We start from the raw sequence: 72,089 nt of genomic DNA, 5'->3' as shown, positions 1-72,089 counted from the left end.
GGTACCAATCTGAGGTTTTGAGACAAAGATTGGATACAAGAGATGAACTAGGGTTTGAGAGGAGATGGTGCCGGTGAAGATGTTGATGGAGATTGACGCCTCTCGATGTCGATGGCTTTGATTTCCCCCTCCCGAAGGGAAGTTTCCCCAGCAGAACAGCTCAGCCAGAGGCCTAGTTTGGTTCTGCCCAAGTTCCGCCTCGAGACGGCGGTGCTTCGTCCCGAAAGCTTCCTTGTGATTTTTTCCAGGTCAAAACACACCATATAGCATAAGATGGGCGTCAGGGGCCTGCCAGGTAGCCCACAAGACCGGAGGGCACACCCAGGGGGGTAGGGCGTGCCCTCCACCCTTGTGGATGGCAGGTGGGGCCCCTCTGGTGCTTTCTTCGCCAAATATTTTTTACATATTCCAAAAATATTCTCCGTGAAGTTTCAGGACTTTTGGAGTTGTGCAAAATAGGTCTCTAATATTTGCTCCTTTTCTAGTCCAGAATTCCAGCTGCCGGCATTCTCCCTCTTCATGTAAACCTTATAAAATAAGAGCGAAAAGGCATAAGTATTGTGATAGAATGTGTAATAACATCCCATAATGCAACAAATAACAATGTAAAAGCATGATGCAAAATGGACGTATCAACGTGTTTTCGAAAATACGGACGACCATGTTAATGGCCCACTCCCGTTGATCCTTACCATCTAATGTTGTGCCATTTGCTAATGCAGGATCTATGAAATACACACTCTCCCTTTTTCTTCTCTGCGCTTTCAATCCGCTGAGAGGAATAAAATGCAGTTAGCTGTTTATCATTTATAGCCTTGTATGGAGAAGTTGATCAGAGTTTTTTTAGTACTTACAAAATCAGGCATCTAACAAGAGTGGCATCGAGCCCATTGAAGTTGAAGAAGAGATGTAAGTCCTCGAAACTCACACTAATGGAACTAGCATCGTGTCAGAAATGATCTCTGTTGTAGTGGACTAGCAGAACATGATGACCTGCGAAAATTTGATCCATGCAATATTTATGTAACTCGCGGCAACTGGAGCTGCACTCATCAAAGTATTCGCCAACAAGAAATGGCTGGCCATGGACGTAATTGAGTGCTTCAGGTACGTCTGCTTTATTTTTAGCAAGCAACAAAGCTATTTCTTTATCATCCATGTTGTCAGAAATAATATTACTCCCCGATTCGAACAACTTGCTGTTAATTTGGTTTTGGGAGATGAGTGCTTTAAGTAAGAGGCAATCGTTATCTTTCCTCTTTGCTCTCGGGGCGCGCTTACTCACGGGTGCAACCTTTTTGCCCGCTTCCTTCTTGGTACTTGAAGCACTTCTGGTACAAGGTCTGGTTGGCTGAAAGGGAGACTGCCGAGCAGACGGTGAAGCTTCGATGGACTGCTTAGCAGGCGGTTTAGCTATGCTGGAATGCTGAGCTGGTGGTGCTGCTGTGACGAACTGCTGGATGTAGGAGTAGAGGCATCAGACTGCTGACCATGCCTTCGATGGACTGCCAACTTGTCGGTGTGCTGAGGAGCCGTGCCAACTTGTTGGTTTGCTGAGCAGGAAGTGCTAACGCATTGGTATGCTCATCACGCGGCTGCGGACCGACAGACTGATGAGCAGTCAGTTCTGGGCCTACAGACTACTTAGCAGGCGGTTCCCAAGCATCAGACTACTTAGCACTCCGTTCCACCAGGTTGGTCTGCTGAGCATGTGCTGCAGCTGGGTCTCCCCCCGCTGCTTCAGCGGCCGGCATCTGAACCGGTGGTGCATCTTCAACAATTGTAGGCCTTGCCACTTGTCGGTGCAACAAACCATGGGTCCGTTGTCCATACCGTGGACAGGCACGAGAACAAGATTACAACACAAAGGTCAGAATGAAGCACAAAGAATCAGTTCTTCAAAGGACCAACGTGCAACACAAGAAGACCAAGATTAGCCCGAGAAGCAAGATACTACTAAGGGAAAAGCCTCCCTTGCCGGGCAGGAAAACTTGGCAAGGATGTGTTCACCCCCGGAAGCAAGCCTCTAGGTTGCCCTAGCAGGCCTGCTGAGGCCTTCGAAAGTAGAACCACCTCATCACACCACCTCATCACGACGCACGTTGTCGGTCGGTGCAGTGTCAAGCTCCAAATTGACTAAGTGGCTGTTATTCGCCACATGGCAGCCACTTCTTACTGGAAATACCCCCAAGTGACACCCGTCCTGCGACGTGTCGAGCGAGCAGGTGCGAAGCTGGCAAAACAGCCCGGCAAGGCCTGTTGGGCAAGCTATGATGTTACGTTGAGCAGTGCATTTAATGCACTTTGTCAGCCTGTAGAGTTAGGTATGATAGCACTATTTGCTATCTAATCAGTGCATAATGACTGATTTTCCAATGTGGTGACCCCTTTTTCTAGAAAAGGAGGCCCAAGGCAACCATAGAAAGGGTTAGCGAATCCACCCCTTTAAGCATTCATATGCGCATAGCCGTTTTTGCCCTGAGGCAACCCTGCCAGGCAAAGCGTGTTGCCCTCACCACCATTTTCCACCATAATCCACCAAAGCAGGAGTAGGGTTTTATTCCTCGCGGCGGCCCGAACCTAGGTAAAGACTGCTTGTGTGATCTCTGTCGTGCTGTTTGACGCCCCTCTGCTCTTTGTGCAACGTGCCATCCCCCCACCGAACCAGCAAGGGACTCTTGGTCCCATAGGTGGCTGTGGTTTCCATCGACATCTTTGGCGCGCCAGGTAGGGGGATCACTTGCGCAAACCTGAAGGCATGAGCAGCGCGTCATCTTCATCATCTTGCGGCTCCATCGACTATGGCGCCCAAGAAGAAACCCGGTGCTGTAGCTCACCCGTCCACCTCGAAGGCTCCGCCACCCGCGGTCGCCGACACCGCGGGGGATGCGGAGGCCCACGAGGATGTGGGCGCTGCAGGGGACGCGGCCGACGCAGGCGGTGTCGTCACCACGTCCCTCGCGGCCGAAACAGGAGCAGGAGGCACTGGGCGACAACAGCATTAGCAACACCCTAGCGGCATGCTCCACGAGGTATGGGCGAAGGGGTTATTCCACCTGTACCTCTTCCCCTTGCCAAAGGGCACAACCACAGTGGTGGCGCCCGGTCTGGGGCGAATCGCTGCCCTCCGGCCGCCCCCGCCACGGGCGCAGCCTCGACGCGCGCGCCTCCCCCAGAACAGGTTGACCCAGCCACTATACCCAATGGAGCCGCTGGTCCACAAGCGCCTTCACCGCGTCACTGTGCCCTCCAAGTGGCTGGCTCGCAACAGCGAGGGCGCGATGCTGTCGCCACCGGCACCGTCAGAAGTCGGGCAACGGTACGGTCTACATCAGCATCTTTGATGCCAAGCACCGCTACGGAGGCCATGGCACGTGCTCAGCTGCTGCTGAGGTTTCCGCAGGCGGCCGATCAGATGGATGAATGGAGAGCCACCATTCAGGGTCTGATTGGCTTCGCCGAGGCTGGGGGCTCACATCAAGCCGGCCCATCACGGCCTCCCCAAGCGACGACAACGGCTCGCGCTGCTGGCCGTACGGAATGGGCCACCCTCACGGTGCAATCCCCACCGCGGCAACCACGCGGGCGCGGCAGAATCAAGAACTCGAGGATGTCTCGATGGCCTCTTCCGACCCTCAAGCACGTCCAGGCAAACGGCGAGCACCGGAGGACGGGTGGAGGGGAGACACGCGCATCATCATCGAGCGACGCCGCGAGACCACCGTCGGACCAATGGGTGAGATGGCCCCGACGTCGATGAGCCTACGCTCGAGGACATCGGGTGCCTGCCTTTCGAGGTTGGGTGCCATGCCTTTACTCGTGAGCTGTGGCAAGTCCGTTGGCCATCCGCTCGTACATTCAAGCCAGAGATACCAGAGAAATATGATGGAAGGCTGAACCCGGCAGAGTTCTTGAGCATCTACACCATCGCTGTTCAGGCTGCCAGAGGAAGAGATGAGAAGGTGTTTGCCAACTACTTCCCTTTGGCACTCAAGTCCAATGTGAGGTCTTTGCTGATGCACCTGCCGGAGAACTCCATTTTGTCATGGGCTGACCTGTGCCGTGAGTTCATTAGCGCCTACACAGGCGTCCATCAAGAACCAGGATGGCCCAGCGACTTGCAACTTCTCCAATAGAAAGAAGGAGAGACCCTCGGCAAGTATCTCCAGAGATTCAGCAGAGTCCACAGGGATATCCCAAATATCCATCCAGCGGCTGTAATAGCAGCCTTCCAGTCCAATGTTCACAACCGCATGATAAGTTCCAAGATGAACGTGCGGTTGCCCAAGACTGTGAAGGAGCTTTACACCTTGGTGGACAAGTGTGCACGGATGGAGGAGGGAAGGAAACTCCCTGGAGAGGAGGGTTGCATCGACATCGACTCAGAGGATGACGATGAATCCACCAGTCAGAAGAAGAAGAGCAAGAAGCGTAACAAGAGGCGCAAGGATAAGGTAGTGATGATCGTCGAAGGATCGGGCACGCTCAGTACTGGCAAGAAGGCTAAGGCCGAAGCCCCCGGCAAGGAAGCTGTCGCATGCACTGACTACCGGGAGGCTGTGACTGCCGAGAAGGCTGGGAAAGGTGATAGGCCGTACTACAACATCCATCAGACCAAGGGCCACGATCTCCAAGAGTGTCCTTAGGTTGAGCAGCTCGTCAAGAGGCAGAGGGTTGAATATGAGAAGCGTGACAAAGAAAAATGTCAGAATGGTACTGGCGGTAAGGGCCGGGGCGGTGAAGCAAATCGTCTCGGCAAGGCTTTTCGGAACCAAGGAAAACCCGCCAGGGGCCGAGAGAAGGAAGTTTGCAATGATGAGAGTGATGGAGGGGATGAAGAGGGAACCGGCGAGCAGGAGTTCCAGAAGGCCACTGACGCCCTGTGCATTGACGGGGGTGCGTCTTTGCACTTCTCTCACAGCCAACTTAAATGGTGGGCGCGTGAGGTCACTGTCGTGGAGCCAGCGGCAGAGGCTGGGAAGCCGCTCAAATGGTCACGCACGCCCATTATCTTTGACGAAGAGGACCATCCTGACCGCACCACTGCGGTAGGATGTTTGCCATTGTTGGTCCACTAGTACGCGTCGGTGCTATACAAACGGTTTTTAACCCCTTTCCGCGACGGCATTTGGGACCGTTGCCAAGTGAGTGTGTGCGATAGGGTGTCCTTCCCGCACGACCTAGAAACCGTTGGGAATATGGAGCAGTGATCCAGAGGCCTTCCAAAATGTAATCGTGTGCGATGCAGCACACACTAAATTCTTTCGCACGTGTGGTATCGGTGATTAAGCATTTCTAATGACGCAGTGAAACCATACAGTCTGTTGTAACGAACCATTTGGGAATAAGTATGTAAGGCACACGGGCCAACATATGAACTGTGTGCGATTTGTGCCCCATCGCACACGAGTTTTCTGCGTAACCCATCTGCCATGCTAGACTCCATCGCACATGTTTGCCAACAATTACCGTCTGCAATAATGTTCTATCACAAACGGTTCAGGAGCCCCTTCGCACAAATACAAGTGCTGCAGACCGTTTTTGATTTGTTGGGTATCACCGACGGTTGCCGCAAGAGTGACGTGTGCTTTTCGTTTGGGATCCCACATGTTTCCTAAAAATATTACGACTGGGATTGTATTTTGCATTGGGCACAGTTTACTCCAAGTTCTCGTGTGCATCACGTGATGTCATAAACGGTTCCGGAGACCCTACGCACATGTAGTAGCGCTGCAAATCATTTGCGATCTGCTGTGTATCACCGACGGTTCCGCTACGATTGACGTATGCTTTCCGATGTGGATCGCACACACTCATTTAGTTGAACTGTGTGCGGAGCAATTGCCAGGTTAAAACAAAAATATCCCATTTTGAATCGGCACGCAAAAGGCAAATTTGCCACAATATTCAATTGAACAAATAAACAAAAATATCCTATTTTGAATCGGCACGCAAAAAGCAAATTCGCCACAATATTCAATTGAACAAATAGTGTCCACAGGAAGAACATTCATCAAATTTCGCAACAATTGCAATTGAACATAAGGTAGCTAAATTCCAATGATTTGTCCACACATATATGCATTACATAATTAATCATAGTGTACGAAATACGAAGACCACATCAGATGGATAACAATGGATCCATGCATTACATGTTTAGCGGCTAACTATTACTCAATGTTTTAGGAGAACGCATGCTGAAATCTTCATTATCACCAGTGGGATTGATGTAGTGATCCAGGAAGAAGTCGCTGATAAATCTCCGAACCATCAGCAATTCACCAGCCGGGAGCGGTTCAGGGGTCCTCGGTTTTTAGATGAGTTGCAGTATTTTTAAGATCAGAATGTGCCATATGAGTGGAGTTGAAGATATTAATTAAGATAGACTTACTGTTACTAATCCGCGAGGATCGTCACAACTATCAGCATATTTGCAGACGGAGACCATGTGTCTGCAAACATAGTATCCAGAAAGGTTGGTCCCAGCTTCTTGCTGAGGACACTGAAATTTTTTGTACAAAATTAGTCATGTATTTGTCCTGTTAGGAACAACCTAACCGGTGTTAGATGTATTATTTTTTCTTTGGAAAAAATAGAAAGAGGTTTATTTAGAAGCTTGAACATTTGACTAGCGTAAGGAAAGGTATTTGCAGACTATTGGATAAATTTTCCAAAAATAACGGATTTTGGTGTGTTACCGGAGAAACGATCTTGTGCTGTAGAGGTTATTGCGTCTTGAACAGGTTCCCTGGTTTAGTTTTCCACAATGCGAGCACACTGCAAATGACGATGAATTTTGACAACATCAATTATTGAACCAGATATGAATGCAAATTAATTTCAACATCATAGAATTCAATACCTATCCAAGAATTGTTGAACATGCGTCAGATCCTGAGCGTTTGTTGACTCTCTGAGAGAATCGATCTAGTAAACTGTGTTCTTGTTTGGAACAATGAATACCAATATCCAGTGATTGCTACATATTAAGAAAGCCATCAACTTACAAATGATGTTGAAATCTGAAAGACAATCAGTGTATGCGTGATTGTTTACTTGACTTACCGTTCATGATTTGGCCAGAGAAATGATTCTGCATGGGACGTGTTTTCGAAGATATGGACGACCGTGTTAACGGCCCAGTCCCATCGGTCCTTACCATCTAATGTTGTGCCATTTGCTAATGCAGGATCTAGGAAATACACACTCTCCCTTTTTCTTCTCTGCGCGTTCAATCCCCCGAGAGGAATAAAATGCAGTTAGCTGTTTATCATTTACAGCCTTGTATGGAGAAGTTGATCAGAGTTTGTTAAGTACTTTCAAAATCTGGCATCTAACAAGAGTGTCATTGAGCACGTTGAAGTTGAAGAAGAGATGTAAGTCCTCGAAACTCACATTGATGGAACCAGCATCGTGTCGGAAATGATCTCTGTTGTAGTGGACTAGCAAACCATGATGATCTTCTGACATTTGATCCTTGAATATTCATGTAACTCGTGGCAACTGGAGCTGCACTCATCAAAGTATTCACCAACAAGAAATGCCTGGCCATGGACGTACTTGCGTGCTTGAAGTACGGCTGCTTTACTTTTAGCAAGCAACAATTCTACTTCTTCATCATCCATGGCGTCAGAAATAATATTACTCCCCGATTCGAACAAGCTGCTGTTAATTTGGTTCTCGGTGATGAGTGCTTTAAGTAAGAGGCAATCGTTCTCTTTCATCTTCACTCTCCCGCTGCGCTTCCTCGTGGGTGTAGCCTTTTTGGCCACTTCCTTCTTGGTACTTGAAGCATTTCTGGTAGAACGTTTGGTTGGCTGCAAGGTAGACTGCCGAGCAGACGGTGAAGCTTGGACGAACTGCTTAGCAGACGGTTTATCTATGCCGGACCGCTGAGCTGGCGGTGCTGCTGTGACAGACTTTTGGGCTGTAGGAGCAGAGGCATCGGATTGCTGACCATGCATTGAATCTATGTCGGGTTTCTGCGCAGGTGGTGCCAACTTGTCGGTGTGCTGAGGAGGCCGTGCCAACGCGTTGGTTTGCTGAGCAGGAAGTGCTGACGCATTGGTATGCTGATCACACGCCTGCGCACCGATGGACTGATGAGCAGTCGGTTCTGGACCTACAGGCTGCTTAGCAGGCGGTTCCAAAGCATCAAACTGCTTAGCAGTCTGTCCCACCAGGTTGGTCTGCTGAGCATGTGCTGCAGCTAGGTCTCCCCCGGCAGCTTCAGCGGCCGGCATCTGAACTAGTGGTGCGTCATCAGCAGTTGTAGGCCTTGCCACTGGCTGCTTTGGGGCGGAGGATGACATGGCTTGTACGCCACAAAGTTGGGCCGGCTGATCACAGGTTGATGCATCAGCCCGCGAGAGCTGCTGTGGCAAGGAGACCGTCACCGGTTGAGGGGCGACAGTGGTTGCTCTTGGCGGGGCTTCAGGAATCTCATCGATGAACTCTATATCCTTTCGTGGCCACTGGATGTGATGTAATAGTGTTTCTCCCAAGGTCCTTTGCTCATCGAAGTATCCTAGGACATTCTTCAGGGCAAATTCATTGAATCCAGGTTTTACTTCAGTCACGTAGCACCTCACACAACCCGGTTTGAATGGCACATTGTCCAAGAAGAGGCCATCTTCCAAGAAGGGTGGGAAAACCCAGGCTGTTGCACATTTTAATGTACCTTCATAATGTGTAAGCACGCCCTTCAGTCTGTCTTTCATTCCAGATAGATCAGATATAGCATCAACATGAGCAGCTACAGTCTCAGTGTCGCTGGGGTCAGCTGATGCACAGCTACTCTTGTGCAGTGTTGTCGCGCAATAAGTAGCATCCTCCATGCCCGCCTCCCCTCCCATCTGCTGGCTATCTGTCAGTGTTAGAGTCTTCTGCATCATCATTGACTCCTCACCATCCTTTCGAACAGCCGGATAAATCTCCTTCTTCAACCTTTCATACAATGCGTTCTGCTACATTTCACTCCTTGCTTTTTTTATGCCGAGCCTCTCTTCTTTGCTGAGTGTGAAAGCCCTCTTGTGCGGGACATTAACACCTATACCCCTTGCACGGCCAGGGGGCTCTTTTGTGTCCAGAGCAATGGACATAATGTCACATGGCCCTGAGTTCCTGTAGAATCTTCCAGGGATCTTGGAAGCCTCTAACATCACTTCATACAGTTTGGCGTCACGTGCGTTTTCAAAGTAATAAGTTCCGTCATCATGCCTCTTTGCACGTGTCCACAAGTAGTCTCTGCCGCGTTCGCCCCTGATTTCACTAATGGCCGGATTCCCACCCGCCGCTACTGCTTATTTGTCCTCCTGTTCCCATATCAGTTTCATGCCATAGTATCCTGCCACACCCATACGGTGGGGGTGTATGTTCTTCTTCTGAAGTTCCGATTGCTTGAAACTCTTCTCCGCAAACTCTTTAGTTGCCCTGACCCTTTTGAATTATGTCCAGTCTGCCTTTCTAATTTGGGGTTATGCGGAGATAGGGTCCTTGCCTTCACTCAAGTACTTCTTGTACAACATGTGCTTCCAGTTTCTCCAAGCATCCCTAGCTTTATTCAGTGCAGAGTGTTCCACCTGCATTCTCCACTGCTCTCGAACGTTGAAGTGATCCATGATCTCCTGGACTATCATTCGCCGTGTGTTGGGGATATTACTACTGGGCGTAAACCGGCCAGGAAAGGCCGGGTTATCCCCATAATGAGTTATTATATTTGAAGTCCATGAAGACAAAGATGATGGCGCTTTATGAAGGCCCAGGGCCCAAAGGCGGATTAAGGCCTGTAGTCATAAACCGACATTGATATGTAAGCTTGTGTTGTAAGGCAGAAATAGTAGAGACCGGGCCGGACACGTTTATGAGCCGGCCTCGGAATCCTGTAAACCGGCGGGCGTCAACCCATGTATATAAGGGGACGACCCGGCGGCGGTTTAGGGACAACAAGCAACAACTCGAGAGCCAGGCATAGTGAATTCGCTTCCTGGTCATCGAAGCCCTAGCAATTCCACAACAACTGGACTAGGCCTTTACCTTCACCGCAAGGGGCCGAACCAGTATAAACTCTCTGTGTTCCTTGTCCACTTTAACCCCTTTAAGCTAACCCGTCGCGATGGCTCTACGACTAAGTCCTTTCTCTAGGACATCTGCCGTGACAAAACCATGACAGTTGGCGCCCACCGTGGGGCCATTGCACGATGGTTTCGAGTTCTTAGAGGGCAGCTTCGAAGGACTCAAGGGATACGCTGTGGGCCGGATAACCAAGAGTCATCGTGGCAAGCTCTACATCGACGACGCAGGCTGGGGCCCCGAGGCCGGCTCAATCGAGTAAGGGTACCGGGTCCCCTTCGGCGGCATCCACATTTTCATTAGCAAGATCGGCGAACCGGGCCCTGAGCCGGACATCTGCACCGACATCATTGAGACGGCTTAGCGTGCGAGACCTGCCCGGGTTCAGCCTGCCATGAAAGGTGCCTTCGTGGGAGTCATCCATGGAGCGGAATCTGAGGATAGATCGACATCTGGTGGTGATACCATCGTTTATTCTGACGATGAATCATCGACCGGAGGGACCGAGTCATTGTACCAGTTGCAAGATGGCCGGATTGGGGGCTGTTCCGATGGCGACAGTATTCTGGACCCCTTTTGATCCGCCAAACCGGGTTGCGATCTTCATGGCCAGTACGTAGCCAGCGCTCCACTCTTCGACCGCAACGGCGATGGTTTCCGGATCAGTAGCAGCGACAGCGGCCGGGGCAGGAGGCCCCGTGCGACCGCCGGCTCAGGTTTTATCTGATTTATTTGACGCTTTGGCAACACTGATGGCGGAAGTTAACCCGGCGAATCAAGATGAGCATAATGCGGAAATCGCAAAGGTGAAAGATCAGATAACTCAGGCCAAGGCCGACCTAGCAGCTGAGGATACCAGGATGGTTGCGGAACGGGCCGCATTGGATGCACAGGCTTACGGGCTTATGTTGGATCAGAGCGCGTCAAACGATGTCATCAGGAGAAGGTACCGTTCTCACCTGCCGCCGGTTTATGAGGCCAGGAACCTCTTTAATACCCCAGGAGCAGGGACCAGTAATCCGCCAGTGGTAAACCGGGCGGAGGCACCTGGAACGGGGCGCCGGTTCAGCCGCGTCCAACGGATCCGCCTCGTCAGAACAATGTTCCGTCACAGCATGTCCCAACACCGCCGGGTCACTACTCTAACCCGATGGATAACATTGTCGCTGACGCTTCACGGCTGGCGGCTCTCCCGATCGAAGGCGAGTCCCCAGTAGCGGTCGAGACGTGGTGGGCTAGGGAGCTCCTTCAGACAGCTTTGACTCAGCAGCAGGCTTATTCATATAGCCACGAAAGGATCCATTCTACTCCCCGCCCAAGTCGGAGTTACAGCAGGCATCTGGATGAACTGGCCATGTCAAGCAGTGCACGAAACCGTAATCCGCCCCGTGGCCATAACCCGGCGGGTGGCGGTGGTGATGCTCAGGATGTGGTGGATCGTGCTAGGGCACGTCGAGAGGCCAAGTTAGCGGCACAGCATGAAGCCCGCCAACTTACTCCGGTTCGTCCAACCACGTCGGTGGAACCAGGGGTTACTTCCAGCTCTTTAGGGGTACCGTGTCTCGTCCCAGCGCTGCGCAATGTGCGGCTGCCCAAGGATATCAAGGGCCCACGTAAGGTGCCGAATTATACTGCCGATTTATCCCCCGAGTCATGGGTTGAAAGCTATGAGATCGCAATGGAGATGATGGATGTGGACAATGCGGCGTGTGCCAAATACTTTACCATGATGTTGGAAGGAACAACTCGCACATGGTTGAAAAACTTGCCACCTAATTCCATTGGGTCATGGTCCGAGTTAAGGGCCTGATTTGTCCAGAATTTCAAGGATACGTGCAAGCAGCCCATGTCAATTGTGGACTTAGCTGCCTGTGTCCAGGAGGAAGGAGAATCAACAACCCATTGGGTGCGCCGGGTTTTGGAGATTCTGCATTCATCGGACCGCATCAACGCTGATACAGCAGTTTTAACGTTGGAAGGCAATTGCCGGTTTGCACCTTTGAAATTGAAGTTGGGACGGCTCAAACATCACTGCAATGACATGGGAACACTTATGGTGGCTCTGGTGAAGTATGCCAACTCTGATAGTACCAAGGATCCCGAGTCTGACGATGACAAGACATGGAAGGGAAAGAAGAGCGGCAGCACCAAAGGGCAGCAGCATAACCCAGTGAGTCATGGAAACAGCGGTAAGCGTAAGGCGGATAACAGTTTAGATTTTGTGGCTAATACCAACGTGCAGGACAAAGGCCAGCGGTGTAAGGGTAAACCGCCCCAGCGTGGTGGAGGACCAAGTCCCAATCCGGAGCGCCTGTCTTACTTGTTAAACCAGCCTTGCCCAAAGCACGGGTCGCGGGACAAACCGGCCACGCACCTCTGGAAGGATTGTTATATCATGCAGGAGTTCAAAATTTCAGATTTTTTTGGTATGATCATGGACCGGGCGGCGGTTCAGGCCATGGATCTCATGGGCCGGGTTACGGTGGAGGTAGTTCCGGTTCAGGTTTTCACGGTAATCAGAGCGGACATGGTAATCAAGGCAATCAGGGCAACCAAGGTGGTTATAATAACTAGGGGAATCAACGGCAGTAGCAGCAGTCGGGTTACCAGAGCAACCCGAAGCAGTTGAACAGTGGGCAGTATCATGTCTTCACTACTAGCCTATGCAAGCGCGATCAGAAGCTTCATAAAAGGGCAGTAAATTCCGTTGAACCGGCAGTGCCCCGTTACTTACGCTGGTCTGAGCAGCCGATCGTGTGGAGTAGAGAGGATCATCCACCCCGGGTTGATAATCCGGGTCATCTGGCATTGGTGGTGGCGCCTCAGGTTGGAGGATATAAGTTCACCAAGGTACTCATGGATGGAGGGAGTAGTATCAATATCCTTTATTATGAAACCTTCCGTCGCATGGGGTTAACAGATAAAAATCTTAAACCGTCCAACACGGTCTTCCTTGGGGTGGTGCCTGGCAAATCGGCGTATCCAGTTGGTAAGATAGCTCTGGAGGTTGCTTTTGGTGATGGACATGATTCAAGATCAGAAACATTGACCTTTGAGGTGGTGAAAATCAAGAGCCCGTATCATGCCCTGTTTGGACGGCCGGCTTATGCTAAGTTCATGGCAAGGCCTTGTTATGTTTATCTACAGCTCAAGATGCCGGGTCACAAGGGAACTATCATAGTTCATGGAAGCAGTAAGATCGCCTTGGAATGTGAAGAAGGTGATGCAGCCTATGCTGAGTCGGTTTGTGCGGCAGAGGAGTTGAAGTTCTATAAGGACAATGTTGATCTGGCGGACATGACTTCTTTGAAAAAGCCAACTACAGAGCATGATCCGGCCTTAAAGTTTAAATCGGCTGATGAGACTAAGCTGGTTGAATTTGTTCCAGGTGATTCATCCATGCAGTTTAGCATCACCGCTAACTTGGATCTGAAATAGGAAAGCGCGCTCATCGAGTTCATCCGTGAGAATCGGGACATCTTTGCGTGGAAGCCTTCTGACATGCCAGGTGTACTGAGAGAACTCGTTGAGCACACTCTTAATGTTGATCCCAAGTATAAACCGGTCAAGCAGTTTCTTCGCCGGTTCAATGAAGAAAGGCGTAAGGCAATTGTGAGGAGGTAGCCAGGCTCTTGGCGACAGGGTTCATCGTTGAAGTATTTCATCCTGAATGGTTGGCTAATCCGGTGCTGGTGCTAAAGAAGAACGGCACTTGGCATATGTGTGTGGACTACATAGATTTGAACAAGGCTTGTCCAGCAGATCCTTTTGCTCTCCCTCGTATTGATCAAATCATTGATGCTACAATGGGTTGTGAGCGTTTGAGCTTTTTGGATGCATATTCTGGTTACCATCAGATCAAAATGGCAGTTAAGGACCAGGAGAAGACAGTGTTTATAACTCCTTTTGGAGCCTTCTGCTATGTATCTATGCCTTTTGGGCTCAAGAGTGCCCAGGCAACTTATCAGCACTGTGTGCAGAATTGTCTTCGTAATCAGATCGGCCGCAATGTTCGTGCTTATGTGGATGATATTGTGGTGAAATCCAGAAAGGAGGAGACATTGATAGATGACTTGAAAGAGACCTTTGATAACCTCCGGGTTTATAAAATGATGCTTAATCCGGCCAAGTGTGTCTTTGGTGTACTGGCAGGTAAGCTCTTGGGCTTTTTGGTGTCTAACAGAGGTATTGAAGCTAATCCGGAGAAAATCAAGGATATATCTTCTTTGGCTAAACCAAAGTGTATCAATGATGTTCAATGCCTGGCAGGCCGGATTGCAGCCTTGAGCCGGTTTATCAGTCGCCTTGGGGAGAAGGCCATCCCTTTGTATCAGATGCTGAAAAAGACAGATAACTTTGTCTGGAGTGACGCCGCCAATGAAGCATTTGAGGGCTTAAAGCGGCAACTAGCCGAGCCACCAATCTTTGCTGCTCCAGTTGATAAAGAACCTTTGTTGTTATATGTGGCTGCTAATGCCCGGGCTGTCAGCGTAGCTATTGTGGTGGAGCGCAAGGAGGCTAGAAAGGAGTATCCGGTTCAACAGCCGGTTTATTATATCAGCGAAGTACTTATTGAGTCCAAGAAGAGGTACCCACATTGGCAGAAGCTGGTGTATGGAGTTTTCATGGCGAGCCGGAAGCTTAAGCAATATTTCCGGGGTCATCCCATCACTGTGGTCAGTTTTGCTCCTTTGGGAGACATAATCTAGAACAGGGAAGCAACTGGTCGGGTTGCCAAGTGGGCTATTGAGCTTGGGCCTCACGGGTTAAAATATATGCCCCGAACGGCGGTCAAATCTCAAGCACTTGTGGACTTCACCAATGACTGGACGGAGTTACAGGCGCCACAAGAGAAGCCGGATCATACTTATTGGACTATTCATTTTGATGGGTCCATGCAATTGGAAGGCTCGGGGGCTGGAGTCGTATTAACTTCCCCACGAGGTGATAAGTTTTGTTATGTTCTCCGTTTAATGTTCCCTTGCACTAACAATGCAGCTGAATATGAGGCTCTACTCCACGGTCTTTGGATGTCTAAGGAGATGAATTTAAGTCGGGTTAAGTGCTTTGGTGACTCGGACCTGATGGCTCAACAAGTGTCTGGTACTTGGGATTCCAAGGACCCACTCATGGCAGCATATCGTCGAGAGGTGGACATTGTTGCAGGTCACTTCAAAGGTTATCAGGTTGATCATATGGACCGGCGGAAGAACGAAGCAGCGGACGCTTTAAGCCATTTGGGTTCTCAACGTAAACCGGTTCCACCCAATGTCTTCCTGGATGTACTGCATAATCCGTCAGTCAAGCTCCCTACAGAGGAGGATTTGGTTGTTCCTGATCCGGAGGCTTAGTTGGTGGCGGCTCTTCATGTTATCCCGGATTGGACGATCCCGTATTTGACGTATATGAACCGGGGAGAGTTACCAGAGGATGAAACCTTGGCCAGGCAGATAATCCGGCGATCAAAGTCCATGACTATTGTCAATGGCGAGTTACATCATTGCAGTGTAACAGGGGCGTTTCAGCATTGCGTGTCTCCTGAAGAAGGCCGCGAAATTTTGCGTGAGATCCACGAAGGAGACTGTGGTCACCACGCCGGTTCAAAGTCACTGGTAGCCAAGGCTTTTCGTCACGGTTTCTATTGGCTGACGGCTCATGCTGATGCTGAGGACTTGGTCAAAAGGTGTGATGGATGTCAAAAATTCTCACGACGCGCTCATGTACCAGCTCAAGAGTTGAGGATGATTCCAATCACTTGGCCGTTTGCGACTTGGGGGCTGGATATGGTTGGGCCCTTTAAGAGATCTAAGGATAAGAAGACCCACCTGTTGGTGGCAGTTGACAAGTTCACTAAGTGGGTGGAGGCAGAGCTAGTCAGTAAGTGTGATGCAGCTACGATGGTTCAATTTATCAAGAAGGTGATTTTCCGGTTTGGCTTTCCACACAGGATTATAACTGATAATGGTACCAATCTGTCCAAGGGTGCTATGAAGGAGTTCTGTCAACGAGAGCACATCCGGCTTGACGTATCATCAGTGGCTCACCCGCAGTCTAATGGTCAAGCGGAGAGAGCCAATCAAGAGATCCTGAGAGGCATCAAGCCCCGGCTTATGGTTCCTTTGCAACGGACGCCGGGTTGTTGGGTGGAGTAGTTGCCTTCTATGTTATGGAGCATCAATACCACGCCCAACAGATCCACAGGTTACACACCTTTTTTCATGGTTTATGGAGCGGAGGCGGTTCTCCCTAGTGAGAAACGTCATGACTCGCCTCGTGTGGCGGCGTATGTTGAAGCTGACAATGAGAAGGCACGACAGGAGGCACTTGACCTGTTGGATGAGGAGTGTGACATTGCAGCAGCCCGTTCGGCGATTTATCAGCAAGATCTGCGTCGTTATCACAGCCGCCGGGTTAGAACCAGAACTTTTCAAGAAGGCGATCTGGTGCTCCGACTCATCCAGGATCAGACTGATATGCACAAGTTATCCCCGCCTTGGGAAGGACCCTTTGTGGTCAGCAAGAATCCGCATAACGGGTCATACTACCTTATAGATGTTCGAGAGCACAAAGACTCACGTAAATCGGAGGAGGAGACCCATCGGCCGTGGAATATCGCTCATCTTCGGCCTTACTATACTTGAGCCATAGGCTCTGCTTATGTACATAGTTATGACAATGTATATATTATGATCAATATAATAAACCGGAGCCTCAGCTAAAGTGGGGCATCTGTTGTTTTTCTTACATCATGTGTGGTTACATGGGGGCTTCTATTTCATAAAGCGGCGTCCGGGTTACCCCTTGATTCAGCTTATAAAAGCTTTATATAAAAACCACTTGGGGGCTTGGTTGTACTTGAACCATAGCTACACCTCTTGATCGGCACAAGGCCACCAGAAAAATCACTTGGGGGCTTGGTTGTACTTGAACCATAGCTACACCTCTTGATCGGCGCAAGGCCACCAGAAAAATCACTTGGGGGCTTGGTCGTATTCAAACCATAGTCACACCTCTTGATCGGCTCAAAGCCAAATTACTTCGGGACCAAAGAGAGTGTTGCAAAAGAACAACTCAAACATAGGCACCCACTGAGCACAGCTCAAAATATTGCTTGGGGATTCTTTGCTATCGCAATGAACAAAGAATCTACACTTGTAATAGGCTATCAAGCCACGGCTTGGAAGCCTGGTGTATACACCTAAAACCCTGGGTTAGCCTGCCTTTTTTAAGTAAGTCGCTCCGTCCAGGTAAACCTGGTATGACCCGCCGAACTTTGACAAGTCAATCTCATAAGACCCTGAACTTCTCAAAGTTAAAACGACGATTGGTGAAGGATTGAGCACCATCTTAAAAGGCTTTGTGAAATGGTTTAACTCAGTGGCCTGGCAGCCCATGAAAAGCCTCGAATTTGGGGCCTGGCAGCCCGTGAAAAGCCTCGACTACAAGTTTTTCATATGCTTTTATTTGCCAAGTTTCTCTCTTTTGATGACATTTATGATGTTTTGGTAAACCGACGTTCATTAACCCGGCTTGACTTTCAACTACAGGTTGTCAATACATGATCAATTATAATCCGACGTTTATTAACCCGGTCTGCTTTTGATATAAGTCACCAGTGTTATATATGAACAATCCGGTGTTTATCACAACCCGGTACAGTTCTATCATAAACCGGCACAATATGAAACGAGTTATCAGTACTCATGATTAGGGTTATCACCCTCACTATAACAGTTGGTCAGCCAACATTATGACTCAAGGTCATAGGTATCAATTATTTTTATCTTTGATTATCATTTTACAGCCTTGGTTATTAACCCTGGCTATATATCTAGGCATCATGACCCGTCCGGCGGTAAACCGCCAGGACACTATCAACTTCTTGTATGCAGGAATAGCTTGAATAAATCACTATGGATTATGAAACATCATATGTCTTAAGCATGGCAGATTAACAAGTGTCAGGCACAAATAAATATGCACGATGGCATAGCAGATCAAGTGTTTTAACTAGCCTATTACAAGGCGTTTTAGTGCCCAAAAGATTAATTGTTATTTGGCAACTATTGTAGCACGCAAGGCTAAACCGGCCTCCGGATCATGATTCGTCACCAGGTTGACTTGACGGCTGTGGATCATCTTGCACCGGTTCATCATCCTCCTCTCTACCCAGTGGCTGGAAGTTAATGGTTGCCCAGTCGATCCCAGTTAGGGCTTGGAATACAACTTCATCGCTTATAAGGGTGGACGGTTCCATGTCAGGGGCATAGGTGTGCTTACGGATTGGTGGGATAAGGTTTTGAGCCTCAGGAGTCGGTGCAGCGACCCGTTTGTTGTTGGCATCATAACTCGCCTGGTAAAATGAAAGATCAGCTTCTTCAGCCAATTGACAAGCCAGTGGACGTACTTCCCGGTTTATGGCTCGGAGGTCATCATTGCCAAATTCCGATCCGTCTTCTTTTAAGCTCGGATAGCCTTTACCCACATCCACCAGATCAAGATTCAGGCACCCATTCTTTTGCCCGGGTTAAGGCGGCCAGAGCACCAGCCCTTGCAGCAGATCTCTTTAGCTCTTCTACCCGGGCAGGCAGCATTGACAACCTTTCTAAGGTATCTTTGATTAAAGTTGGGGGCGGCTTGTTGTGAGAAGCAGTGCAGATAATCCGTTGCGTGCCGGTATATAACTGCTCTATAAGAGTATAGGAAGCCTTCAGCTTCTTCTGTACGTCAGAGCCCAGATGGCTAATGCAGGTTCCTGCATCATTACAAGTATCAGTAAACCGGCGATCTATGGATGATATGTTGAAAACTTAAAGCCAGGATAGTTACCAAACACAGCAGTAGTCATGGCATGAATTTGCCGCTTTACACCAGTCAGCTTGTCTACCACCGGTTTAAGAGCTGCTTCTGCGTCCTTGGCTCTTTTTTGCAATGCGGATTTTTCTATCTCCCAATCTGCCCGCTCCTTGTTGAAACTCTGCTTCAGCTTTTCCATAGCGGCTAAGGCACTAGTCAGCTCATCTTTGGCTTCGGAGGTTTCTGCTTGCTGGGACTTGATGTTTTCTTGTAGATCAGCGGTTTGAGTTTCCTTTTGCTCAGCTCAGCCTATAAGAGACAGACATATCATGAGTTGACGGTACATATTTAAAGTACCAAGCACATAACAAGTTATGCACCTGATACTTGGGGGCTAATGCATATTTGCTTGTTCTCGGAAATTTCTACAAGTCCCAAGCGCAATACAAGTATTACTCTTGGCACTTGGGGGCTAATGTATGTTTGCTCAAAGTAACGTTATGGGTATTCTTCTAATGTCCCGGTTCATCTTCATAAGTTAAACCGGCCCTTGGGGACTACACCAGGGAAAGATACAATATTACAATTCTAAAGTACCGGTTCATCTTAAAGAGATAACCCGGTCCCTGGAGGCTAAACATGCAAGTTTAAGATATTACAAAGTCCCGGTTTAGATTAACATCATAAACCGGCCCTTGGGGGCTACTGGAGTTGACATTTGAAATTGGACATAAGAGAATAGTTGTGTGATTACCTCATATCGCTCCTTCATCAGATTTACTAAACCGGCTTCATAGTCGCGACTGGTGTACAGACGGTTCAAGAAGCCAGAGTGAATGTCTTGGGCGTTGAGATGGGCGTAGCTGGACAAATCAGTGTTCCATTTGCCTTTGCCCATAGCAGAAAGCTCATCCTTGGCGCTATGTTTGGATAAAGCAACCGGGTTGTCAGGAGCGGTGTGGCTGATGCCGGTAATTATAATGTCATCTTCTTTATCATCAGCAGCCTTCATTGGAGTGGACGGTTTATCAGCAGCCTTAGTTGGACTGACCGGTTTATCATCCGTGCGAGCCGGACTAGTCGGTTTGTCAGTGTGACCTGTGGTGTCAACTTCTACTCGTTCAACAACGAAGTCATAATCTTGTGGTGGCGGATCATCAAGCAGCGGGTCAGCGTTGGTCTCTACTGGATCTGGGGTTTTCTCCGGTTCAATAACCACATTTTCGTCTGACGGTTTGTTTAACCGAGCTTTCTTGCTGGGTCTTGGCTTGGCACTGACAAGAACAAAATAAAAGGTCAATACATTGTGTAAAACATAAGGCATGGAAAATAAATTTAAAGGTATGACTCACCCAGGAATTGTCTTGAGGGGTGGGAGCTGTGTGGCCGATGACTCGCCAGAGGATGAGTGGGGCGTGCCCTGATAATTTGAATCAGACGGATTAAGAGGCTGACGGAAACAACCCGCCTTGGGACAAGAAGTGTCAGGAATGTAAGAGACCTCTGATTGACGTTTCCGGACTGGAGTATTTGGTAAACCGGCTGAGGTGACTACCTGGCCACTGTGCCGGGTTGTGCGGCGATTGCTGCGTCTTCAAAAGAAAGTTTGGGTCCAAGTGAGCAAGGGGGTGAGAAAATTTTACTTTCCGGTTTGCTAGACAGATATTCGGTATTGGCAGAGGATCTGAACCGGAGGAAAGGATAATTACCTCTACATCATCAGCTTGGCTGCCATCAGCATCGTCCTGATAATGGTCATTGTCAATGAGATGTATGAAAAATGAACCAAGAGAGTCAAGTTCTACCTCTGAGTCCGGATTAGCCAAATCGGCATCAGCATTTGGCTCGGAAGACGCAGTGGTCCTCTTCTAGGCAGGTTTTTTAACAACCTTGGTCTTTTGGCGAAGTGGCTTTGCCGGTTTATCTTGTGGTTTTGCCGGTTTATCCTGTGATTTTTTCTTCCAGAACGGATCATCGCCCTGTCAAAGATGGACAAATTTTTGAGAGAATATTTGAAAGAAGCAAGTTAGAGCAAAAAGGTTATATGATCGTTACAGTTGGCGGTTTGTTGGAAACACAGAAAGGACTTAATCCGGTCTGGCTACAAACAGCCTCCGGTTCATTCAGTATCTTCTTCACAGCCTCAGTAACTTCAGCATCTGTAAGCTGAATATCAACGTGTCGTTGAGGGTCCTTCAAACTCCCGGTGTATTCACACATTAAACCGGGGTGTCGGCTTAAGGGAAATATGCTCCAAGTTATCCAACAACGAGCAAAGTCAACACCTGTTAAACCGTTCGCCATAAAGGCTCTAAGCTTTGACAGTTGTAGAGCATAGTTGGACCTTTCCTTTGAAGTTAATCTCTGAGGAAAGGGATTTGTATTGCTAAGACGGTGAGGGCGGTAACCCGGCAAAGGATTTTCATCACTTGGAGATGTGTCTTTGCAATAAAACCAAGTCTGGTTCCACTCCATGGGGTGACTGTGACGCTTGGCATGAGGGAAGCTGACATCCTTTCTCTTTTGAACCGCCATTCCGCCGAGCTCAGTATTGGGTCCATCTGTGAACTCTGTGCGACGGTTGAAAGAGAAGAAATCCCTAAACAATTCAATTGTGGGCTCCTCTTGAAGATAAGCTTCACAAAAGACTTGGAAATGGCAGATGTTGGACATCGAGTTTGGGACGATGTCCTGAGGGTGGAGCTGAAAACTGGCAAGCACATCTCGGAAAAACTTTGAACCGGGAGGGCTAAAGCCTCGACCCGGATGGTCAATGAAAACAACTACTTCTCCGTCCTTGGGTTCAGGAGGATTTTCCGGACCGGGGGCCCTCCAGTGGATGACCTCTTTCTTGGCTAAGGCGCCAGTTGCGACACATCTGTCTAATTGTTCTTCAGTGACCCGGGAAGGAACCCAGTTGCACTCATAGACTTGTTTGGCCATTTCAATGGAAAGCTGAAACATGGTTATTGCCGGTTTAAGGTTTATGATGGACAAGTGTAAAGCGGTGCAAGAGCAGAAGAAGACAGAAGTATGTACACATTGTTAAACCGGAATCAGACATGGGAGATGGTACAAAGATAAAGCGGCTTGGCGGTTCAACAGGGGACTAATGGTACCTACCGGATCATCATTTTTCTATGAGATTAAACCACCTACTCTGGTATAGAAGATACAGATCTAAGATGCATAAGTGAAGGAAAAACAAGTTTCACAGCTTGGCATGGTAATTTCAGATCTACAGTGCGTTGGTAAATCAAATTATATTTATACTTAAAGTGCAGGTGATTAAGCAAGTTTAACAGATCCAGATGAGTTTTTCTAGACGAAACAGATGATCTAAGGATGGAAAAGGGGATTGTAACTACAACTGTGTAAGAAAGTAGCAGATCTGAAGTCATCATGTACGCTATGAAGAAGAACGGGGAAGAACAGTTTCAAGCCTCGAGGAACACCGAAACCCTAATGATAGATCTAAAGCAAGGGAAAGGAAAACTTACTGACGTTGATAGAGCAGCGGAGGAGCGCCATGTTTTTCTGGTGCGTTCAGGTCGATGCAGCGGCCGGTGTTGAGGTCGATGGCGAAGCTTGTCGACGGTGGCCATGCGTGTTAGGTTGGCTCGAGGAAGAAGAAGAAGAAGCGAAGAGGCACGGGGGGAAATGGAAAAGACCCCCTGGTCCTATTTATAAAGGCAAAGGGATAAGTGACAGGCGCGAAAATCGAGGGGCCCAAAAATTGGATATGTGGCGGAGCTGTCGCCTCAATTGTCAGAGGCTCATTAATGAAGGCGAGCTATATGCAATTTTTAATAACAGATTACGTTATGGCGGTTTATCATGATCCTGGAAGATGATGTCATGGCGGTTTACAAGATTTATGCGAAGGTGCTGAAGAAGAAATTTTCTTAAGTATTGAAGATTGACATAACCCAGTTCAAATCAATCTGGGACCTAATGTTGGGGATAGTACTAGTGGGCGTAAACCGGCCAGGAGAGGCCGGGTTATCCCCATAATGAGTTATTATATTTGAAGCCCATGAAGACAAAGATGATGGCGCTTTATGAAGGCCCAGGGCCCAAAGGCGGATTAAGGCCTATAGTCATAAACCGACATTGATATGTAAGCTTGTGTTGTAAGGCAGAAATAGTAAAGACCGGGCCGGACACGTTTATGAGCCGGCCTCGGAATCCTGTAAACTGGCGGGCGTCAACCCATGTATATAAGGGGACGACCCGGCGGTGGTTTAGGGACAACAAACAACAACTCGAGAGCCAGGCATAGCGAATTCGCTCCCTGGTCATCGAAACCCTAGCAATTCCACAACAGCTGGACTAGGCCTTTACCTTCACCGCAAGGGGCTGAACCAGTATAAACTCTCTATGTCCCTTGTCCGCTTTAACCCCTTTAAGCTAACCCATCGCGATGGCTCCACGACTATGTCCTTTCTCTAGGACATCTGCCGTGACAAAACCACGACACCGTGTTTCTGTGTCAGCCTTTTGAAACCCCGACAGATGAATGTTGAGCCTTGCCCTGCCAACAAATCTACACTCACTCCTGAACCTCATGCATGCTTTATCTGGTTTAGTTGGAGCCCAGGACTTTAAAACAATCTCGGTTACTTCATATACACCTTTAGGCTGGTGTGTGGGCTTCCTTGGAGCGTTCCTCCGTGTCCTGACCGGAAGGGTAATTTTTTTTGACTGGTCTGACCGGAAGGGTAATTGCTGCAGCTCTATCCCGTTCAAGACTACTTGATCCCTCACAATCTGCTGAAGACCTAGGGTTGTCCGAATCAGATGAAGATACATGGCCTGAATGAGTGCTGTCGCTGCTACTCGGCATCTACAAAGAACACATGCGAAACTCGGGAAAGGAGGATAAGCATAAAACTTACAACTTGGTATCAAGCTTTCTAAACATGCCATGCAATAATTTAGAAAATGTATGGCTAATTTGTTAAGTTTGTGTGACTCGGGCGCCCGCGACATGTAAATAGGCAGTAACTTATTGGAACAAATATAGCTTATATGTAGTAAGGAAGGTAGATAATGAACATATATACGCTCTCCGTTATTTTATAGCCAATTTGGGAACATACGGAACGAAATTGGAAGAGGGATTGCGAGGAAATATGCCTCACCGCGATGGAGAGCAGTAACTAACGGGCTTCTTAATGCAAACCCGGCCGGACCACAGGAGAGGCGAGGGTTACTGCATCGATATGCTCGAGGGTGGCTGGCGAGCAAACGAAGATGGCGAGGCGCGGGCCGCCGCGTGTTGGGAACATCAGTGGAGGTAGGCTTGACGCCGAAGAGCAGGCACATGGCCGGGGTGAGCACGGTGGCGCCGGAGAGGGTTCTGCTGTGGATCTGGGGGAGGGGGAGCTGGCGAAGGAGATTGGGTGCACTAGTTGAGTGAAACGCGGGCGGATGGTGGGGGGTGTTGGGGACTCCGGGTGTTGGCGGCCTAGGTGAAAAGGGTGAAAAATATCCCCGATCGTCGCGCATGCAGAAAGGCCTATGCAAACGGTTGCCTCTAAGCGCTCGTGTGCACAAAGATAATAATTTCATTTGAAATGAAGACGTACTAATTCTGAAATGAAGACGTGAGTTCATCGTTTCGCCTCTAAATTTTTCCCACGTAAACCAATCACAATTTTACCACGGGTTTGATTTGCTAGCGCATTTCAGGTCTCGTGTGCTATATGTAAGACATTTTTTGGCATTTACCATGCATGTTGGCATATAAATCAATTCCTAGCCGGACTGCATTTCCCGTCGAAAGGGATGAGGATTGCCATTCGATATGGGAGCATCCAACGGTGCAGACGTACGATCCGTGGGGTTTGGGTTCTGGCCAATCAGAACGCACGACTCAGATCACGCGCGCAGCAAGGGGGGTCATCGGCCACGGTTTGGTAGGCACACGGCTTTCTTGTGTGAACCATGTGCTATTTGAAAACATTTTTTTGGAAGGGGATATTTGAAAACATTTACATGTGTTGTCGAAAGGGATGAGGATCGCCGTTCGATCAAGGAGAATCCAACGGTGCAGACGTATGATCCGTGGGGTTTGGGTTCTGGCCAATCAGAACGCACGACTCAGATCATGCACGTGGCAGAGGGGTGGGAGGTGCATCGGCCAAGGTTTAGTGGACACACGGCTTTCGTGAGTGAACCGTGTGCTCTTTGAAAACATTTACATTACCTAGCATCATATTTTTGTTCGAATGAAAACACGAGTTCATCGTTTCGCCTCCAATTTTTTTCCACGGTAAGAAATCACGAGTATAGTGGAGAGTGTCATATACTAGTATCATGAATATACAGTATATATGATACTAGTGTATGATACTACCTTTAATTAATTATAGCGCATAGTATAATACATAGAGTATAGTATCATATATAGATCATATTTATTGCCATGCATGACACAAATTAGCATCGCATTTAACATGATACGGTATCTACCTATAGGTTACTCTAACCCTCTTTATATATATTTAATTCTTTGCCACATCAGCATACTTTCTATTTCCGAGTGCATGACATTGTCGGCTATGATACCACCACTATGTCCAGCCTTATATAGTGGGGAGTATCATATACTATATATATATAGTATCATGCATATGATACTAGTGTATGATACTATGTACGTACCTTCATAGTGCATATATAGTATTATAGAGTAGTATATATCATAGATGACCATATTTATGGCCATGCATGACACAAAGTAGTATAGCATTTATTATATAGATGTTACGATATCTACCTATGTTACTGCTTCTTTGCCACATCATCATATTTTCTATTCCTGAGTGCATGATACCAGCTATGATACCCCCACTATGGCCACCCTAATAAGGTTGGTCGTAATATGGGAGTATCAAGAGGTATGATGCATGCCAACTAGACTTTTAGGATGATGTGGCACACAGTTAAATGAGGAAAGAGAGGGTGTGGTATCATATCATGATACCATATCATATTAAATGTTGTACTACTTTGTGTCATGCATGGCAATTAATAAGGCAACCTAAGATACTAACTTATGATACTATGCATGCGCGCATTACGGAGGTATTGCCGATCATATACTAGTATCATGCATATATACTCCCTCCTTTCTGGTTTATAGGCTTATCTCAAAATTATAGTTTTTCCAATTTATAAGGCTCAATTTGGTTGTTCCCCATCACATGTCCAGATTCCAAGGTGCATTAAATCATTGCATGCATGTATTAAGAGAAAGTTGACCAATGCATGTACTTTATGCATGCATGTATTGCAATTAATACATTGGAAAACACAATTTTTGAGGAAAACAAAAGCATTAATTGGGTGTTTTTGCAAACTACAAAAGTATTCCACCACTCACATTCTACCTTGGTTGGTGAGATTTTTGAATTGAGCCCTATAAGGCTGGTTGTAATGGGGAGTATCATATACCAGTATCATGCATATGATAGTGTATGATACTACTTCCGTAATGCATAGTATCATAAGTTCGTATCTTGAAGGAAATATGCCCTAGAGGCAATAATAAAGTTATTATTTATTTCCTTATATCATGATAAATGTTTATTATTCATGCTAGAATTGTATTTACCGGAAACATGATACATGTGTGAATACATAGACAAACAGAGTGTCACTAGTATGCCTCTACTTGACTAGCTCGTTGATAAAAGATGGTTATGTTTCCTAGCCATTGACATGAGTTGTCATTTGATTAACGGGATCACATCATTAGGAGAATGATGTGATTGACTTGACCCATTACGTTAGCTTAGCACTCGATCGTTTAGTATGTTGCTATTGCTTTCTTCATGACTTATACATGTTCCTATGACTATGAGATTATGCAACTCCCGTTTACCGGAGGAACACTTTGTGTGCTACCAAACGTCACAACGTAACTGGGTGATTATAAAGGTGCTCTACAGGTGTCTCCGAAGGTACTTGTTGGGTTGGCGTATTTCGAGATTAGGATTTGTCACTCCGATTGTCGGAGAGGTATCTCTGGGCCCTCTCGGTAATGCACATCACTTAAACCTTGCAAGCATTGCAACTAATGATTTTGTTGCGAGATGATGTATTACGGAACGAGTAAAGAGACTTGCCGGTAACGAGATTGAACTAGGTATTAAGATACCGACGATCGAATCTCGGGCAAGTAACATACCGATGACAAAGGGAACAACGTATGTTGTTATGCGGTCTGACCGATAAAAATCTTCGTAAAATATGTGGGAGCCAATATGAGCATCCAGGTTCCGCTATTGGTTATTGACCGGAGACGTGTCTCGGTCATGTCTACATAGTTCTTGAACCCGTAGGGTCTGCCCGCTTCACGTTTCGATGACAGTTATATTATGAGTTTATACGTTTTGATGTACCGAAGGTTGTTCGGAGTCCCGGATGTGATCACGGACATGACGAGGAGTCTCGAAATGGTCGAGACATAAAGATTGATATATTGGAAGCCTATGTTTGGATATCGGAAGTGTTCCGGGTGAAATCGGGATTTTACCGGAGTACCGGGAGGTTACCGGAACCCCCCGGCAACATAATGGGCCTTAGTGGGCCTAGGTGGAAGAGAGGAGAGGCGGCTAGGGTGGGCCGCGCGCCCCTCCCCCCTAGTCCGAATAGGACAAGGAGAAGGGGGCGGTGCCCCCCTTCCTTCTTCTCCCTCTCCTCTTTCCCCCCTCCCAAGTCCTAATCCAACTAGGAAAAGGGGGGAGTCCTACTCCCGGTGGGAGTAGGACTCCTCCTGGCGCGCCCCAAGGCTGGCCGCACCTCTCCCCCTTTACTCCTTTATATACGGGGGCAGGGGGCACCCCATAGACACAACAATTGATCATTGATCTCTTAGCCGTGTGCGGTGCCCCCCTCCACCATATTACACTTCGATAATATCGTAGTGGTGCTTAGGCGAAGCCCTGCGTCGGTAGAACATCATCATCGTCATCACGCCGACGTGCTGACGAAACTCTCCCTCAACACTCGGCTGGATCGGAGTTCGAGGGACGTCATCGAGCTGAACGTGTGCTGAACTCGGAGGTGCCGTGCGTTCGGTACTTGATCGGTTGGATCGTGAAGACGTACGACTACATCAACCGCGTTGTGTTAACGCTTCCGCTTTCGGTCTATGAGGGTACGTGGACAACACTCTCCCCTCTTGTTGCTATGCATCACCATGATCTTGCGTGTGTGTAGGAAAATTTTGAAATTACTACGTTCCCCAACAGTGGCATCCGAGCCTGGTTTTATGCGTTGATGTTATATGCACGAGTAGAACACAAGTGAGTTGTGGGCGATATAAGTCATACTGCTTACTAGCATGTCATACTTTGGTTCGGCGGTATTGTTGGATGAAGCGGCCCGGACCGACATTACGCGTACGCTTACGCGAGACTGGTTTTACCGCCGTGCTATGCACACAGGTGACTAGCGGGTGTCAGTTTCTCCAACTTTAGTTGAACCGAGTGTGGCTACGCCCGGTCCTTGCGAAGGTTAAAACAACACCAATTTGACAAACTATCATTGTGGTTTTGATGCATAGGTAAGAACGGTTCTTTCTCAGCCCGTAGCAACCATGTAGAACTTGCAACAACAAAGTAGAGGACGTCTAACTTGTTTTTGCAGGGCATGTTGTGATGTGGTATGGTCAAGACGTGATGAGATATAAGTTGTTGTATAAGATGATCATGTTTTGTTGAAGTTATCGGCAACTGGCAGAAGCCTTATGGTTGTCTCCTTATTGCATAAGATGCAAGCGCCAAATAATTGTTTTACTTTATCGCTATGCGATAACAATAGTTGCAAGAGCAATAGTTGGCGAGACGACCATGTGACGACACATTGATATAGATCAAGATGATGGAGATCATGGTGTCATGCCGGTGACGATGGAAATCATGACGATGCTTTGAAGATGGAGATCAAACGCACAAGATGATGATGGCCATATCATGTCACATATTTTGATTGCATGTGATGTTTATCTTTTATACATCTTATTTTGCTTAGTTCGACGGTAGCTTTATAAGATGATCTCTCACTAATTATCAAGGTACAAGTGTTCTCCCTGAGTATCCACCGTTGCGAAAGTTCTTCGTCCTGAGACACCACGTGATGATCGGGTGTGATAGGCTCTACGTTCAAATACAACGGGTGCAAAATAGTTGCACACGCGGAATACTCAGGTTAAACTTGATGAGCCTAGCATATAACAGATATGGCCTCGGAACACTGAGACCGAAAGGTCGAGCGTGAATCATATAGTAGATATGATCAACATAGTGATGTTCACCATTGAAACTACTCCATCTCACGTGATGATCGGACATGGTTTAGTTGATATGGATCACGTGATCACTTAGAGGATTAGAGGGATGTCTATCTAAGTGGGAGTTCTTAATTAATATGATTAATTGAACTTAAATTTATCATGAACTTAGTCCTGGTAGTATTAGCATATCTTTGTTGTAGATCAATAGCTCGCGTTTGGCTCCCCTGTTTTATTTTTGATATGTTCCTAGAGAAAACTAAGTTGAAAGATATTAGTAGCAATGATGCGGATTGGATCCGTGATCTGAGGTTTATCCTCATTGCTGCACAGAAGAATTATGTCCTTGATGCACCGCTAGGTGACAAACCTATTGCAGGAGCAGATGCAGACGTTATGAACGTTTGGCTAGCTCAATATGATGACTACTTGATAGTTTAGTGCACCATGCTTAACGGCTTAGAATCGGGACTTCAAAGACGTTTTGGACGTCATGGACCATATGAGATGTTCCAGGAGTTGAAGTTAATATTTCAAGCAAATACCCGAGTTGAGAGATATGAAGTCTCCAACAAGTTCTATAGCTAAAAGATGGAGGAGAATAGCTCAAGCAGTGAGCATGTGCTCAGATTGTCTGGGTACTACAATCGCTTGAATCAAGTGGGAGTTAATCTGCCAGATAAAATAGTGATTGACAGAATTCTCTAGTCACCATCACCAAGTTAGTAGAACTTCGTGATGAACTATAGTATGCAAGGGATGACGAAAGTAATTCCCGAGCTCTTCGTGATGCTGAAATCGACGAAGGTAAAAAATCAAGAAAAACATCAAGTGTTGATGGTTGACGAGACCACTAGTTTCAAGAAAAGGGCAAAGGGAAGAAGGGGAACTTCAAGAAGAATGGCAAGCAAGTTGCTGCTCAAGTGAAGAAGCCTAAGTCCGGTCCTAAGCCTGAGACTAAGTGCTTCTACTGCAAAGGGACTGGTCACTGGAAGCGGAACTGCCCCAAGTATTTGGTGGATAAGAAGGATGACAAAGTGAACAAAGGTATATTTGATATACAGATTATTGATGTGTATTTTACTAGTGTTCATAGCAACCCCTCGGTATTTGATACTGGTTCAGTTGCTAAAGAGTAGTAACTCGAAACAGGAGTTGCATAATGAACAGAAACTAGTTAAGGATGAAGTGACGATGTGTATTGGAAGTGGTTCCAAGATTGATATCATCATCATCGCACACTCCCTATACTTTCGGGATTAGTGTTGAACCTAAATAAGTGTTATTTGGTGTTTGCGTTGAGCATGAATATGATTTGATCATGTTTATTGCAATACGGTTATTCATTTAAGTTACAGAATAATTGTTGTTCTATTTACATGAATAAAACCTTCTATGGTCATACACCCAATGGAAATGGTTTGTTGGATCTCGATCGTAGTGATACGCATATTCATAATATTGAAGCCAAAAGATGCAAAGTTAATAATGATAGTGCAACTTATTTGTGGCACTGCCGTTTAGGTCATATTGGTGTAAAGCGCATGAAGAAACTCCATGCTGATGGGATTTTGGAATCACTTGATTATGAATCACCTGATGCTTGTGAACCATGCCTCTTGGGCAAGATGACTAAAACGCCGTTCTTCGGAACAATGGAGCAAGCAACAGATTTGTTGGAAATCATACATACTGATGTATGTGGTCCGATGAATAGTGAGGCTCGTAGCGGGTATCATTATTTTCTGACCTTCACAGATGATTTGAGCAGATATGGGTATATCTACTTAATGAAACAGAAGTCTGAAACATTTGAAAAGTTCATATAATTTCAGAGTGAAGTGGAAAATCATCGTAACAAGAAAATAAAGTTTCTATGATCTAATCGTGGAGAAGAGTATTTGAGTTACGAGTTTGGTCTTCAGTTAAAACAATGTGAAATAGTTTCACTGCTCGCGCCACCTGGAACACCACAGTGTAATGGTGTGTCCGAACATCGTAACCGTACTTTATTAGATATGGTGCAATCTATGATGTCTCTTACCGATTTACCACTATCGTTTTGGGGTTATGCATTAGAGACAGCTACATTCACGTTAAATAGGGCACCGTCTAAATCCGTTGAGACGACACCGTATGAACTATGGTTTGGCAAGAAACCTAAGTTGTCGTTTCTTAAAGTTTGAGGTTGCAATGCTTATGTGAAAAAGGTTTCAACCTGATAAGCTCGAACCCAAATCGGAGAAATGTATCTTCATAGGATACCCAAAGGAGACTGTTGGGTACACCTTCTATCACAGATCCGAAGGCAAAACTTTTGTTGCTAAATTTGGAATTTTTCTGGAGAAGGAGTTTCTCTCGAAAGAACTGAGTGGGAGGAAAGTAGAACTTGATGAGGTAACTGTACCTGCTCCCTTATTGGAAAGTAGTTCATCACAGAAACCGGTTTTTGCGACACCTACACCAATTAGTGAGGAAGTTAATGATGATGATCATGAAACTTCAGATCAAGTTATTACTGAACCTCGTAGGTCAACCAGAGTAAGATCCGCACCAGAGTGGTACGGTAATCCTGTTTTGGAGGTCATGTTACTTGACCATGACGAACCTACGAACTATGAGGAAGCGATGATGAGCCCAGATTCCTCAAATTGGCTTGAGGCCATGAAATCTGAGATGGGATCCATGTATGAGAACAAAGTATGGACTTTGATTGACTTGCCCAATGATTGGCGAGCCATTGAGATTAAATGGATCTTCAAGAGGAAGACGGATGCTGATAGTAGTGTTACTATGTACAAAGCTAGAATTGTCGCAAAATGTTTTCGACAAGTTTAAGGTGTTGACTACGATGAGAGTTTCTCACTCGTATCTATGCTTAAGTCTGTCCGAATCATGTTAGCAATTGCCGCATTTTATGAAATCTGGCAAATGGATAAACAAAACTGCATTCCTTAATGGATTTATTAAAGAAGAGTTGTATATGATGCAACCAGAAGGTTTTGTCAATACTAAAGGTGCTAACAAAATATGCAAACTCCAGCGATCCATCTATGGACTGGTGCAAGCATCTCGGAGTTGGAATATATGCTTTGATAAGTTGATCAAAGCATATAGTTCTATACAGACTTGCGGTGAAGCCTGTATTTACAAGAAAGTAAGTGGGAGCACTACAACATTTCTGATAAGTATATGTGAATGACATATTGTTGATCGGAAATAATGTAGAATTATTCTGCAAAGCATGAAGGTGTGTTTGAAAGGAGTTTTTCAAAGAAAGACCTCGGTGAAGCTGCTTACATATTGAGCATCAAGATTTATAGAGATAAATCAAGACGCTTGATAAGTTTTTCAATGAGTACATACCTTGACAAGATTTTGAAGTAGTTCAAAATGGAACAGTCAAAGAAAGAGTTCTTGCCTGTATTGCAAAGTATAAAGTTGAGTAAAGACTCAAAACCCGACCACAGCAGAAAATAGAAAAAAGAGAATGAAAGTCATTTCCTATGCCTCAGTCATAGGTTCTATAAAGTATGCTATGCTGTGTACGAGACCTATTGTGTACCTCACCATGATTTTGGCAAGAGGGTACAATAGTGATCAAGGAGTAGATCACTGGACAGCGGTCAAAATTATCCTTAGTGGAATAAGGAAATATTTCTCGGTTATGGAGGTGAAAAAAGGTTCGTCGTAAAGAGTTACGTCGATGCAAGTTTTGGCACAGATCTGGATGACTCTAAGTCTCGATCTAGATACATATTGAAAGTGGGAGCAATTAGCTAGAGTAGCTCCGTGCAGAGCATTGTAGACATAGAAATTTGCAAAATACTTACAGATCTGAATGTGACAGACCCGTTGACTAAAATTATCTCACAAGCAAAACATGATCACACCTTAGTACTCTTTGGGTGTTAATCGCATAGAAATGTGAACTAGATTATTGACTCTAGTAAACCCTTTGGGTGTTGGTCACATGACGATGTGAACTATGGGTGTTAATCACATGGTGATGTGAACTATTGATGTTAAATCACATGGCGATGTGAACAAGATTATTGACTCTAGTGCAAGTGGGAGACTGAAGGAAATATGCCCTAGAGGCAATAATAAAGTTATTATTTATTTCCTTATATCATGATAAATGTTTATTATTCATGCTAGAATTGTATTAACCGGAAACATGATACATGTGTGAATACATAGACAAACAGAGTGTCACTAGTAAGCCTCTACTTGACTAGCTCGTTAATCAAAGATGGTTATGTTTCCTAGCCATTGACATGAGTTGTCATTTGATTAACGGGATCACATCATTAGGAGAATGATGTGATTGACTTGACCCATTCCATTAGCTTAGCACTCGATCGTTTAGTATGTTGCTATTGCTTTCTTCATGACTTATACATGTTCCTATGACTATGAGATTATGCAACTCCCGTTTACCGGAGGAACACTTTGTGTGCTACCAAACGTCACAACGTAACTGGGTGATTATAAAGGTGCTCTACAGGTGTCTCCGAAGGTACTTGTTGGGTTGGCGTATTTCGAGATTAGGATTTGTCACTCCGATTGTCGGAGAGGTATCTCTGAGCCCTCTCGGTAATGCACATCAGTTAAGCCTTGCAAGCATTGCAACTAATGAGTTTGTTGCGAGATGATGTATTACAGAATGATTAAAGAGACTTGCCGGTAACGAGATTGAACTAGGTATTAAGATACCGACGATCGAATCTCGGGCAAGTAACATACCGATGACAAAGGGAACAACGTATGTTGTTATGCGGTCTGACCAATAAAGATCTTCGTAGAATATGTGGGAGCCAATATGAGCATCCAGGTTCCGCTATTGGTTATTGACCAGAGACGTGTCTCGGTCATGTCTACATAGTTCTCGAACCCGTAGGTTCCGCATGCTTAATGTTTCGATGACAGTTATATTATGAGTTTATATGGTTTGATGTACTGAAGGTTATTCGGAGTCCCGGATGTGATCACGGACATGACGAGGAGTCTTGAAATGGTCGAGATATAAAGATTGATATATTGGAAGCCTATGTTTGGATATCACAAGTGTTCCGGGTGAAATCGGGATTTTACCGGAGTACCGGGAGGTTACCAGAACCCCCCGGCAACATAATGGGCCTTAGTGGGCCTAGGTGGAAGAGATGGGAAGCGGCTAGGGCTGGGCCGCACGCCCCTCCCCCCTAGTCCGAATAGGACAAGGAGAAGGGGGCGGCGCCCCTTCCTTCTTCTCCCTCTCCTCTTTCCCCCCTCCCAAGTCCTAATCCAACTAGGAAAAGGGGGGGAGTCCTACTCCCGGTGGGAGTAGGACTCCTCCTGGCGCGCCCCAAGGCTGGCCGCACCTCTCCCCATTTACTCCTTTATATACGGGGGCAGGGGGGCACCCCATAGACACAACAAATGATCATTGATCTCTTAGCCGTGTGCGGTGCCCCCCTCCACCATATTACACCTCGATAATATCGTAGCGGTGCTTAGGCGAAGCCCTGCGTTGGTAGAACATCATCATCGTCACCACGCCGACGTGCTGACGAAACTCTCCCTCAACACTCGGTTGGATCGGAGTTCGAGGGACGTCATCGAGCTGAACGTGTGCTGAACTCGGAGGTGCCGTGCGTTCGGTACTTGATCGGTCGGATCGTGAAGACGTACGACTACATCAACCGCATTGTGTTAACGCTTCCGCTTTCGGTCTACGAGGGTACGTGGACAACACTCTCCCCTCTCGTTAGTATGCATCACCATATTCTTGCGTGTGCGTAGGAATTTTTTTGAAATTACTACGTTCCCGAACATATCTTAGGTTGCCTTATTAATTGTCATGCATCACACAAAGTAGTAGTACAACATTTAATACGACACAGTATCATGATATGATACCACATCCTCTCTTTCCTCATTTAATTGTGTGCCACATCATCCAGAAAGTCTAGTTGGCATGCATGATACCGCTTATGATACTACCATTACAACCAGCCTAAACCGGAAAGGAGGGAGTATGAGACTAGCCACAATGGAGAGTTACATACACTATTAACATACACATATCCCTAGACTATGTTACTACCTTCATAGTGGGTAGTAACATAAGTGTAGTGTCATGCAAGGCTTCATTTATTAGGTTATAGACTCATATTGCATTGGGACATGTGATGTTACAGTAACTAGCTAAGTTACTGAAATTATCTCTCTCCTCATTAATTTATTGCCACATAAGCAAGTTTGCTGACTTGGAGTCGATGTTACTGCTGAAGTTACTCCCACTGTGGCTAGTCTGATACTAGCTACTCGTCTTTGATATACTAGCTACCTCACAAAGAGCATGGTTAATAATACAGCCAAGGGTCGGCTATAAGAAGTTGCCATGTCATATACAGCCAACCTCTTAGCGGGCATGTACAATAATAAGTTTTAAATACGTACTAGTTTATCAATAGTTGGCCCACCTTACATCCTCACAAAGTGTCTTGGGTGTCGTGTTGCAGCTGGCTCTACTAACCAAGAGCCCGCTTCTCTTCTCTTTCCTCCAACTAATAAGCACATATATATTATTCTATTCCTTATAGCCTGCTTAGACTACCCACAGTGGGAGTAACATAGGTAGTAACATCACACGTATCTAGATAAAATAGATGATGTGGCAAGCAATAAATGAAGAAAGAGAGGAAAGTGGTAACATAGCTAGTTACTAGTAGTATGAGTAACATCACACATCTCAAGGCAAGATGAGTCTATAGCCTAATAAATGAAGTGTTGCATGTTACTACACATATGTTACTCCCCACTATAGAGGTAGTAACATAGACTAGTAACATTCTATGTTACTACCCATTGTGGCTAGTCTTATGTCACTCTATTGTGTACTTGCTCTAATGCATAGTATCATAGAGTAGCTAGTATAATATGTAGTACTTTATTTATATTGTCATGCATGACACATAGTAGCATAGCATTTATTATGATACGATTTAATGATATGATACTTAACCCTCTCTTTCTTCATTTAATTAATTCTATGACACCTCATCAAAATTGCCTAGTTGGCATGCATGATACTAGATATGATACCCCCTTACTATCAGCCTAGCAAAGAAGGTGTACAGATCATTTGTGCGTCGCTTTGTCAGTTTTCATCTGTTTGTTCGAGAAGCGGGGAGAAGTTTCAAACATTTGTTCCGCGAGGTGAGGACACTGGCGTAGGCCTAGTTGGTATTTTAATTACATGAAATTCAGATGGAGTTCGGACATCACCAAAATCAATGTGTGCCCGTCGCGTGCTCTCACGATCCCGTGGAAAAAAATTGGTAAGGTTTGGCACAAGTTTTGGTGACCGCTCCTTCCAAACCGGAGCATCTCACATGAAGGATCATGGTTTTCCAAAAGGAGACGTGTCAATTCAAACTCCTGTGGCTGGTGACTTCATCGTTTGGCCTCATAAAAATTTCCATGGTACACAATCACCATTATACCACGGGTTTGATTTTCTGGAGCATTTCAGGTATCGTTAGCTATATTTAAGACTTTTTTGAGATTAACATGCATTTTGTGCATAAAAATAAATTTACAACCGGAACTGCAAGTGCTGTCGAAAGGGATGAGGATCGCCGTTCGATCTGGGAGCATCCAACGGTGCAGACGTACGATTCGTGGGGTTTGGGTTCTGGCCAATCAGAAAGCACGAGTCAGATCGTGGGCGGGGTTTGGTCAGCACATGGCTTTCATCAATGAACCGTGTGCTATTCGCAAACCAGATTGCATATTTTTGTTCACACATACTGTAGTGAGATCACTTGAGTGTGCTACCGCTATGATATAATAATAATAACAAAAAAACAGTTCATATTCATTGCCTGAGCTGACAACATATCAAGGTCTACATATTAAGGGTTCTTACATCAACAGAAAACCGGGCATAACTCACAAATTCAGTACATGCGACAGTTCTAAATTGAACGAATTAAGTTGCAGGGTAGGCATAAAGACTAGTCTTAGGGCTTAATTCCCATGTACATGGGGGAACTGGGATCATTAAGTTGACCCCGAATGAACTTGGGGTTTTTGATGATTTTACGCTGCTCTGTTACACGGGTGCGTGATCCCTTGGCTGGCAACTCATCAAATTCATCGTACTCTTCCTCATCTGCAACATCGTCGACACCCAGTACCCTTCTCTTCCCATGCATCGCTAAATGGCCGTTCTTATGCAAGGGGTCTTCCACAAAGAAAATCTGGGTAGCATCGCTGGCAAGAATGAATGGGTCCATGTGATATGCCATCGTTGTCCTGTTAACACAGGTCTTCTTGTACTCATCAATCCTTACCTGACCAAGAGGGATCCATGCGCACCTAAATAATGCCACCTTAACTTTCACATAGTCAAGCTCCCAAATATCTTTGATGGTTCCATAGTATACCCTTTTATTAGCTTCATTTACAGTCATTCATTCTATTCGAACATAGCTGTTCTGATACGAGGTCTTCTGATCACGTTCCTCAGTGTAGAATGTGTATCCATTTATGTCATATGCTTGGTACGTCAACACCGTAGGTGATGGCTTTTGTACCAACCACGTAGCAATGTGATCGATGGATCCTTGTGCCAAACGATTCTTCAGCCATTTGGTGTAGTTCTTAGTGTGCTCCTTCATCTCCACATCTGATGAAGGCACCATTGGTAAGAAGCTTTGGCGTATCTCCGCCATGTGTTCTTCGGCATAAGCGATGAGAACTGGGCTGTTAAGCAGTATCGTCAAATGGGCTTTCTCTACCAATTCTCCAGGTGCAGCCATTTGCGTGCCAGCAAGGACCGGCTTACCTTTCAGCCTTCCCTCGCGGCGAGAGAGGGGCAAACCTATAGGTCTTTGTTTCATGTATTAGGTGCAAAACTCAACCACCTCCTCCGCGGTATAACCTTGTAGGATGCTTGCCTCTGGATGGTTTCGGTTCCGACAAAAGCGCTTAAGTATTCCCATGAACCGCTCGAAGGGATACATGTTGCGAAGAAACACAGGACCACAATACTTTATCTCGTCGACAAGGTGCACAGTGAGATGGACCATGACATCAAAGAATGACGGTGGGAAAAACATCTCTAGGTTGCACAATATTCTTGCAATATCATCTTGCATATGATCCAACTCTTCAGGATTTACAACTTTCTGCCATAGTTGGTTGAAGAAATCATAGAGGTCAATGAGTGTGTTTCTTATATCTTTGTCCATCAGATTCCTGATGGCCACCGGGAGGATTTGTGTCAACATTACGTGGCAATCATGTGACTTCATGTGTCCCAACTTCATTTTACCTGAGCTCACATCCACGAGACTTCTGATGTTTGCGCAGTAGGAAGAGGGTGTCTTAACTGACAACAAATAGGTGAAGAACTATGTTGCTTCTTTTGTACTGAAATTGTAACTCTGACGAGCTTTGATGAATTTGTCATCATCTTCTGCTTCACTCTTGCGTTTTGATTGATTAGCAAGCATATCGAGCCATGAACCGTCACCATCCTTTCTTTTACCATTAATCTTGAGCAGGGTACCAAGGATGCTTTCACATACATTATTCTCTACGTGCATGACATCGATGCAGTGACGTACACGTAGAATCTCCCAGTAAGGTAATTTCCAGAACACCGATTTCTTCTTAAACACTTGACCCTTGGGTGTTTGTTTCGCCGTCAAAGGGTGGTTCTTACCAAGCACAACATTAATTTTTTAGCCATGTTGTGGACCATCTCCCTGTCATAGGGTCTTGGGACCGCACCTGCCTGTACCGTACCATCAAATTCAGCTTTCATCTGTCGGTATGGGTGATTTTTCCGCAAGAACCTACGATGATGCAAATACATTGTTTTGCGCGAGTTGGGAAGTCTTCTGCTAGCTGTCCTATCCATGCATGTGACACACCCTACATCTCCCTTTGTTTTCTGCCCCAATGTGTTGCCTAATGCTGGCATATCTTGAATGGTGTGCACCAACATCGCATGTAGATCGAAAATCTCCTTTTTGTAAACATCATAACATTTTACAGCAGGCACATCTATCCACACTGTCAGCAGTTCTTCTACCAGTAGCTGAAAGTAAATGTCGATGTCCTTTCCAGGTTGCTTCGGGCCTTGGATAATCATTGACATCATAATGTATTTTTTATTCATACACAACCAAGGAGCTAGGTCATATATGCACAGAAGCACCGGCCATGTGCTGTGATTGGTGCTCATATCGCGAAAAGGATTAATCCCGTCAATACACTCCCCAAGCCTCGTACTTCTAGGATCCTTGGCAAATTTTTCGAACTTTTTGTCGATTAATTCCCACTGAGCCCCATCTTTCGGGTGCCTCATAAACCTATCCGCAATTCGCTCATCATGATGCCACTGCAACCTCTTTGCCTCTCTAGGGTTTGCAAACAAACGCCACAACCTTGGAATTAAAGGCAAGTACCAAACAACCTTGAACGGGATTCCTGTCTTGATCTCGTCATCCAATTTGTACTTGTCCTTTTCTCTCTTGCGCTTGTATCGTGGATGCTTGCATGTGGGACATGCCCGCGAATCTTTGTACTCACCACGGTACAATATACAATCATTCACACAAGCGTGTATCTTCTGTACTTCAAGTTCCAATGGGCAAACAATTTTCTCGCTTCATTCGTGCTTCTGGGGAGCACATTATCTTCCAGAAGAAACCTAACATCTCTGTGAATCCCTTGTTTGATAGACCATTTGCTGCTTTAAATCTGAGAAGCGCCAGGGTGGCACTCAACCTGGAATATTTCTTTTTGCAACCTGGATACAATTCTTTCTTGGAGTCCGCATCAATGTTTGGCAGATCCTTGTACCCAATCATATCCTTTTTTGGGCCCTTGAAATCTGCAATCATAGCAGCAAAATCTGGCATATCAAGATCATCGTCATCTGCGTCGACGTCTTGGTTTTCCAGTGGGCGTTTCAGCTTTCCGGTGTTCCATTGGTAGCTTGACGCCTCTGCCCCGATGTTAGATTCAACATCCATGTGACACTGATCAGGGTTTGGCATCTCGCTGCCCTAGGTATCTTCATCCCTGACCACCTCGTCACCGTGTCTGGTCCAACGTGTATATCCATCCATGAATCCCCTAGAGACTACGTGCATCGGGACATCTGCAACTTGATGTGACTCTGTATTGGCACAATCAGTACATGGACACAGAATGTAATCTGCATCACCAATTCTCCTCTTTGTACTTTCAGCCAAATTCATGAACTCTGTCACGCCACTGATAAAATCTGCGGTTTTCCGATTCTTCATCCATCGAGATCGTCCCATCTGCAGCACACGAATGGTAATTAAAAACAAAACAACAACATTAATACACGGATTAACTGCTGCCCAAAGATGCGTGCATAAATCACAAGGTTTTATTTTAATAATTACTGAGGACGCTCCATGTTGTTATCCAGACGTGCAATGACAAAAATTAATGGCCATTCAATTTACACGCAGAGTACTAGTACAACACTACCCTTAGGAATTGAATACCTTAATTAAGCCACTCATGAAAAGAATACCTTAATTAATTAGCCGCGTGACGACCTCCACCAAGCAGACAGACAAGCGCGATGCGGCGGCACGCCGAGACAACAAGGTCGAGGAGCAAAGCTTAGTGCGGCTGCCGCCTGAAGTTCGACCTCCACTATCCCGCCATCGACCGTGATGGATGTGCTCGAATCACGCCGCCGCCCACCTCGATGGTTGAGCTCCTCCTATCTCCTTCCGCAGACCGAGTATTGACCTCCTATGACGCCGCCACCGCCCATCGACCAAGGATTGACCTCTTCTCCGGTAGCCGCTGCCTAGGCCGCCGCCACCATCTCTATACGCAGAGCGGCTATTTACACGGTATGTCACCGTAACTCAATTATATGGACTGGGTAGTACATCACATACGGTTATGTAAAGGCAACCGTGTCTAACCTATGTTGTCTTCTCACACGTTTTGGTGCGGAAATCGTGTGTGACGTTGTAATACCTAACACACAAACGACATGTATAAACAGTGTGCCGTATACAACATATAGTGCCATAAGTAGTTCCTGACCGTTAGCTTATCTCCACAGTTTCCCCATTTCCCCCAAATCCCTACATAGCCTCCAAATTCCCTCGTGTGGCGCTGACATTGGGGGAATGCGGACGAATGGTGCTGATGGTTTCGGTGCGGCTGCCCCTGCCCGTATCGCCACCACGACGGCGGTCGCCGCCGAGCACTTTCCTAAGGTCATCAGAAGGCAGGTGTACTACGGATCCGAATCGTCCTGTCAGGTTCCAATCTATCCCGATCTATTTTAGCATGTCCAAAGTATAGCTCCTTGCTGAATCCGTCCTGAATGACCCCCCCCCCCTAGGAAAGCGATCTGCCGCCGGATCCGGAGCATGACTCCAGACTCCCGCAACACGAGTTCGACTCCGAGTTTTGCGCCACCGAGAAGTACCAAAAGCTGAGTCGTGTGCACGGGCACACTCCCGCTCGACGTGTATGCACAGAGGGATTTGACATTGGCAGGTGGTTTCTCAGTTGCCCCTTAGAGGTTAGTGCTAATGAAGTTCTTCATTTTACTTCAGTTAATGCCACCGCTCATCTAGAATACTATCTAACATTGGCAGGGATATGAGGCTTGTGCCTTCATTAACTGGCTGGATGAAGAATGGCATGGCAGGGCTCGGAGTGTTATCACCGTGCTCGCAGAAGATAACAAAAATTTGAAGAAGAAACTGGCTGATCTGGAATGTACAATTAGTACAATGAAGCAAGAAAGAATCAATCACATGCAACAGATGAAAGAAAGAGACAAGAAGGAACTAGCATGTGTAGTTGTGGTTGTCGCATTAGCCATGTTCTATGCGCTGTTTGCAATGATGATTAGGGGTTTTGTTTGACAATATTGCTAAAGCACATCTAGATGTGCTCTAAGTAATGCACATCTAGGTCCTATGCCATTGATGTCACCCGAAGATTCGTGCATATATTTTTCTTTGTCTTTTTTCTTTTTCTTTCTAGTTTGATTATGACTGGCTTTATCAATAAGAAGAGCTCAATGTATTGCTTGCCAACTATCCTATTCTGTTCGTACCGGTACCAGTGCATAATCCCAAAACTCGTTCCTTGTTTTTGTCCTGAAAAAGGAAACTAGCCAAATAGCCAATAGGAGTCCTGCGCAACCCCGGGAATTTGGAGCGACTGGGTACAGATAATTGTGGTTGATTATATCAGCGGTTAGATAATACGTCAACCCCCGCTTCAATCCCCGCTTCAATTGGCAGTTCCTCTTCTCTGCATTCCCCACTTAAGTGTCCACCATCTTCATCGTCCCCGGCAGGCCACGCTACACACTGGCACACACTCTGCAGCCATGTCGAGCGACAGCGAGGACGACAGTTCGGCCAGCAGTCCGGCGCACGATGGTAGGTCAACATCAGAATCATCCCGCTTGTCTTCCATGAGTCCGGCGTCGAGCCCAGACCTCGATTATATCCGGTTCATGGAAGGGACGCCGCCTCTGGAGTCGTCAGACAACAACCAGACGGACGAGGAGCCATCGGAGGACGAAGAAGATGACGACGATGATGAGGAGGAGGAATGGTTGAAAGAGGAGGAGGAGGAGGACGACAGCAACGACGATGACGGTGGCGGCGGCGATGAAAAGCCAACAGTCAGCGGCAAGAAGCATCCTCGCCAAGACGATGTCGCGGGGCCATCCAACAACAACAACAACAACAACAAGAAGGACTAAATTAAGCAGAATGTATATATCTCTGTTTATCCTGTCAATCTCATCGAAGATGGTTAGTAATATGTATTCGACAGAGATCTTCTACATTATCGCCCACAGGTTGGTTTGTTGAACTGTGTGCCCTAGCGAGCGCACAATTCACAAAAAAAGACCGTATGGGCTGTCTATAATGATCGCACACAATTCTGATTACCGACCTGTTTGCCGGGTATCACACACATCTTGTTACGCCGAATCGTTTGTTTTCACCTCAATCATCGCAAACGGTTCATCCGAGTGAACTGTATGCCGTATATCGCACACACCTTGATCTGGCTGCCTATTTCTGTTCTTCTGTCTCATCTCAAACAGTTCATACAGATCAACCGTATGCCCCTCATCGCACATGCATCTAAAATCTGAACCGTGTTTGATCTATCATCCATCGCAAACGTTTTTGCACCTTTTTGACAGTTTTTTACATCACTGTTTGTGATTAATGCTTCGCACACAGTTTCGTCAAAGGGTCTCTAATCGTAGTGTCGCGTTAGCAGCATCCTGCAGTAGTGGTCTCTCCAACAATTCGCAACCTCAAAGTCACAAAGATGTTGGTTGACGGTGGGGCCAGGTTGAATCTGATTTCGCCAAAGGTTATTAGCAAACTTCAGATAGAAGAGGAGGAGCTAAAGGTCACGGGCACGTTTGAAGGAGTTAATCCTGGCAGGAGTCATCCTAAGGGAAAGTTCATGTTGCTAGTGACATTTGGGGGAGAACTGAACTATCGGACTAAGAAGGTTGTGTTTGATGTGGTCGACCTCCCCCTGTTGTACAATGGGATTCCTGGACGCCCAGCGCTGGCAAAATTCATGGCGGCATCCCACTATGCCTGCAACACCTTGAAGATGCCAGGGCCAGTAGGAGTCATTTCCATCCCGTCAGACGAGAAAGACACAATCATTTGCATGGATAAGATGTACCGGGACGTAGTCGCGGCAGAGGCCACGGCAGCGGCAGTTCTCGCCAAGGAAAACAAAGGAAAGAAGAAGGATAGCAGGGACACCAGCAAGGAATCCGAGAAGCGTACCTCTTCGGAGTGCGTTGCACCTGTCGATGACTTGCTGGAGAGTTCCAACAACAAGAGATCCAAGGTCGCTGCACCACATGAGAAGAAGGTCCCGGCAGGGCTGGTGTCGGGGAAAACGACACCTATGGGATCACAAGGAATCCCTACTACGGTTGGCGGGGCGTGGAGCTGCGCAAAGAGTAGGTCTAAAAGATCAGCGCGAGGGGATTTTTACCCAGGTTCGAGCCGCAAATGATGCATAATACCCTAGTCCTGCTTTGGTGTATATTTGGTGTTCTTGAGCTCTTGAGCTAGCTGCGGTGCATGCCCAGTTCAAAAAGTCCGAATCCTTCCTCAGTACGCCTCGGGCCTCCTTTTATATGTCAAAGGGGTCGCCACAACGGCACATAGGAGGTGGAAAGCATCTACAGTGTACAAGTCTATCACTGACATCGTGGGACAAACGCATTTAATGCGCCACCTACGTGTCCTCTTGCTTTATCGGGGACGACAATGAAGCTCGCTCGTCCATCGCCACCTCGCCTTGCTTTGACGCGCATCCAAGCTGACGAGGCATGCAGCGCCACGCTGGCTGGCTGGCTGCTGCGCTGGTGCGGTGGCAAGGTCTTCACGAAGGTCTGCATGCCACCACATAGGTGCTTGACTGGTTGGCCTAGAGGTTTCTTGCTGCCACGTAGGTGCGTGCCTAGTTTGGCAGGCTGGTTGCCGTGTCAGAACGGCCGTGGGACAGCGAAACCTTGGTAGGTGCGGGCCTGGTTGTGGCCCCGTAGATGCTCCCATCAAGGGTCTTGTCGGGGTCTTGTGGGCGTCCCCGGCAAGGATCTTGTCGGGGGTCTCGTGGCCTTCCCGGCAAGGATCTTGCTGGGGGTCTTTATCTGTCCTCGGCAAGGATCTTGCCGGGGGCCTGCGTCGTCTGGTTCCCATCTTGATTTGCAGGTCTTTGGTCTTCACAAAGATCTGCATGCCACCACGCAGGCGCCCCTGAGCCTTGGTCTTAATGTTTGTCGATGGTGTCAGGACTCTCAGGCTCAAGGGTGGCGGCCTTGCTGGTGTTGGGCAAATCGCCCCGGCAAGGCTCTTGCCGGGGCTGTGTAGGCCGCCCTAGCGAGGGTCTTGCCGGGGGAATCCACCTTGCCCCTTTGCTCTTCATGCTTCTGGCTTGAGTGCTGCCTCGACAGCCTTGTACCTTCCCTTCCTCTGCCCCACCAAGCCCAGCCGCAGGTGCGGCTACGACTGCCCATGCACAAGTAAAGGGGTACAGAAAGGCCCCTACTTTTGTACACCGATAGGAGCCCCCGGGCCTGGGCCACACATAAGCGCGAAGCGTTCTTGGGCCAGGCCTAGAACGGTGCGCGGGCACGTGTGGCAGAGTTTTTACCGTAGTAACTTCTTTGCCAGTTGTGCTTCCCCATGATCCGCATTGAGTGCGTGACATGGGGGTTGTGCGTGGAGTGGCCGCAACTTGCTTGCGTCATCCTGCGGTGAATAGTAAAGAGGCAGCAGCGCCTTCCCCATAAAAAAGAGGATGCCGCAGGGGCGCTGCTCATTTATCCTCTGCGCTTTTTCCAATCTTGGAACCGCCATTCCATGTTTCCCACCACGCCCGCCTTTTTCACCACGTATGCTGCATGCATGGTGCGGGGTAGGTGGCAGACGTGCAGGGTATGGGAAGGCGTGCCATGGCCGATACCCACGCGCCTTTGATTGGCGCGGGGAGGGCGATCGATGACCTCGCCCGTTACCAATGGCTTTAATGAGCCGGACTTGAAAGGGCTCTTCAGAGGTGTGGAGCTAGTCTCCAGCCTTCCTTGCTTGGCTATAAAAAGGGGACCAGGAGGAGGAGGAGAGGCATCCTCTCGTGTCTTCCCTTCTTCTCCATTCTCCATCCACTGCCATGCTGAGTGGGCACGGCTGCGGCCGTCCTTCTGCGGAGGCAACTAGGTCTTCTTCCTGCCAGAGAGCCGCGATGGTTAAGGAAGAGCTAGACGCTCAAGGCGGAGGCGCCGGACGGGGTCGGGGTCGGGGTCGGCGAGGTGGTCGAGGCAGAGGTTTGCGCGGAAGGGGGACACCCGCGACGCCACCGTCTCCGCCACCATCTCCTCCTGCTTCGTCGAGCAGCCATGTCGGAGACACAGCGTTGGAGTTCATCTTGCAGTTGCATGAGCCGTAGCGTAGCCGCCTTCGTCTTCCCGAGGCGTTCGCAAGGGTGCTGGAGATCGACCAGCCGCCGAGGTTGAGGCTCCATATGAAGGGGTGTTGCAATGGCGACATGTGGGAGAACACAAGGTTCCCCGTCCCTCATGTAATGCTTCTTCGTCAGGGCTGGAAAACCTTCGTACGCGCCCACTGCTTGATGAAGGGGCACGTTCTCCACTTCAAATTAGTGGAGAGCGACCTGCTCTCCATCAAGGTCTTCGGGCGCTCGGGAATCAGGTTAGGGTGGTGCGCGGAGAGCTCGACCGACGACGAGAGCTCCTCCTCGAGCGACGGCGATGAGGAGGGAACCAGTGGGGAGGATGACGGGGGCGGGTCCGACTAGACATCGGACGCCCCGTCCCTAGGCGACGCCGGCAGCAGCACCATCTGCACCTGGCCTTCTCCCCGACAGAGTGATTTGCCGGGGGTAGTTCTTGGCGGCGGCTCCTCGAGCCAGCTCCTTGAACTTCTCGGGGCTGTTGCTCCCGGCGGCCGGTGCTAGAAGGCCAGAGAAGACGAAGAAGGCGGGTGGCGGGCCGTCAAGTTGGAGTACGATGGCATCTACACCTTCGTCTCGTATTGCCGGCCCGCTGCCTCATCTTTCAGCTTCTTCCCCGGCACCGTCATCACCATCCCTCTTCTGGGCGGCCGCCGGGATGTTCTCTTGGTGCCATCTGCTACTCGTATCTCGCCTAGGCACTCCTTTTGCCCTCCCTCTATCTTGATCTGCTTCATGAGGAGAGTGACAAGAAAGGGATTACGGGCACCTTATCTTTTTTTAGATTTTAAGCCTGCGGGCACTTGTCGAATTTAGACTTTGTAACCCCTCGTTCATGTTTACGTTCCGTATGAATTGTACTTGTTTAATCAACGTATTAATAAAAAGGGGGTTTGCCGGGTTTTTTTGTACGCGAGCGAGGCTCACACCAAGGAACGAGTCCTTGTTTTTCTTGAAGTAAACAACATTGCCCGGCAACAGGCCTTGCCGTCCTCCCACCTTATACCACGACCACGCTCAAGCCCTTGGTGGGGGTAGGGGCAAAGTAGGATTGGGCCCTTCGTCTGTTTCCCTTCCACCGCAACTACAACCAAATTCCGGCCTGAAAGGGATTTCGGGCATAGGAAGGAGGGAGCACGGTGGCATAGGGATGAACGAGGTTTCATACGTTCAAGTTTCATACGGAAGCACATAGAAGGGGAGAAAAACTTATCTGAATCTGCAGCCCCCGGCAACCTCGGCTTGTCGGGGTCGGGGGTGTCGGTCCGTCTTCTTTTCTCCAAACGGTTCTACAAAAGCGCCTGTGCAGCCTGCAAACCAAAAAGGACTGGAAGAGACAGAAAGACATGCACTCGACCTCTATTCTAGGGGTTAGTTGCCGCCAAGCACCATCAACCCTACCAGAGAGAGAAACTCAACCTAGCATGCATGATAATTTCTAGGGTGCCAGCGCTTCATTTATTCATCTGTTGCTCAGGGTGTGCGCCTGGCTTTGTACAAAGGGTTACATGCCTCGCCGGCAAGGCTTGTACAAAAAGGTGGTTTGCCGGGGGGGCGGCAACCGCACCTTACGGGTAAAACTTGCGAAGATGTTCGATGTTCCCGGAATTACTCACTGGGATACCATCTTCGGTCTCCAGGCGGCCTGCGCTGGGCCTGGTGACTCGTATTACCCGGTAAGGGCCTTCCCACTTTGGTGTCAACTTGTTGGAATTCTTGGCGGATCGGACTCGCCGAAGAACAAGGTCGCCTTCCTCAAGGCTTCGGGCATGAACCTTGCGGCTATGGAAGCGGCACAAGGCTTGCTGGTAGCGAGCGTCTCGCACAGCAGCCCGAAGACGATCTTCCTCAAGGAGCTTTGCATCATCTTGGCACAACTGCTCTTGCTCAAGCTCATCATAACCGAGCACTCGAGGTGACCCGTATATGAGTTCCGTGGGGAGAACTGCTTCTGCCCCGTATACCAGGGCAAAGGGCGTCTGGCCAGTGGCTCGATTTGGCGTCGTTCTGATCGACCAAAGAACCGTTGGCAACTCATCAATCCAGCACCTCCCGCACTTGTGTAGCCTGTCAAAAGTCCTGGTCTTGAGGCCTCGCAACACCTCTGCGTTTGCCCTCTCAGCCTGGCCTTTACTTCTAGGATGAGCAACAGAAGCAAAGCAAACCTTGTTGCCGAGGTCATGGATATACTGCATAAAGGTGCGGCTTGTGAACTGCGTGCCATTGTCGGTGATGACTCTATTCGGCACACCAAAACGGCAGACTAGTCCCTTGAAGAACTTGACGGTTGATTGTGTTGTCACCTTTCTCACCGGTTCCACTTCTGGCCACTTTGTGAACTTGTCGATTGCAACGTACAAGTACTCAAAGCCCCCGACAGCACGGGGGAAGGGCCCAGTATGTCGAGCCCCCAGGCGGAAAATGGCCTGGAGAGAGGGATTGTTTGAAGGGCTTGAGCTGGTTGATGAAGCTTCTTTGAATGGAACTGGCATGCTTCACACTTGGTTACTAGTGCAGTTGCATCCTGGAGAGCGGTGGGCCAGAAGAAACCTTGCCGGAATGCTTTGCCGGCAAGGGCTCTTGACCCTATGTGGGAGCCACACATGCCTCCATGTATCTCTACCAACAGCTCCAGGCCGTCCTTCTGAGGAATGCACTTTAATTTCATGCCATTCGGTCTCCTTCTGTATAGGGCATCATCCACAAACTGGTACATGCTAGACCGTCGGGCTACTTTTTATGCTTCTTCCTGTTCCTCAGGAAGTTCCCCCATTTTGGAGGAAACGGACGGTGCGCTGCACCCATGCCGGAGCCTGGGGCTCGACGGCAAGGACTAAAGGCTCATCTTCGGCCGTAGGGGCAGCTGTCTCTACGGTCAGGGCTTGGGCTCCTGCCGGAGGTTGCTGCTCCTCGGCAAGCTTGGGATACCAGGAAACTTCCTTGCCGGCGGCTCCTGGGAGCTCAGCGGGAATGTAATTGTCGGGGCCTGCCTTCCTTGGCTTGTTTTGTCCGGCTGATGGCTCAACAGATGGCTGAGTTAATTGAAGCACAAAGGTACCTCGTTCCATAGGCAACTTGAGGGCAGCATGTTTCGACAGGTCGTCGGCAATGCTGTTCTCTGCTCGGGGAACATGCTCTACTTGTAGACCATTAAAACGCTCTTCCAACTTCCTCACCTCATCCACATAGGCCTCCATCAACGGGCTCTGGTAATCCTTATTAACTTGCTTGACGACGAGCTGCGAATCACCTCTGATGATGAGCTTCCTGATTCCGAGGTCTGCCGCGATCCTGAGACCGGCAAGCAATCCCTCGTACTCTGCCGTGTTGTTTGTTGATTTTTCCCGGGGAAAGTGCATCTAGACTATGTACATGATGCGCTCTCCAGTGGGTGCAACGAGTAGCACGCCGGCACTAGCACCTAGCAGTGAGAAAGCTCCATCAAAGTAGATAATCCAATCACGGCACGTCTCCTTGCCGAGAAGGGTGGTTTCTTGAATCTCTTCGTCGGGCGTTGTGGTCCATTCTGCTATGAACTCCGCCAAGGCTCAGCTCTTGATTGTTGAAGTACTTTCAAACCTGAGGCCAAAGCTCGACAGTTCCAACACCCACTCCACAATCCTCCCTGTCGCATTTGGGTTGTGCAGGATTCGTTGCAAAGGGAGGCGGGTGACGACGGTAATCTCATGTGCTTGGAAATAGTGACGCAGCTTTCTCGAGGCCATGAGGAGGCCGAAGAGTAGCTTCTACATACCAGAATATCTTGATCTAGCCCCCTGCAAGAGGGAACTAACAAAATAAACTAGGTACTGCACCACCTTCTTCTTTTGTTCGACTTCGCCTACTTGCGTAGACTCTGTCTTGCCGGGATCGGGCCTTGCCGATGGTCCCACCTTGTCGGCATCAGGCCATGCCGGGGAATGCCCCGGCCCATCATCCGACGGCTCGGCCGCTGCCGCTGTTTCTTCCTCAAGTTCCCTCTGCGCCACTACCGCAGCATTGACCACTTGATTCGTTGCCACTAGATACAGCAGCAACGGCTCTTGTGGCTTAGGTGCGACTAGTGTTGGCGTGGAGGAGAGGTACCTCTTCAGATCTTGCAGCGCTGCCTCTGCCTTCGGAGTCCATTTCATTGGACCCGCCTTTGAAAAAGGGGAGGGCGCACTCAGCAGACTTGGAGATGAACCTACTTAGAGCAGCAATGCAGCCGGCGAGCCTACAGACATCCTTGACCCATCTTGGCGCCTCAATCTGCTCAATCGCTTTGATCTTGTCGGGTTTTGCTTCGATTCAGCATTGAGACACAAATAAACCAAGAAGCTTGCCGGACGGGATACCGAACACGCACTTCTCTGGATTGAGCTTGAGGTTGATCTTGCGCAGGTTTGCAAATGTTTCCTCTAGATCCTGCACGAGCGTGGCCTTGTCCTTGGTCTTGACCACTATATCATCCATATAAGCTTCCATATTTCTATGTAGCTGCGACTCAAAACCAATTTGGACTGCTCAGGCAAATGTTGAACCAGCGCTTTTCAACCCGAAAGGCATCCGTACAAAATAGTACGTACCACATGGGGTGATGAATGCGGTCTTTTCTTTGTCTTCCTTCATCATGAAGATCTGGTGGTATCCTGAGTAGGCGTAGAGGAATGACAGCAGGTCACACCTGGCAGTGGAGTCCACTATCTGGTCAATGCGTGGCAGAGGGAAAGGATCCTTTGGACAGGCTTTATTGATATCTTTATAGTCAATGCACAGCCTCCATTTTCCATTCGCCTTATGCACCACCACTAGATTGGCCGACCACGTAGGGTGGAGCACTCCTGTGACCAAGCCTGCCGCCTCCAACTTCCTGATCTCCTCGATGACGAATTCTTGTCGTTCCAAAGCTTGCTTCCTGACCTTCAGCTTGACGGGCCGCACATGAGGACAGACAGCAAGATGGTGCTCAGTCACCTCCCTGGGAACGCCGGGCATGTCCGATGCTTGTCACGCAAACACATCGACATTCGCCCGCAGGAAGGTGACGAGCGCGCTTTCCTATTTGCTGTCGAGGGTGGAGCTTATAGTAAAAGCCCCGCCCATGTCGTCCTCCTTGACGAGCACCTTCTTGGTCTCAGGTGGTGCTGCCTTGGATTTCTTGCTCTTGCCGGTGGAGCTCTATGGCACGCCCTCGACGGGAGCGTAGCACTCCGAAGAGGCGCGCTTGCCGGAGTGGGTGCAGGAGGTCTTGCCGGAAGAGGTCTCACCGGAAGGGGCCTTGCTGGTTCTCTTCCCTCCCGGGGCTTCAGCGCCAGGAACAAGTGCCTTGGCGACAGTTGCTGCAACTGCCTCCCGGTAAAGTTGGTCGGCGCAGATGAGCACGTCTTTCTTGTCGGAGGGGACGGTGATGATGCTCATTGGCTCGGGCATCTTCAACGTGTTGTAGGCGTATTGTGATGCCGCCATGAACTTGGCCAGCACTGGGCGGCCAAGGATCCCATTATAGGGCAGGGGGATCTTGGCGACATCAAAAACGATCTTCTCCTTCGTACAGTTCAGCTCGCCCCCAAATGTAACGGGCAACGTGATCTTTCCCTTTGGCTGACTCCTCCTTGGGTTGACCCCTTGAAACGTGCCCGTCTCCTCGAGATCTCCATCGGGGATTTGCAGCCTCTCGATCACGGCAGGCGACACCAAGTTCAGACCGGCCCCACCATCAACTAGCACTTTTGTCACTTTGAGGTTGCGTATCGTTGGTGAAACCAACAATAGCAAGCACCTGACCACAGTTGTGCGATCGGGATGATCCTCGGTGTCAAAAATGATAGGCATGCTGGACCACTTCAGTGGCCTCTGGGCATCGAACGATGGCTCCGTTGCAGTGGCTTCACGTGCCCACTGCTTCAGCTGGCAGTGAGAGGTGTGCAACAAGGCACCACCGTCGATGCACATGGCCTCCGTGGCCTTCTAGAACTCGTGCTCGGTGGACTCGTCGTCCTCATCATGGTCATCGTCTCCCTCTTTCTTATCACGGCACCGAGCGGGCCTCTCTTGTTGATTACCTTTGCCGCGGCGACCTCCTTGGCCGCCGCGCTTCTTGCCGAACGCCTTAGCACCATCCTGCCCCTTCTCCTTGTCCCACCTTTCATATTCAGCTTTCTGCTTCTCTGCAAGCAGCTCAACCTGTCGGCAGTTCTGGAGGTCGTGGCCCGTGGTGCGATGGATCTTGCAGTACTGCTTGTCGGAGCATCCTGGCTTGTCGGCGGCCGCCAAGGCCCGGCAGGCGGCGCACCCGGCAACTTCCTTGCCGGGGTCGTCAACCTTGGCCTTCTTAGCCGCGCCGGGGTTGCCGGATCCCTCAACGGCAAGCACGATCTTTCCCTTACGCTTCCTATTGCGGCGTCGACCCTTCTTTGCCGGGGCGACGGCGTCTTCGTCCGTGGAGTCGGTTTCCGCGCCGGCGTCTTCGCCGGGGTACTTCCTTCCTTCTTCAGCCCGAGCACATCTATCAGCCAGAACATAAAGCTCGGCTACATCCTTAACCATGTTCATCGCCAGCTCTTCACGCATCTTACGGTTGTGCACATTCTGATGGAATGCACTGATGACAGCGGCAGGGTGAACATCTGGGATGTTGTACTGCACACGGCTGAACCTCTGCATGTATTTGCGCAGGGTCTCGCCGTCCTTCTAGGGGATGACATGCAAATCACTTGCGTGGCCAGGAGCTTGGTGGCCTCCGGTAAAGGCGCCAACAAACTCATGGCTCAGATCCAACCAAGAAGATATGGAATCCACTGGCAGGTGCATCAACCATGACATGACGTTGGGCTTAAGCGCCAATGGAAAGTAGTTGGCAAGCACCTTGTCATCGCGAGCCCCGGCAGCTTGCATCGCGATAGTGTAGATGCTGAGGAACTCCGACGCGTGAGTCTTGCCATTGTACTTCTCTCCGACCTCAGGCTTGAACATGCGGTGGGTGGGCCATTGGAACTGCCGCAGCTCACGAGTAAAGGCTGGACAACCCACCTCGTAAGGTACGTCGCCGGAGCCCCCCGGCGCTGTGAGGTCCATAGTGGGTCCCGCACGCCGATCCGACTGATGGCACGCTTCCCACCGCCGCTCGATGGTGGTCCGAGCGTCCTCCCGAGCTCGCTCTCGAAGAACTTGATGTTGTTCGCAGCGGGCTCGCGGGTCGGACGACGCTGTGGAAACGTTGTCACAGGCGTCAGCCCGACGAGCCAGTGGCTGCTGTTGCTGGCATGGGGGAGGAGAGTGCACCATGGTCGCAGTAGCCGTGGTGCTCCCACCACTGGCGTGCGCCGGCTCGATGGAGCGCCGGCACGAGGGTCCCGCTGGTCGCGGTTCATCTTTATTGGCAAAGCTGATGAGGCTCCGAATGGTGGCTCTCCACTCATCGAGTTCTCCGCGGCAGGAGGAAAGTCGAGGAGCAGTTGCACGCATGCCAACGCTTTTGCTGGTGTGGGTGGCGGCGAAAGCTGTGTGGACCGTGACGCACTCCGACTTCTAACCATGTTAGAAGGAGCTCTATCACGGTATCGCGGTCGCGCGCCACTTCCGCCAGCGTCCAGGTGCGCACGCCGGCCCGGTGCGTACTGAGGGTGACGCAAAGGGCTCTTCCCACGGCGGCGCCTGGGAGCACCGATGTCGCGGCGTTGCTTGTCGCGCGTGGCCTGGGAAGGGCCACGGCGTGGGCGCCGGCTGGGGCGTCCGGGCGGCATGTGGCTCGTCGTCTTGGACCCGAACGACGCCGCTCGCCTAGCTCCGATTGCCAGAGTGTCGTGGATGCTCACGGGCCGTGCCTCCGGCACCATCCGTGGCCACCCCGTCGCCCGCCCGCGCTGGTGCGGACGGGCCGGCTCGGGACGACCCGATCGCTGTGACCCCCTTCTTCTTGGGGGCCATGGTGATGATGAAGTCGATGCGCTAACTTCTAAACCAGATTTTCACAGCTTGCGCCCCCTACTTGGCACGCCAAAGATGTCGGGGAAAACGACACCTATGGGATCACAGGGAATCCCTACTACGGCTGGCGGGGCGTGGAGCTGCACAAAGAGCAGGTCTAAAAGATCAGCACGAGGGGATTTTTACCCAGGTTCGGGCCGCAAACGATGCGTAATACCCTTGTCCTGCTTGTGTATATTTGGAGTTCTTGAGCTCTTGAACTAGCTGCGGTGCATGCCCAGTTCAAAAAGTCTGAATCCTTCCTCACTATGCCTCGGGCCTCCTTTTATATGTCAAAGGGGTCGCCACAGCGGCACACAGGAGGTGAAAAGCATCTACAGTGTACAAGTCTATCCCTGACATCGTGGGACAAACACATTTAATGCGCCACCTACGTGTCCTCTTGCTTTATCGGGGATGGCAATGAAGCTCGTCCCATCCGTCGCTGCCTCGCCTTGCATTGACGCACGTCCAAGCTGACGAGGCATGCAACGCCACGCTGGCTGGCTGGCTGCTGTGCTGGTGCGGTGGCAGGGTCTTCACGAAGGTCTGCATGCCACCACGCAGGTGCTTGACTGGTTGGCCTAGAGGTTGCTTGCTGCCACGTAGGTGCGTGCCTAGTTTGGTAGGCTGGTTGCCGTGTCGGAACGGCCGTGGGACAGCGAAACCTTGGTAGGTGCGGGCCTGGATGTGGCCCCGCAGATGCCCCCGGCACGAGTCTTGCCGGGGTCGGCAAGGGTCTTGTCGGGGTCTTGTGGGCATCCCCGGCAAGGATCTTGCCAGGGGTCTCGTGGCCATCCCAGCAAGGATCTTGCCGGGGGTCTTCGTCTGTCCTTGCCGGGGGCCTTCGTCTTCTGGTTCCCATCTAGATTTGCAGGTCTTTGGTCTTCACAAAGATCTGCATGCCACCACGCAGGTGCCCCTGAGCCTTGGTCTTGATGTTTGTCAATGGTGTCAGGACTCTCAGGCTCAAGGGTGGCAGCCTTGCTGGTGTTGGGCAAGTCGCCCCGGCAAGGCTCTTGCCGGGGCTGTGTAGGCCGCCCCAGCGAGGGTCTTGCCACGGGAATCCACCTTGCCCCTTTGCTCTTCATGCTTCTGGATTGAGTACTGCCTCGGCAGCCTTGTAGCTTCCCTTCCTTTGCCCCACCAAGCCCGGCCGCAGGTGCGGCTACGACTGCCCGTGCACCAGTAAAGGGGTACAGAAAGGCCCCTACTTTTGCACACTGATAGCTGGCTGGCGTTGATGGTACCTCCACCATTAGCGCCACCCTTGATGACAAATAGGAAAGCATGCTTGTTGCCTTGCTGCGGGCGAATATCGATGTGTTTTGCTGGCAACCATCTAATATCCCTGCGTTCCCAGGGAGGTAATCGAGCACCACCTTGCTGTCTGCCCACATGCCCGACCCGTGAAGCAGAAGGTTGGAAAGCAAGCCTTGGAGAGGCAGCAGTTCATTGCCAAAGATATCAAGAAGCTTGAGGCAGCTGGTCTGGTCAAAGGAGCACTGCATCTGACATGGTTAGCAAACCCAATGGTCATGCGCAAGGCTAACAGGAAATGGAGGCTTTGCATAGTTTTCACAGATCTCAACAAGGCTTGCCCGAAGGACCCATTTCCCTTGCCATGCATCAACGAGATTGTGGACTGCACTTCAGGTTGTGATTTGCTCTCCTTTTTGGCTGCATACTCTAGGTATCATCAGATCTTCATGTCCAAGGAAGACGAAGAGAAGACCTCGTTCATCACCCCATGTGCTACGTACTTCTTTGTGTGCATGCCTTTCGGGTTAAAGAGTGTCGGGTCCACTTTTGCAAGAGCAGTCCCGATTGGTTTTGAACCACAGTTGCACAAAAACATTGAGGATTATATATGATATTGTGGTCAAGACCAAGGACAGATCAACCCTGGTCCGGGATTTGGAGGAGACATTTGCTAATCTGCGCAAGGCCAACATGAAGCTAAATCCAGAGAAGTCTATGTTTGGCGTTCCCTCCAGCAAGCCACTTGGGTTCTTTGTATCCCATCGAGGGATTGAAGCCAACCCGGACAAGATCAATGCTATCGAGCAGATACAGGCACCTAGGACAGTCAAGGATGTGACGCGTCTGACAGGGTGCGTTGTTGCATTTAGCAGGTTTATCTCCAAGTCTGCCGAGCGCGCCCTGCCATTCTTCAAGATTTTGAAGAAGGCAGGGCCCAAGTGGACCCCAGAAGCAGACGCAGCTTTACAAGAGTTGAAGGCCTACTTGTCCCTTGTTCCTACTTTGGTTGCCCCTAAACCCCAAGAGCCGTTGCTTCTGTACTTGGCGGCAACTAATCAAGTGGTTAGTGCAGCCCTAGTGGTGCAGCGGGAAGTAGAGGAAACAAAGTGTGAACAAAGCCCGACAAGACCAAATGAAGATCAGGACGGAGAAGAGCACGATAGCAGGAACAACCCAAGGACGTGGCAAGGAAGAAAGTGGTGCAGCACTCAGTGTACATTGTCAGTTCCCTGTTGCAGGGGGCTAGATCGAGGTACTCTGGTGTGCAAAAGTTGATTTTTGGCCTCATCATAGCTTCAAGGAAACTGCGCCACTACTTCTAAGCCCATGAGATCACGGTTGTCACCCGCTTCCCGTTGCAAAGGATACTCCGAAACCCTGAGGCTACCGACAAAATAGTGGAGTGGGCTTTGGAGTTATCCAGCTTTGGCCTAAAGTTTAAGAGCACATCAACTATTCAGAGGAGGGCATTGGCAGACTTTATTGCAGAATGGACGGCAACCCCTGATGAAGAAGTGTAGGAAACAGTTATCCCCAGCAAGGAAGCACCCCAAGAATGGATTATGTATTTCGATGGTGCCTTCTCCCTGCAAGGTGAAGGGGCTAGCGTGCTTCTCGTTGCTCCCACAGGGCAGTACTTGAAGTACGTCGTACAGATGCACTTTCCCCGGGAGGAGGCAACCAACAATACAGTAGAGTATGAAGGGATCCTTGCCGGTCTTAGGATTGCAACAGAATTTGGAATCAAGAATCTGATCATTTGAGGAGATTCACAGCTTGTGGTGAGACAAGTCAACAAGGATTACCAAAGTCCATTGATGGAGGCATACGTTGAGGAAGTGAGAAGATTGGAGGAGCACTTTAACGGATTACAAACAGAGAACGTACCCCATGCGGAAAATAACATAGTTGATCATCTGTCAAAGTGTGCGGTGCAAAAAATTCCTGTGGAATCAGAAACTTTTGTTCTCCACCTTACTCAGCCTTCCGTATCCCCGGCAACAATGGCGAGAAAGAGGAGGAAGTTGGACTCTGGTAAGCCTCTCCCGGTAGAGCCTCCCGGGGCTCCTGCTAGGGACCCTGCCGGAAGCAACTCCCCATCCATTGCTGGGCTGCGCTCTCCTGCTGGGCCACTGGCCCCCGCGGTCGATAAATGCGCTCCCGGAGATGAGGAGGTGCCGCTAGTCCTTGTTGCCGAGCCCAGGCTCCAACTTGGGCAAGGCACATAGTCCATTTCCTCCAAACTGGAGAACTTCCCGATGGGCAAGAGGAAGTTGAAAGAGTAGCCCGAAGGGCCAGTATGTATCAGTTTGTCGATGACACTCTGTACAGAAGAAGGCCCAACGATGTGAAATTGAAGTGCATCTGCCGGGAAGATGGAAAGGAACTGCTGGCGGAAATACACAAAGGCATGTGCGGCTCCCATAGCGGATCAAGGGCATTAGTTGGGAAAGCATTCCGGCAAGGATTCTATTGGCCCACAGCCTTCCAAGATGCGGTCGAGCTAGTCACCAAGTGTGAAGCCTGCCAGTTCCATTCCAAGAACATCCATCTACCTGCACAAGCTCTTTAGACAATCCCTTTGTCATGGCCGTTTTTGGTCTGGGGGATCGATATCCTCGGCCCTTTCTCCCGAGCTGCCGAGGGCTTTGAATTCTTATTTGTTGCCATCGACAAGTTTACAAAGTGGACGGAAGTAGATGCTATGAGAAAGGTGACTGCTCAGTCAGCTATCAAGTTCTTCAAAGGATTGGTGTGCCCCTTCGGGGTCTCTGCCCGGATCATCACCAACAACGGGACCCAGTTCACGAGCCGCGCCTTCATGCAATATGTTCATGCCCTCGGAAGCAAGATCTCATTTGCCACTGTTGCCCATCCCAGAAGCAATGAACAAGATGAGAGGGCGAACGCCGAAGTGTTGCGAGGACTCAAGACAAGAACTTTTGATACGCTGCAGAAGTGCGGCAGGCGATGGATCGATGAGCTGCCGGTAGTCCTCTGGTCCCTCAGAACGACACCAAATCGAGCTACCAGGCAGAGTCCCTTCTCCCTAGTCTATGGCGCAGAAGAAGTTATCTCCATGGAACTCATTTATGGGTCACCTCGAGTGCTTGCCTACGATGAAGTAGCACAGGATCAGCACCGGCGTGACGACATTGTGCTTCTCGAGGAGAACCGTCTCTGGGCTGCTATGCGTGCTACACGCTATCAGCAAGCCCTGCATCGCTATCACATCCGCAGGGTTCATTCCCGGTGTTTTGAGGAAGGCGACCTTGTCCTTAGGTGCGTTCAGTCTGCCAAACGTACAAACAAGTTGATGCCGAAGTGGGAAGGCCCTTACCGGGTAGTTCGAGTCACCAGACCTGGTGCAGTCCGTCTGGAGACAGGAGATGGCATTCAATTGCAAAACTCATGGAATATTGAGAATCTCCGCAAGTTCTACCCGTAAGGCGTGGCTGTCGGGCCCTGCCCGGCAGCCTCCCTTTTGTACACACTACAAAAATAGACACATCCGTGACATTTTGGGCCGAACGAATTTTTTTTCTGTCATACATATGACACTTCTATGACGATAATTGTGACAAAACCCGGTATCATCATAGATGTGGTGGGCTCCTACTTCTATGACAAAAAATCATGACAAAAAATGGGCTTTTCGTCCTGGGCGGGCCGGAGACGCAGCTGCATGACATTCTTTGGGCCGTCCATGACGGAAAAAACCGTGGTAGAAGCGAGGGCGAGGAAAATTTCGGGGAGTTCCCGGTTACAGTGGGAGGTCGGGGGCCGAGCGATGCGCGTTTCTCTCGTACACGTACGCGCGTGTGTGCGAGGCGTTGGCTCTAACTGAACCCGAGCGATTGCACTGCAGGCTATGCGTTACTAAACTCGAGCGATCGATCGATGGCTGTTAACTGATCCCGATCGAGCGATTCCTTCGCTACTGCTGCTAACTGAAGCCGGTCGATTGGATGAACAGTGAGCGTTGCGGGGGGAGGGGGTTGGATGAGCAGTGAGCGGTGGCGTTGCCTCTGGATGAACAGGACCCCGTGGTGTGGAGGGCTGGATGAACAGTGGACGGTGGAGGGGTGCTCGTGGAGGGGTGGTTGAACAGGACCCCGTGGTGTGGAGGGTTGGATGAACAGTAGACGGTGGAGGGGTGGTTGAACAGTAGCCGGTGGAGTAGCGCGCGGTGGAGGCTGGATGAACAGGAGCCCGTGGAGGCTGGAGGAGGTCGACAGTAGCCCATGGAGGCTGGAGGAGGTCGAAAGTGGAGATGAACAGTATCCCGTGGAGTCCCGTTTTGCGGTACGCCATACCCCTCCCGATGAACAGGACCCCCGTTTCGACCGTAGGAGGTCCGTTTCATCCATTTTGCGGTACGCCACACCCCTCCCGATGAACAGGACCCCCGTTTCGACCGTAGGAGGTCCGTTTCATCCGTTTTGCGGTATGCCACACCCCTCCCAATCAACAGGACCCCTGTTTTGATCGTCGGAGGTCCGTTTCCTCCGTTTTGCGGTACGCCACACCCCTCCCGATCAACAGGACCCCCGTTTCGACCGTAGGAGGTCTGTTTCCTCCGTTTTGCGATACGCCACACCCCTCCCGATCAATACGACCCCCGTTTCGACCGTAGGAGGTCCGTTTCCTCCGTTCCGCGGTACGCCAGGCCTCGTTTCCATTGCCTGTTCCGTCCAAGCCCTCCCGATGAACACGACCACGCATTCCGTTCCGACCCAGCCGGTTGGCTCCCACGCGTTCCGTTGCCTCCCGATGAACACGACGCATTCCGTTGCCTCCCCATGAACACGACGCATTCCGTTGCCTCCCCATGAACACGACGCATTCCGCTGCCTCCCCATGAACACGACGATGACGTTGTTTCTCCATTCCGACCTAGCCATGTACACGAGCCCTGGCCGTACGTATGCGCGAGTAGGCGTTCGAGACCCCGCCCGTATGTACACATACGTGGCCGTATTTTCTTTCTTGCACCCTGGCCGTTGTATGTACGTGTACATGCTACGTGCGCGCCTCTACTACGACACGTACGCGCCTCTACTACGACACGTACGCGCCTCTACTACGACACGTGCGCGCCTCTACATCCACCAGTATATATGTATGTACACGTTCGTGACCAGAATGACAACGCTACGTATGCTTCGACCAGGTGGGTCCCGACTGTCAGGCACTTCCTTGCGTGCGAAGATGTAGCTGGTGGGTCCCAGCAGTCAGGGGGGCGAATCATTTTGTCTTTTTTTTGCCCGGACGCACTTCCTTGCGTGCGAAGGTGTAGCTGGTGGGTCCCAGCAGTCAGGGGGGAAACATTTTTTTCACGAAATACGGTGGCCCGTCCGGTGGGTCCCTGCTGTCAGGTGGAGGAATAATTATTTTGCACGTAATAAGGAGGCACTTCCTTGCTGCGGCCGTGGACCCAGCTGTCAGCCTCTCCACGTACAGTCCACGTCCGATGGAAGCCGTTCCTTGACCACGTTGACCACGTCGCGCCGAGAGCACTAGGGCGGTGGACGACGGCGAGGCCTAGGAAGGGGACGACGCGGAGACGGGGAAGACGCGGCAGTGGATGCCCACGCGTAGAGGAGTACGAGGGTTCACTGGTTCGCTGCGGTGTGAGGCTGCCGTCGCCACAGAATAACAGGGGGTGTGGGTGAGTAGAGGGATGGCCTGGCCAGCGGTGGGAGTAGTAGGGGGCGGTGAGGCCTCCGCTGCATTGCAGCCGGCCACGGGAGGCAGGAGCACGAGGCACGACCGGCGCTAGTTTGGGCGGCTGGAGCAAGAAGACCAGAGGTTGAAGGAGCACTACGGCCGTTGGATGGACATCGTACGGTCACTGGAGCTAGAATCGTGCATATTGACTAAGTTGACAAAGCCCTCCGTACCCGTCAACTTAGTAGGCCCACAAGTCAGCCTGCCACTATACTGGGTCCCAGCTAACAGGGGGAGTATTCATTTTTTTGTGCGTAATAAGGAGGCACTTCCTTGCGTGCGAAGATATAGCTGGTTGGTCCGAGCTGTCAGCGGCGGTAACGTTTTTTTCACGAAATACAGAGGACCTTTCGGTGGGTCCCTGATGTCAGGTGGAGGAATCATTATTTTGCGCGTAATAAGGAGGCATTTCCTTGCGTGCGGCCGTGGACCCAGCTGTCGGCCTCTCCACGTACAGTCCACTTCAGATGCATGTCGGTCGTTGACCAGGCCGCGCTGAGAGCACCAGGGCGGTGGAGGACGACGAGGCCTAGGAAGGGAATGACACGGAGGCAGGGAAGACTCGGCAGTTGTTTCCCACGCGGAGGGGAGTTCGACTGTACGAGGGTTTACTGGTTCGTCTCCCGTCGCCGGGGAATAACAGAAGGTGTGGGTGAGTAGAGGGATGGATAGGCCAGCGATGGGAGTATGGTGGGGCAGTGAGGCCTGCGCGGCAGCAGAGCCAGCAGCGGGGAGGAGGGAGCAGGTAGTCCCGCCGGTGCTTGTTTGAGCGGCTGGAGCAGGAAGAGCAGAGATTGAAGAAGCACGACGGCCGTTGGATGGACATCGTACAGTCACTGGAGCTAGAATCGTTCATATTGACTAAGTTGACAAAGCCCCCCGTCCCCGTCAACTTAGTAGGCCCACAAGTCCGCCTCCCACCATGGTGGGTCCCAGCTAGCAGGGGGATATTCATTTTTCTGTGCGTAATAAGGAGGCACTTCCGGTGGGTCCGAGCTGACAGCGGGGGGAACGTTTTTTTCGCGAAATACGGTGGTCCGTCTGGTGGGTCCCAGCAGTCAGGGGCAAACGTTTTTTCATGAAATACGGTGGCCCGTCCGGTGGGTCCCAGCAGTCAGGGGGAAACGTTTTTTCCGCGAAATACTGGTGGCCCGTCCGGTGGGTCCCTGCTGTCAGGTGGAGGAATAATTATTTTGCGCGTAATAAGGAGGCACTTCCTTGCGGCTGCCGTGGACCCAGCTGTCAGCCTCTCCACGCACAGTACTCTTCCGATATAAGTCGGTCATTGACCACATTGACCACGCTGCACCGAGAGCACCACGACGGTGGACGACGGCGAGGCCTAGGAAGGGGACGACGCGGAGCCGGGGAAGACACGGCAGTGGATGCCCACGCGGAGAGGAGTACGAGGGTTCACTGGTTCGGCTGCGGTGTGAGGTTGCCGTCGCCGCAGAATAACAGGGGGAGTGGGTGAGTGGAGGGATGGCCTGGCCAGGGGTGGGAGTAGTATGGGGACGGTGAGGCCTCCGCGGCAGCACAGCCGGCCACGGGAGGCAGGAGCATGCGGCACGACCGGCGCTGCTTTGGGCGGCTGGGGCAAGAAGACCAGAGGTTGAAGAAGCACTACGGCCGTTGGATGGACATCGTTGACCACGCCGCGCCGAGAGCACCAAGGCGGTGGACGACGGCGAGGCCTACGAAGGGAACGACACGGAGCCGGGGAAGACACGGCAGTGGCTGCCCACGCGGTGGAGAGTACGAGGGTTGACTGGTTCGGCTGCCGTCGCCGAAAAATAACAGGAGGTGTGGGTGAGTAGAGGGATAGACAGGCCAGGGATGCGAGTATGATGGGGCCGTGAGGCCTGCCCGGCAGCACTGCCGGCCACGGGAGGCGGGAGCAGGCGGTTCTGACGGCGCTGGTTTGGGCGGCTAGGGCAGGAAGATCAGAGACTGAAGAAGCACGATTGCTGTTAGATTGACATCTAACGGTGTGACGCTGGTAGAGTCGATTGTTGACTAAGTTTCTTTTTTGAGAAACCTTGTGTACGCATGAACTTAGTAGGCCCACAAGTCAGCCTCCAAATTTGTGGGAGACAACATAAAGCCCATTTTCTATTTTTTATTATTTGCAGCCCATTTGCTAATTCTTAAGTAATTTATTACAGCCCATTTTCTGCCCAGGACCACGGTCAAAAATTTCAACCTTATTTTGCATATTTCGGTGGAGTCCGAACTGTTATAATCCCGAAATGATAAACATTTTTTAAGAACTTATTGATTTGCCAAAAAAATCGTTTTGTTTTTGTAAGCAAATAAGACGTGGGACAATTGAGTTGGTTTAAGGGAAAATCAGTGGTAAAAAAATCAGCGCTGGGTGGGAAAAAACAACAAAAATAAGGATGTAAATATGAAAAGGGAATTTTATGTGTTTTCAATATAATGATACGTGTATATGAACTAGTAAAACTATAGGTAGAGATTAGAAAACGGATGTAGGACATGCGTTTCAAGAGGAAAATAGAACTGGGCTGTGTGTTTGATTCAGTAAAAAAACTGCCTGCGGATGTTGTAAGACAAAATATAACTAACGCTGGCGGGCCAAAGGCCAGTAGATACCTGCTGGATCTTTGTGCCCCGTTGTTGTCATGGGCTGGGCCTGTTAAAAACAAAACCAACCCTGGGCAGTCTACAACCCAGTTGAAACTTGCTCGACCTAAAAAAACAATATACGTGCTCAATAAACGAGATAATTCTGCAAGTACAAACTGTTAACTGGGATGCAGCACGGATATTGTTTTTTTATCGTGATAATAAGTGCATGCACTTGTTTCAAAAAAATTGGAGAACTGGGAATTCGAACGGCGGGTGCTTATGCTACCCATCAAATAAAAATCAGGTGCATGAAAATTCGTTTCAAAACAAATGATTCAGCTTTATATCCACGTCGACCCTAGGCATGATGGTTGGAAGCAAATGCAAGTTCATACCAAAAGATCGTTAACAACAATACCAACTTGCGAACGACAAGGTAGTACAACTACCAATACCAAACTAACTTATAATCTTTTTACTCCTGGCCCTAGTGTTCGTCTGGTAGAAAATCTTGCAGAGGACCAGCTCCCGCTCCTTCTCTTGCTCCAGGTCCCCGAGGTGGTACTGGTGCATCACCCAGTTGGTCCTCTGCTGGTCGAAGTTCTTGTTGGTGTGCAGCACCAGAACCTTTTGTGCTGCCCGTCTGCCGGCCGTTGACCATCACCGGCAAGGTATTGCCGGTCTTGTGCCACATCGCGTGCATGCCGCACTCCGACTGTATCTTGCGACGCGTCCACGTGCCCCTTTTGAACGCCCTGGAATTGCGCTGGAAGAAATGCTTCCTTAGGCCACTCAGTGTGATACCTGCAGTATTGTGGAATACAGGTTTTAGTGTACCTAGTTGGCATTTTCATAACATCTTTGGCATGTTGCAGTCACTTGTTTCACTTTTTATTAAATGTCAAATTGTAATTGCCTCACCAGGTCTGCGTCTAAAAAGAAAAATAGGGCTATAAACAAAGGAATATGTTTGTGCAAGTAGACGGCCGATCGGTGTCTTACCTGGAAGTTTCTCAGGTTGGGTGTAGCATATGCCGTGCTCGCTGTCGATGGTTGGTATGAACAAATCGATGAGAGACTGAAATCTCGCGCTGTCAGCACTCACTTTGGCCTCAAGGTGCTCAATCAGCTCCTGATCCGTGGGATCGAACTTGACGCTAGCCGGCAGCACCGGCCAATCCTTCTTCGACTTGCATCGGTAATTCCAGTTATATGGTACTCAATGTATGATCAATCGACTGTTTTAAGTGAATGATGAAAGATTTCGACAGATAAGTGGTACTCCAAATCTGAAGTCCAGAATACCCGAACACGCGTCCGGGATTCTTGTGTCACCTCACGCGCAGCATGTTGTCACGTCAATTCAATGTGTGCACATGACGAATAATTTGACCAACGTATACTAGTACTGCTACTGTACTACTTACTAGTCGTATTTAGTGTCACAATTTATACATACGTTTAACTAACAAGTACGCACTTGAAGCCTAACTGATATATATATATATGGCTTCTACATAGCTTCTCCATCATCATTATCAGTACATCCTACGCAGGTGAGTTAGGATGCACTTGATCCCAGGAAGGTATCTATCCTTCAAACCAGAGGAGTGCTTCAAACTAACAACAGTACATAATATCCAACAAAAGAGGGTCGTGCTACAGCACCAGTATACATGGCTCAGTCGAGGGGCACCACGGCAATCTCCGTAGGATTGTCAAGTCGGTGTTTGGGCCACCTGCGAGGATCGGGCATCAGCAAGCAGGGTGTCTTGAAAAGAGCCAGCCGGTTGCAGACGAGTAGACGGTACAAAGACACCAAGAATGCGGCCAGATGGACAGTGCTGAGCAAGTCCATATGATTACAGATCTGCTCCAAGAGAACATCGGGGAGGGAATTCCAATCGTCGCTCTGCGTGTCAGTCGGTTCTGCCATAGGGTTTTTTAGGGCGCTGAGTGATTGGGGTTTTCGGTGCATGCGAGCCAGTGGGGAAGTGGATTCGGGCGGGCGAGTGAAGAAGATGGCATGTGTGGCCAAGCAGTGAGTGGGGGGATATGGTACGCGCGAGCTACCAAGGAAGATGGCGCGGGCGGGCGAATGAAGAAGATGGCATGTGTGGCCGAGCAGTGAGCGGGGGGATATGGTACGCGCGAGCTACCAAGGAAGATGGCGCGGGCGGGCGAGCAGTGAGCGGGGGTAAATGGTGTGCGGCCGATGATGGGGAAGAGAGGAGGAAGAAGAAGAGAGGAGGAAGAAGAGTGGAAGACGGGGAAGAAAGTGCATTCAATCTCAATTCTACTAGTACTACTACTAGGATATACCGTCCTTCGGAGTGTAAATAGTTACACCGATGACATGTGGGTCTACCACAACAGGGCCCATATGTCAGTTAATGGAGGACAGAGGTGCGTAGGCGTATTTGCAGAAGCGTGCTCTACTAGCAAACATGATGGCAGTACTGGGTAAGGCTGATTTAGTAACACCAACACGCTGGTTCAGCTTATTAATTACGTGTCCCATCTGCTGCAGCGTGTATTGTCACTTCACTGCGAAGACTAGTTGAATAGTTCTCTCTGACCGAGATGGGGAATAATGGACCGCGAGGACTTCCTTTCTACAGTATCCCTATGCCTCTACGCTCACTTCACTCATTTTTCTCCGTACCTAGTCACTTGTTGAAATCTGTAGAAAGACAAATACTCCGTATTTGGGAACAGAGGGAGGCTTTTACTCCATACTATTTGGGAACAGAGGGAGTATCACCATATGGAGGGAACAGAGGAAGCTTGAAATATGAACATGCCAATGGGAGGGAGTAAGCCCCATGCATGCAACATGCAACACTCACACGTACACATGGACACACGCAACACTCACGCACCCATGCGGCACACAGCACACGACGCAACACACACGCTCATGCTCAAGTGCTCAACCTACTCCCCACGTCCGTGAAAGACTGTACATTTAGAGATTTACACACTGACCAGGGCATAATTAACGCCCAAAAGTAGCAGACTTATGTGTGCATACGACCATTGAGATAAGAAGATTAAATGAAGGCCGTTGCATGCTGTAATTAAGGATAGACATGTAGCCTATACCTACAGCACAAGTTGGTGCATTAGTCAATCAATATCGATTTAGATTAAAGGCTAAATGCATTGGAAGTGTAGATGTACATCATGTACTACACTCTTTGTTTTATAGCCGATGTACACTCTTTGTTGGAAGACTGAGGGAGGACACGTGCATGCACTCACATACACAGCCAGGGCGGTTCTCGCGCAAGGGTTGGACTCGTGTCGCGCCTGCGTAAAGTTTTGTTTAACTGATTTCTTTGCTCTGCCAACTGACAGGTGGGACCCAGAAACCATGTGACAATTTAACTAGTCAACAAAGTGCCACGTCGACTATGTGGCCGGTCAGTAGGGTGCAATACGGTGCTCTGCGATGAGCTAGTGATCGTATAATCGCCGCAAAACTATATATAGTGACTGTAAAGAGCGTATTGTTACATACGTTGACCGCCAGTGTATTTTTCTCGTTTCAAATTAAGCCATATTAATCGGAAAGGGCGCAGTATGGACTGCTACTACTAGTACTAGTACTACTTTGATGTGTCCCGTCAACTCGCCGAACGAGGAGAAGCTTGCTTACTACGCCTCTCCCTCGCCCACGCGTGCGGTGGTTCGCAGGACGAGGAGAGGGTTTTGACTACAGCGCCCTCTCCCTCTCCCTCTCCCTCTACCTCGCCCTCGCCCTCGCCCTCGCGGTGGACGTGCAGCAGTTCAATCGGTGTCAGATTGCCAGAATCATATTGTACTGTAGTATCATCATTGTTGGACCTTCCGAAGAGGCGAAGAGCCAAGTGCAAGGTTCACACGAGTACGAACTGTTGAACCTCCCGAAGAGGCAAAGATCCAAGCGCAAGGTTTTATAGGAGTTGTCGTCCTAGTAGGCGTGTACTACAACTATAGCGAACGATGCTACTGTATGATGCCGCCACGTCACGTATATCCAAAGCTGTGCCACCTTTTTTTCTCAAAGAGCGTGTTGGAGCCCGTGCAACAACCACACAAGTTGCACGTACACATAACACATTTACTAGTAATAAATTCTAAAGGACAAATGCCAGTATGCCACACAAGTTCATCTCCAATTCATGTGATAAATTTGTGCACGACTAGTCTACATATATTCACAGCGCTACCGTTCACAATTACCGTACTCCACATACACATTATAGATGGGCTACATGTCCTCCTCCAGGTTCCAGTCCCAGGTGTTCTCAATGGATGGCACGATCCATAGCGGTGGGCAACGGGAATCATTGTCGCAGCTTTCTAGTCCGGTTCCACACGATGGAGACTCATCCAAGCTGAAACGGCATAAATCAGGGATAGCGTGTCCCAGCATGTCGTTCATCCGGCGGTGCGCACTGAAGACACAACCATGCTTCATGAACGGCAGGCCTTCCGTGTCGTGCACGGAAGGTAGCATCCGCTTCACAATGGGGTAGTTGTCCCCGATGAAAAGCGAGTACTCTCCAAGAGTGTTCCTCGGCACCCACGTAGCATCACGGGGGTCGAACTCGGCGCCGTTCATCTGGTACACGCGGCATCCCAGATCTGGACAGATGGTGACGTACATAGTCAAGGTCCATGCATAATAATGTTGTGCTCAAATATGGCGGTCAGTAATACTGTGCAGCAAATAGTACTACTCCGGTATAGAGGAAGTAAAATAACCGGCTTATTATATATAGCCACTCTCGGCTACATGGATGAGATAGTAAGACATGGAAAAACAAAAATGGTGGCAGCTAGTGGGTTCAAGTCTTCAAGGGCCCAGCTAGCTATACGCGTCCTCCAAGGTAAAAAGTACTCCTACTAGTACTACGAAGTATACTACTAGTACAACAATGAAAGAGAAGGCGAGAGGGTTAAAAAATGGAATACCTGGGTAGATGGTGACAGTCCGATCGTGGTAGATTGTGTGACCATGTTGCACATCAGTGGTACCATGGGTAACGACTGCTGAGATAATTGATCCCAATATGCCAAAGTCAGCTACAAGGTTCCAGGTTAGACCGAATCGCGGATGCAAATGCACATCCAGGATCGGCGATCTTATTTTGATCGGGGGATGACTGGTCCCTGCAAAATAATGGAGTACCGTTAGGGATGCAAATGATGGTTTGTGCATTCCGTTTGTAATCTCCCGTACCGTAGGATGGCAACCAGATGAAACAAGTCCCCTGGCTTGTCACCGCGAAGATGCGGCCTAGATGGCGCACGGCGTCTTCGAACGTGTAGGGGTACAAATCTGCCGCCGCCAACATGCGCCAGCCTCTGCCGTTACTGCCTCTTGCATTGATGGCAATCCTTATGTCGAACACCGCGATGAGATAGTAATCGTCGTAGCTGTGTTGCTTTGTCGGCGGGTCCGCAATTGCTATCTTCTTCAATCTCATGTAGGCATCATCATACGTATTCAAGCTCGGCCAGTCCGGAAGGCCGATCCCAATGGTGGAGAAGGGTTCTACCGGAACGTCCGCACTGCTGTGAATGTTGTGCAAAATGATGGTGGTATCCAGCCGGAGGTATGCAAGCCAATCTTCGTTGGCACCGACCCAGACCTATATATAAGACGGTGGGCAGCGGAGAAATTATGGGATGGAAATGGAATAACTAAGTACTACATGATCAAACTCCATTACTGACCTGCTCATCGGTCAAAATCCGACTACCTCTCAACGTCGGCAACTCTAGCGGAGTCAACGCGCAACCATGGCCAGGGAGCGGTGGACTGTTCGAAGGATTGTCCCATAGAAGAACCTTCTCCTCGAGGACGCATGGAAGACCAACAAGCATGGCCTTTTCCCAAGCCTGTTTAAGCAGCGTCTTGAAAAAGTTGGCGCAGGAAGCACCGAGTCTTGCGGCGGTGAGGACGTCGGAGCGGCGTGCGATTTCTCCCAGAGGATCATCGTCCAAGGTCTCCCAGCCCCGACGAGGAGGAGAACCGCCTGGCGAATCCATGGGAGCGGCGACGAACTGCCTTCTCTTCGGGGGGAGGGGAACTGGCGAGGAGGAGATAAGAGCATAGTAACCACAGGGCCTCGTCCCTTCCAACTGTAGATCGTTCCTCGGCGAAGGGGTGAGGCTATTATTTACTACTAGTACTAGCATTATGGAACGTTATGGGATTGCATTATACTGTAAATAATAGCACTAGTAAGAAATTTTTGGCACTAGGTAGTAGTATTTGGCATGGATTAAGAAATTTTGGATATGTTTTTGCCATTTTTTGTACATGCCAACTAGTGTCAAAAAACGTCTTATATTATGTGACGGAGGAGTACGTACTCGTACTGTAGCAGTACTAGTACTACTTTTCTCAACTAGTAGTGCGATGTACTGTACTTCTAGTCTAGTCTAGTATAGTGCACCAATTTTGAACTCTTGAATCTCAGGGCCAAGGAGCTACAGTTGGAAGTGGAGGGTACTACTGTTCTCTAGAACCATCGCTGTACTATCAATGCAGGGGAAGTACACCTGCGTAGTGGCCTAGTGGGTACTCTCGGTGCTCTATTCAGCTGCTCCTCTCACGTAGCTGGCCTACTCAGCCGCTCCTCTCACGCACACACTAGCAGCCTGTTTATCAGCGATGGTTACTGCGGGGGCAGACCATTTGAGTTATTTGATACAGCGAGACTAGGCTTTTCGCTTCCATTTGTGGAGGTGTAATGGATCTCGTCGAACTTTGTTAGTAGTTCCTTCTTTATGAATGAGATGAAGCAAAGCTTTTGACTCCGTTTCAAAAAAAACACGTCAAGAGGAATTTCTTTTATAGTAGAGCCGATAATGGAGTGACGTCCATGCGTGCAACGCCACAAGATACAGAGTAGTAGTAGAGCACTTTACGTACAGAGCCATATTGCACAGTTCCCAATGCCCCGCCAGGCTTTTCTGGCTCCTCGGGTTTAATTGGGAGGCGCTAGTTTAAATATGCTACTAGCTGGAAGCCGCAAGCGAGGTGCGGCTAGGGCGAGCACGCGAGCCATGGGATGCTGGGAAGGAAAACCCGTTCATGTGGCTAGGCTATCCAGTGCACCCAGATTGTGGGGCCGCATGTCTGTTTGACTTCAAAACTCAAACTACCCGTGTAAAATATTGGCTCGCAGCGAAGTGTAGTAGTACTATTTTTTTTTAAAAGGACGCCATGCGTTCGGCCGGGATCGAACCCACAAAACGAGGTATACACTCCCGCGACCACTAGTAGTACTCGTTGGAGTACAACGCAACCTAGAATCGCCTTTTGTCGCTAGTAGTACGTACATTGTTCCTTACAAGAAACCCCTAAGAGAATGGTTAATAGTATAGCCAGCTGCTGGCTATAAGCCAGTGCCATGTCATCTACAGCCCATCTTATAGCCAACATGTACAATAATAGATCAAAAGAGTGTACTACTTTTTTATTATGTGGCCCACTTCTCATTCTCACAAAGTGCCTAGGAGCACGTGCTAGAGCTGGCTCTTCACGAAGAGCCCGCTTACCTTCTCTCTCCTCTTCTCTTTCCTCCAACAAAGCAGAAATATACTAGTTTATTTCTTATAGCCCGCTGACTCAGCTCTATTGTACTTGCTCTAATAATGCAAGAAACCACTAAAATGCCAAGAAACTACTGCCACTTGCATACGTGGCAGACTTAAGATAAGACTACCTTATCAACCATTGTACATGCTCTTACCAACAAAAATCCTCGAGTGACCTCCTACCTCCGGCCCGTCCACCTAGTCATCCTCGGCCATGGGACACAGCTACCGCCGCCGGCAGAAGGCGAGGTCAAAAACGCCGGCGGTGCAGAGCCCATGTTGCGGCAGCCCGGATGCCAGCTCCGTCTGGCGCTCGTGGCCGCTAGCTAGCCAAGATAGCTCCATCCAGCTGCTTGTCTGCAAGGTTTTCTAGCTAGATTGGCATGGCAGCGCGGCGGCTTGCTCGCGCGCGCCGCGCTAAGGCCAGCCATCTGGCTCGAGCGAAGGCCAGCGCGGCGGCTTGCTCGCTCGTGAGTCACGCTAGGGCCAGCCTGCCAACCCGTGCGGAGGCCAGCGCGGCATCCGGCCCGTCCGGCGGAGCAGCGGCCAACTTGCTCATCACGGGCGCCACCGATGAACACGCATCAATACTGTTTGAAGTAATGTTCAGGAAAAATAATGATTTGAGGGGGAATAAGAGGATAGAAGGTCAGATGTGAGTCCCTCATGTCAACGGTCAAACAAAATGTGTTGGTTTAAGCTGCCTCGTCAGCACGGACGTGTGGGCCAACCCTGT

The sequence above is a fragment of the Aegilops tauschii genome, chromosome 7, assembly GCF_002575655.3.
Source record: "Aegilops tauschii subsp. strangulata cultivar AL8/78 chromosome 7, Aet v6.0, whole genome shotgun sequence".
Classification (NCBI taxonomy): Eukaryota; Viridiplantae; Streptophyta; class Magnoliopsida; order Poales; family Poaceae; genus Aegilops; species Aegilops tauschii.
Note: the sequence above shows the minus strand (reverse complement) of the source record.